Genomic DNA, 72,089 nt, shown 5'->3' on the forward strand with positions numbered 1-72,089 from the left:
TATTTGTTTTACGATTCTACTCTAATTTTGATTTTAAATTCAAACTCATGTTTTGATTATCTTTCGTTGCCTCCGCCTTCTTTTCTTCAAAATGATTCTGGAATATTCCAATTAATCTCAAGGATTCAATTAATACTCTAGCCTTTTAATTAATTAAAAACTATTTAATTAATTACCAAAATAATTTCCAAATAATTTATTATTTCATAAGATATTAACAATTTGTTTTTCTCCATTTCCTTGTTACTAAGGCCAACCCAAAAATACCTTGTTATTATCTTGAAACATTACCAATAATTAACGACATTGGACATTATCTCGAATACTATATTAATTTTAAATTATTTTTGGTGGTTTAACTTTGAGTATGGATAATTGCCACCACCTTTATTCTTGAAGAATCGACCATGAGTATAATAACGACGCAATCCTACCCATGCCTTAGGCCTCGTTTGATAGTTGCTGACTGAGAAAATGCTAACTGAGAAAGGTCTGTCCGAGTAAGAAATTCTGACTGAGTAAGAAATCATGTTGTTTGATTGAAAATCTGACCGAATGTGCTGACTGGTGTAAAATGACCATTTTACCCTGATGCTATACACGTTTCTATGCAATATTACAATAATAATAATAATAATAATAATAATAATAATAATAATAATAATAATAATAATAATAGACATTAATAATAATAGTAATAATAGTAATAATAATAATAATAATTTATACAAAAACCTCCACCATAATAGACATTAAATATATTATTTTAAAGATAAAACACAAAAAACCCTTCAGCTTGCTGGTAAACACCATTGTTTCTACAAGGGAGACCCAAGTTCTATTCTTGTAGCCTTCATTAGCTGTGAATTTTTATCCAAGCCAAGGGTACTATTGGAAAGCCTTGTTTTCTTCCAAGCCAAGGGTACTATTGGAAAGCCTTGTTTTCTTTCTCAGTCAGCCAACTCCCAACTTCTTTCTCGGTCAAACCTTGCTTTCCGAGTCAGACACCAAGATTTTGTCTATCAAACACCTTTTGTCTGACCGAGTCAGCAAAAATGTCTAACTTGACTCAGTCAGATGCCATATCAAATAGAGCCTTATGCTATATGTTGATATGTTACTCATGTTGGAAATGGAGAAAAAGTAATGGACATTTAGAAGATGATATTAGATGTAAAATCATACCTTTACTTTTGCATTGAGATCGATTGTAATATCTTTGCTATGTTTTCAACTAAACATAAGATGACCAAATGTTTATTCGCACATGTTTTACAACATAAACTTTGATTTTGGGATGAAAACTTGATTTTAAACCATTTTAAAATCACCTTATGCAAAGAGATGATTTAACTTAGAAGCATTAAGGACTTAAATTCATGAGTTTGGTCATCAGACCTATCTACTCTGTCTTGTGGAAGATACTTTTGAACCAGACTCAATCGAGTAACCAGTGAGAGACCAAAGTTATTTTGTTATTTATTATTGCAATTCAACTCAAAATCAGGTTGAATTTTATTTTGTCCTTTTCTATGATCTTTAAGATGGAAGAAAAGAAAAAAAAAAATTAAAGTTTTATATTACAAATCTAATTAGTGACTTAATGGACATTTAGGTGATAATTGACCAAAATATTATTAACTATAGGCGACCACTAAATACTCCAATAACCATAGAAATGAAGCGAACTTATTTAACTACTTAAGGTGATTTTATACTCTACTTTAACAATTTTTATTTATTGATTAACTATGTTGAAATTATTGTGTGTAGTATGAATACTATAAGTATTTTGTGAATTTCTTTAAAGTCTTGATCCTAATGATCTTTTGTATTTTTAAAGCCACTTTTGCAGGTTTGATTTTGAGATTAAAGGATTGGAACCCATTATCTCTCTTTAACATTTAATCCCAAGTATATTCACTATCATTTTAAAGCCACCACTTATAATTTGTTATGTATTTATATTACATGAGCTAGATATGGATGTTGGAAGTAGGAAGACTATTTTTGAATATTCTAGCTTGTGATAATGTTTATTTTATTTGAGGAGTTATTTGGATTAATTGTAACATCTAATATATATATATATATATATATATATATATATATATATATATATATATATATATATATATATATATATATATTGTTATCATTAAATTTGGATTTATTATGAAAACTATTTAAAATTGTTGATGGAGCATTTTAGTTAGTAAGTAAAGATACACAAATTCATTGTTTATCTTGTCGGTTGATTTCCCATTTTAACTGAATATCTTCTATATCTATAACATATCTCACATTCAGTTATATCTCCATCCATACAAGCACGTGCTCATAAACAGATCTATAATACGATATATATATATATATATATATATATATATATATATATATATATATATATATATATATATATATATATATAGAGAGAGAGAGAGAGAGAGAGAGAGAGAGAGAGAGAGAAAATCGTGAGATCGAGTAGAAACTAAGCTTACTCGTCCTATCCAAAAATATTAATGGAAGTAGGTATGCAAAGACAAAATTTGAGATCAAATGTATAAAGTGCTATGTATTTTAAGTTTTATCATTATGACAAGATTTTGATGTGTGAAAAATAACTTTGGCTTTTTTTGTTGTCTGGAGATAGTATGAAAATTGTGAATTATTTAAATAGAAATTGGATGTTAGAGTTAGACGGTGTTTTATTATAATATAAAATTATACAATCGCAATTTGAATTTGATATAGGGCATCATCATCGAAACACCAAATTAACATTTGAAGATGTTAGAGAGAAAAAAAGGGGATATATATGTTTTTTTGGTTAATATGTTATCGAACATTACGCCAAAATATATTTGCACAAACCTACAAGCACTAATGCTGAACAATTGTTTGTAACACATAAAGCATCACATGATTTCCCACGAATGATTGGAAATGTTGATTGAACTGTTGGATGTGAGAAAATTATCCAAATGCATAACAGAGACAATTCTGACGAAGTGATCATGGAATCTCAATGCTAATACTAAAAGTAGTGGTCTTGCTAGATCTTTGGTTTTGGTGTACATAATTTGGTTCTGCCTAGGTCACACAATTACATAAACGGTCTTCCTCACTCATGCAATTATCAATGATATTAGGAAACACACACAACTATCCATTTGTAGTGAATGAAAATAAAGACAAACTTATGTATCACCTTGGTTGATATATCTTGGTTAAGGTACATTTCAAAAATTGTATGCGTTGTTCAAACAATTACATAAATGGTCTTACTCAGTTATGTAATAATTAAGGATATTAAGAAAAGCAAATAATTTTCTATTTGTAGTGAATGAAAATCAATACAAACATGTGTATTACCTTGCTCGATATATCTTGTTTAAGCTATATTTCTCAAATTGTATGCACATCCTTTAGATGAAACATGAAATAGAATCGGCAAGGGAGGACATGGAATGGACTTTTGGAGTTTTTAAGAAAAAAATGGCATATAATGAAACAATCAACACGAGTATAGGATCCAAACAAAATAGCAAATGTAATATATGTTTGTATCGTATTACATAATATGGTAATAGAAGAAAATGATCAAACTATTCGTATATATAATCCATATAATGCACTTTATCTGCATTAATAATATACAAAAGGTAGCCACAATACTTTTCGAGAGTTACAGAATATATAAAGAAAAAACACACAACAATCTCTGCCAAAACACCGGTCATTATTCAATTCAAATAATCCACGTTACAAAACCCGAAATTTGATTTTTATCGCATATAACTCCTCATTTATGATAGGCCATATGTACCATATGCAAAATTTGAACTACGACTATAACGATAAAAACGAATAGTAGTTTTTTATGAACATAAAAAAATAACTTCACTAGTACAAACTTCGCGACCATTGTTGACTTTTGGAGACACGAATGTAATTAAGCTGTAAGGATTAGTTATCTTTACTAACATGTTTAATGGTTTATCACTACCATTGTTTACATACACCGACAAATAAAAAATTAGGACGTCACAAAATATGATCCATACTAACATGTTATTTTTATCTTATAATTATTGATAACTTTTTCTGACATGTTTAATATTATATCGTGAATATTAAGTACATTTGCTTAATCATTGGGAAATTAAATGGTGAGAATAATATACTAATAGTGAAATGTTTTTTCCTATAGAGTCATAAATATCCACTTATACTCACCGTTTATAAATATTATCGCGACCAACGTTGACTTTTGGAGAGACGAATGCTATTAAGATGTAAGGATACGTTATCTTTACTAACACATTTAATAATTTATCATTACTATTGTTTACATACACCCACAAATAAAAAATTAGGACGTCACCAAAAACAATCTATACTAACATGTTATTTTTTATTATGAATATTGATAACTTTTGCTGACATGTTTAATATTATATCGTGAATACTATATACATTATTAACTCATTGGCAAATTAAATGGTGACCATAAAATGTTTATAGTGATGTGTGTGTTCCTGTAGAGTCATAAATGTTCGCTTATAGTCACTGTTTATAAATATTATCGTCGTCATTGTTTAATTTTGGAAACACAAATGTAATTAAGTTATCAGCATAAGTTATCGTTACTAACATTTTTAATGGTTTCTCATTATTATTGCTTACATACACCGACAAGTTTAACCGGTCACAAAAAATGATCTATATAGACACTAATACGTTTTTTATTATTTATATTGTAGAATGTTTTTGTTTAATTTAATTACACACTTTATATAAAATATAATGGAATAAGAAACCTAATTTTTAATAATATTAAAATATATAAAGTTATTACATTAAAAAACATACGCATATATAATGATAAAACCAGTTAAACTAAACTCTGTTTTTTTTTTTATTAGGAGTACTGTTGTTTTTAGTTGCTGCACTCCTTTGCCCAGTTGCTGGAAAATAACTTTTGGGCTACTTTTTCTTGGACTTTTGTATTTCGTTATTTGCTTCAACTATATACACATCCGGATCCTGTAGCAACATAAGTTAAAATAGGTGTTAAACATGCATTGAAGCAAACATTCAAAATTAATGTATATATGTAATAAACTAATACAATCTTTTTTAAAAATATATAAGGCTTAATTAATGACTATAAATATTAATTAATATAACTTATGCAACTAAAGTACCGTAGGATCAAGGGCTACAAGATTTTTTTGACAAGCCATAAAATAACCTATTTCATTGAAAAATGTTAACGGGACTTTCTTATCTTTGTTTGGTAGGCGAGCGGATGGATAATTGCTTCATCCACAAAAACTCTATAGTAATGACTTCTCAGTGGTTTTCCAAGTATTTTTTGGTTTTCATCAGTATAATATTGTACATAACGCTTTGCAATGAAGTTGCTACTTTCACACACTAATAGTGGACATTTTATTTTCTACAAACATATAGATACACATATTAATAAATTTATAAGTATAAAATTTAACTGACACATGTATATCTATGTAAACTTGTCAAATATACATATTTTGGTCAATTGTTGTAGTGTCTTAGGTTGAAGTGTAAGATATCCCATTTTCTGTTGAAGATACAACTTGTGGCTCCGCACACATAGATGCACCATGTTTTCGTCACTGTCATGCAAACTTTCCTGAAAATAGTGCACCATGTTTAGTGCATGGAAAACAATTAATTAAAAATATTGGAAAAAAAGTGTAGAAAACATATTATTAAATTAACTTACATGATATTCGACCTGTTTGGGGGGAGGGGGGTATTTGAGATGTTGATGTACCCACATAATTGTTCATTTTTTGGGATGAAAATATGCGACGAAAGCAATAATTAGCAACCAAATATATTAAAAGTATCATAAAAAAATCACTTACTTACTTTTTCTATAGGAACCTTTTTTGGAGATGTAGTAGTAGTTATTAGAGACTCCATGATATTACTATTGGCTTCATTGCCCACAGGAGTATCCAAACTAATTAGACATTCAACTTTTGACCTCATATCCTTATTTATTCTATTTTGTTTCTGTAGGAATTGTTGAAGGAAAGTAATTGTTTATTTTGATTAGAATCTGGCTCGATCCATATCCCAATATATTGTTGGAGTGACTCCCGTGCCAACCCCTCTTACAAATCCACCATGATATTTTCCAAAGACCAGTGTTAGGGCATCTGTGGGTGGTTCAAGAATAGTTTTTCCTCTTCAATTGTAGTTTCAGGACTAATATGGAGAAAATGTATGCCAAATAAATATAGTATTAATTAACTATATTATTTATCAATTAGTATTAACAAATACCAAAACCATATATATAGAAGTTGCTACTTTGATACTACATACCAACTCTTTTGCAACAAGCTTCACTTCTTCTCGATCATATTTTCCCTCTTTATTTTCCCGTCCTTTCCCCCACATTAAAGACCCCTGGGGAACTTCATCCGCACCAATTACTTTATCTTTCACCTATTAAAATAATTGTAAACCAATGAAGCGGAAATCAAAAAAGTTGCAAGTATATACCATATTAACTAAACAGGTAATTAATTAATAAATACATGAATGTTCAAAAATTAAAATATCAATCAATGGACTTACTAATTTTTTTTTAATATAGCATACCTCACTTGGAGCATGTAAATGCTCTACAAATTATGAATGATAAATTAGGTTATTTATTCCCTTTATCGTATTGTTCGGTTTCTCTTTCCTTATATAGAAAGAGAGTTGGTCATGTAAAGTAAAAAAAAAAAGAGTGCATTACAATATAGTTTTCTAGAGAGAGAAAGTGTGGTGGGATCTCTCCCACCAATGGAGAGTTATCTCTCCCAGTCCATGTTCTTCATGTATTATTTTTATCTCTCTTTTCTAGTAAAATCATGGAATTAATCATCTCTTTTATGTTCTTCATATTTTTTCGTTAAATCTCAAGATGTTCTTATTATTCTGCATCAACTGATCGTCAAAATGGGTTCCAACAATTGGTATGAGAGTCGTACCTTGAAGGTTCAAGCGACTAGTTCAAGGGAACGACTCCCGATCGGTGTTTATCTTGAAGATTTGTTCGATCTTTGCACGAATTTTCGGGTTCAAACCGGAAATTTTTATGATGAGTTTTTTTTTCTTTTTTTTTTCGGTTGATTCAAGCTTAGAAGAATAAAAAGTGTTGCTGTCTTGTTCAATTTTCTACTGGAAGATACAGGTTTACAAAGTTTTTTTTATTATGTTGTTGAAGAAGAAGAAGAAGAAGAAAAAGGGAGAAGAAAATTTTTGTGGTCTTAAAAGTTGTTGAAGATTTGTTCTAGAAATTTTTATTCCTGGAAATGAGACACAAATTTTTGGGCTTATTTATTGATGAAGTTGGAGCATTTTTCTTTGAAGATTTTTTTCCTAGCAACTATTGTTTTTTAAAGAGGAATGAAGTTCACTTGTTCTTCAAATTTTTATTGTTGTAGATATCTTTATGATAGAGTATTAGACGTATTAAGTTGTTTGCAAAAGGCTCTTGTACTTGTTACTCTTTTTGGAAAAGAGTACTCCACATTTATTTACCTTCCCAAGCAAAAAACAATGTGACTTGACCAATCCCATCACCTTTTGTCCCTTAATCCCCTGCACACTCCACCTTTTTCATTAAACCCATGCCTTGTCCCCTTAACTTTTTCCCTTCCCAACACCCCTCTTTGACCTAAAATGCTCTAGAAAAGATTCCCCTTCTTAAAATATGAAGAAATGGCCTTTTCGGTATCATTTTTCCATGAAAAATAGCATTCTTCGTCATCATCATTGCCCTCCTCGATTCCTAGAACCATAGACCAAAACTGCCATACCAAAGCCTCCTGAGAAGCCTCTGCGGTACACCTCTCAGTCTTGGTACCAGAGATCTTCTCAGCTACTAGAGCATTCTCAGTTACCGAAGACACTCTCATAAGAAAAAACTGCGGTACCCCTCTATAACAACGTAATTTTTCAACCAAAATTTTCATTTTAAAAATACACAAAATTCATCCATTGTTGCTTTCAACAAAATCATAAGTGTCTCAATGTCAACATAAAATCACAATCATAAGTCAAATCCCAGAATCCTCCATGTCATCACAAACAGATGCGTACAATCACATCGGTGCCTTCCCGCGATCCTCAGAAGTACCTAAAACACATAACACATAACACAGTGTGACATCCCCAAAATCTTGGCCAGAAAAGACCGATTTCATTTATGCTTTTTAAAATAATTTCAGAGTAAATCCTTTTGATTTAAAAGAGTTGCGGAATTTGTTCCCAAAACAAAATATGATAAAATAATATTTATCAAAGCATTTCTTCAAGAGATGCATTTTCATTATATAATCAAAACTCGAGATGTCATGTTCTGATACAGACTATAAAGCATAAACGATAACATTACAAGTCATTCAACAAATATATACATATATAGACTTGTAAACAAAACAACTTGATGATTCATCCATCTTATGCCTTCACGCCACTACCTGTAATACGAATAAACTGAGTGGGTCAGGCTTGGGTGCCTGGTGAGCATATAGGGTTTTCAACCCACAATAAATAATTATATTTAATTTCACCAACCAACAATAGCCCGATTATCCATTCCCGTTATCCTCACTTTATGTCCCTAAAACAACATCTATCTCAAAGGACATAATCTAGGATTTTCATCAGGACGCACATTATTGCTAAGGGGTTTCCTCAACAATAGATATCCTAAAGGCAACCATGAGGGGGATAAAGTACACCGGTGAACACATCGTTCACAACACCTACAGGTTATGACCTGCTAGAGTTCCACAGGACTGTCTAGAAAGAGTCTGTGGTCATTATCCATACTCCGCTGAATAACTAGATCAACAACAACAACATCGAGGCCTCTCATCTGTTTATCGCACATCAACTATCTACCCATGTTCTACCCAACATATTAGTAGATAAAAATATATATTTTTATACATAGTTTAAAACCTGTATAGCATTCTCATTCAATGCATAATCCACATAACAGATGAGGCACACCCACATGACACGTATTTCATAGAGAATAAATCAGATCTACAAAATAGAAGAAAGTGAATATACATTCACACATATAACAACAAGATATACACATAACACGTGTTTTATGTAAAATACTTCATAATTATGCGTTAAAAGAAAATAACTACACACTCACTTGATCAGAAGATGATCGGATAGCACTACGACTGACAAAAGTAGTATTCTTCGGTAGATCTGGAAGATCTTCACAAAAATCGGGCTCCTCGCGGGCAGAGCTTCGGCTCGGGAATCTTACTTCTCGGGATCTTCGGGGCTTCGGGACTTGCTTCAGGGCTCGGGAATAATACCGGGGCTTTGGGGTATAAATGGCATGCAAATCGAGGCAAAAACGAGAGAGAAAGGAAGAATTTGGCAAAAGAATAAGGTTGCCCTCGCATGCCCTTTTATAGGAGGCTGAGGCCTCGCATTACTCTGGGCGTAATGCTCTACGTGGGGCGTAATGCCTCGGTACGCTGGGCGTACTCAACTGCGCTGGGCGTAGTTCGGATCGGATCGATGACCCCCCCTCCTTCAGATAATATCAAGATTTAATAATTAAATTTATATATTAATTATTTAATAAACTTCAAAAAAATAATATCTTCCTCATATGAACTCCGTTTTCGATGTTATTTATATCCACGCGTAGGTGCGACTACGCTCTACAACTTTCATTTAGACTCCGTCGGCTAATTTTGACTTTTATTTTTATCATTTATTTTTAGTAGGCCGGGACAGGAAAACTTCGTTATAAATTCATAACTTCTTTATCCGATGTCCGTTCTCGCCTATCTTTTTATCGCTTCGCTACCACTAACGGGATCTTCGATTCTCATTTAGATTGTTTCGGCTAAAAACCACTCGGTCTCAAATCGAGTATTCGGGCTGCATATTGCTAAGTCGAAATTTCAGAAAATCATAACTTCCTCATACGAAGTCAGATTTGGGCGTTTTCTTTATGCACGCTCTCGGTTTAACGAACTCTACGACATTCGTTTAAATCACTAGGGCTAAATATCGCTCTAACGTAAATTTCACTTTTTACGTCATTCAGTGTTGCCGGTTCTGTCGCGAAACTTTGACAGATCATAACTTCTTCGTTATAACTCGGATTTCGACATTCTTTATATATTCGGAAACCTCGTTCCAACTACTAGACCATTATACATAGATATAAGCTATATCTAACATTTTATTTTGACGCTTATTTTTATTCTCAATTACATTAAGACACACAATTAAGCACAAAACACATAATACTCAAATAATACACTTCTATTATTTCAAAATGGGTTACAAAGGTTAACCTAGACTATTACATCAACATTAGTGACAAGCCCAGAAACACAGGCGTTACAATTCTCTCCACTTTAGAATGATTCCGTCCCCGCAATCACACATCAACAAACAAATGCAGATAGCGACCCATCATGTCACTCTCCGTCTCCCAGGTGACATCCAGCCCATTCGTGTGTTTCCATCGGACAAGCACTAACTCAACCATCTTGCGTCGTAACTTCTTAGTCTTTCGGTCAACGATTGCCTCTGGTTCTTCAATTAACCTTTTGTTCTCATCGATTCTCAACTCCGAAAGTGGAATCATGTCGAGAACTTCTCCCGTGAACTTCCTCAAATAACACACATGAAAAGTGTTATGAATTCCATTCAGTTCTTCTAGTAGTTCGAGCTTGTAGGCTTGGTTCCCAATCCTCTGAAGAACTTTAAATGGTCCAATAAACCTTGGACTTAAATTTCCCCTTTTACCAAATCTTATAAGTCCCTTCCACGGCGAGACTTTAATCAAATCCGAATCTCCAACTTCAAAAGTCATCGGTCTTCGCTTGTTGTCAGCATAGCTCTTTTGACGATCATGTGCTGCTAACATTTTCTCCCTAATTATTTTCAACTTTTCAGCAGTTTGATGGACTATCTCCGGTGCCATAAACTGTTTTTCCCCAGCGTCAAGCCAACAAGACGGCGTACGACACTTCTGTCCATACAAAGCTTGATAAGGTGCCATCTTTATGCTCGAGTGGAAACTATTATTGTAGGAAAATTCTACCAAAGGTAAATGTTCATCCCAATTACCTTGGAATTCTAGGGTACATGCTCTTAGCATATCTTCAAGTGTTTGTATCGTCCGTTCACTCTGACCATCAGTCTGTGGATGGTAAGCTGTACTCAAACACAACTTGGTACCTAATTCCTCTTGTAGACTTTTCCAAAATCGCGAGGTGAAATAGCTGTCACGATCTGACACAATCATTAATGGAACACCGTGAAGCCTCACAATTTCCTTCACGTAAGAATTCACAAGCTTATCCATAGACCATTTATCCTTGGCTGCTATGAAATGCGCACTCTTAGTGAATCGATCAACGACCACCCAAATCATGTCGTGACCACTTTTTGTTCTGGGTAGTTTAGTGACAAAATCCATAGCGATGTCTTCCTATTTACCCATAGGCACAGGTAAAGGTTCTAAACTCCCTTATGGTTTTTGATGTTGTGTCTTGACTCTAGCACAAGTCACACACTCAACCACATACTTTGCAACATCAAGCTTCATCGTCGGCCACCAGTAGTAGGGTTTCATGTCCCTATACATTTTAGTGCTACCGGGATGAATCGAGTACATCGTTTTGTGAGCTTCTTCCATCAAAAGATCTCTGACTCCTCCTGTCTTAGGTATCCAAATCTGATCTTGAAACACCTTCAGTCCATGACTGTTTATACCGAACACTAACGTTTTGCCCAAACGTTCCTCCTTCGTTCATTCTTCTCAGAAGCTTCCTCTTGAGCTTTCTTTATACTTTCCATAATGGTCGAGACAACTTCAATTCTCAACGCTCTTGGCCTCTTCCTTTCAAGATTGACTTTCCGACTGAGAGCATCAGCAACAACATTTGCTTTACCGAGGTGGTAAAGTATCTCACCGTCGTAGTCCTTAAGTAATCTAGCCAGCGTCATTGCCTCATATTCAATTCTTTCTGATTAAAGAGATATTGGAGACTCTTATGATCAGCGAAAAGTTTGCACTTCGTGCAATAGAGGTAATGCCTCCATATCTTCAGAGCGAAAACTACCGTTGCCAACTCCAAATCATGAGTCGGGTAGTTCTTTTCATGCTCTTTCAGTTGTCGAGATGCATATGCGATCACCTTATCTCTTTGGGTCAAAACACAACCCAATCCAACCCCAGACGCATCGCTATAAACAGCGAAGTCTTCAACTCCATCGGGTAGAGAAAGTATCGGTGCCTCGCATAGTCTCTTCATTAGCTTCTCGAATGCTTCTTTATGCTTATCACTCCAAGCATAAGTAGCTCCTTTGTGGGTCAAAGCTGTAAATGGACTAGCAATCAAAGAAAAGCCTTGGATAAATCTTCGGTAATATCCGGCTAATCCCAAACAGCTTCGGATCTCCGTGGTACTTTTCGGTTGATCCCACTTCATTAAAGCTTCAATCTTTGCTGGATCAACCATTATCCCTTCTTGGTTGACCACGTGACCCAAGAATTGGACTTCTCGAATCCAAAAATCACATTTGGAGAACTTAGCATACAATTTCTCCTTCTTCAAGACTTCCAACACTTCTTGCAAGTGTCTGCCATGCTCCTCTTGGCTTTTCGAATAAATCAGAATGTCATCTATGAACACTATCACGGATTTATCTAGGAACGGATTACAAACCCTGTTCATTAAATCCATGAATGCTGCTGGAGCATTGGTTAGTCCAAACGACATAACCAAAAACTCGTAATGCCCATATCGTGTTTTGAATGCAGTCTTCTGTATATCCTGCTCTCTTACTTTCAGCTGATGATATCCTGACCTAAGATCGATCTTCGAGAAATGGCTCGAACCTTGAATTTGATCGAACATGTCATCAATCCTCGACAATGGATATCTATTCTTTATTGTTTCCTTGTTCAGCTCTCTGTAATCGATGTGCATTCTCATACTTCCATCTTTCTTCTTCATGAATAACACCGGAGCTCCCCAGGGTGATGAACGAGGTCTAATGAAACCTTTGTCCAATAACTCCTGAAGTTGCATCATCAACTCCTTCATCTCCGTCGGTGGTAATCGGTAAGGTGCTTTTGCTATTGGCGTCGTCCCTGATAACAAGTCTATTCTAAACTCCACTTGTTTATCAGGCGGTAATCTGGGAAGATCTTCGGGAAATACTTTCGGATAATCACATATGACAGGAATGCTCTGCATCGCCTTTTTCCCTTTCTTAGCATCTATCACAAATGCTAGATACGACGTACATCCTTTAGTCAAACACTTTTTGGCTTTCATCAATGAAATGATTCCAGAATTTACTCTGCGTTTATCTCCATACACCATAAACAACTCTTTCCCAGGCGGGTTTACCTTTACAATATTCTTCTTGCACAATATCTCGGCGTCATTGGCGCTAAGCCAATCCATTCCCAACACGATGTCGAAACCATTAAGTTCTATAGGCAATAATTCCTCATGGAACTTATTCCCATTTAAGTCAATTAAGATGTTTTTCATATGCTGGCTAACAGGTACAAACTTGCCACTAGCAACTTCGACTAATAAAGCATTATCTAGTCTATCGACAGGCAAAGCTAGTTTTCTACCAAATTCATGCAAAAATAAAAGAGTAGTTGGCTCCAGAATCAAATAAAATTTGGGCAGGCAATTTGTTTACGAGAAAGGTACCTGAAGCGACATCAACTTCATCTTTAGCAGCTTCCAGTGTCATCTGGAATGCTCTCACCTTCGGCTTTGGCGGAATGTTAGGTCTTGCTGCCTCCTTCTTTTTCGGGCAGTCCCTCGACATGTGTCCCTCCTCTCCACAACCATAGTAAACTTTCTTAGCGAGGGTGAATTCATTGGCATAGTGCCCTGGCTTTCCACATTTGAAGCATGTGGCCACTACCTCACATTTTCCATGATGCTTCTTCTTACATTTTTCGCACCATTTCGCTTCCCCTCCTCCTCCTCTCGGACTAGACTTCGAGAACTTGTTTTTCTTGTTGGGCCCTGAAGTTCCATCGAACTTCCTCTTTTCACCAACCTCTATCCTCTCCAGACCCTTTTCCTTCTGCTGGGCCTCCACATTCTTAGCTGCTCGAACAGCTGTTTTCAGGGTAGTTGCCATCTTAACTGTCGGGCCAAATTCGGCAGGCAGTCCATTAGTGAACCTCTCAATCTTGGAGAGTTCCGTTGGCACTAAGTACGGAAATAACTTCATTTTCTCAGTGAATGCAGTAGCATAGTCATCTATGCTCATCCTGCCCTGCTTCAAGTTTTGGAACTCATTGTTCAGATCAATCAGATATATCTCTGAACAATATTGCACCCTTAGTTGTTCCAAGAACTCCTCCCATTAAATTTTCAGGGCTTCTCCTCGTGGCATAGTATCTGCCAGCAACTTCCACCAACTCAAGACTCCAGTCTTTAGTTGTCTAACTGCAAAGACAGTCTTATGTTTGTTGCTACAGTCGCAACTTTCAAATACCATCTCCATTTCGGAGATCCAATCCATAATCTCAACAGGCTTCGGGCTTCTAGAAAGACTTGGCGGCTTGGCACCCCAGAAATTCTTGTACATTCGCCCATCCTTATTGTTTCTCCTTCCGGATCATTCCTTCGTCCTCCTTGAGTCCCAACTTGACTCATAATGCGACTATTGTTTCCTTCCTCCGATTGCTCGAGAATCAATTCGGGTTCCTCAATAGGTATGATAGGTTCATCCCTATTATCATGTGACATCTGTTGCATTCCATCCCTTTGTTCGGCTAACATAGCCCGAATCATGGCTTACACCCCAGCCATCGTTATTAGTTCTGGTGCTGCTGCTACAACAGGTGTTTGCTCAATCATTGGTGGTTGATTTCTGTTTTCATCTGCATTTCCAACGCCACTCCTGGTTCTTACCATTTTTGTTCTACACACCGAATAAGGCGAAATTAGATCGTTATCCATGATAGATAATTAAATCATCCTTATCACTCCGAAACGTTTACATGTTAGTTCTAATACCGTAGACGTACGCTTAGAATCCTACACACATAAGGTTTCCAGATCCGGTCGGCAACAGACCATAGATCCGAATAAATAATATCATATATGGCAACATATAACTTTTAGCACATAAAAGCATTTTAGGCAGCTTCCTAAAATATACTAGTGCTCGTGTCTATAATATCTCAGACACACATCTCACAATCTCCGCTTATAATTCTAAGTTTAAGTCTAGAAATCCTACAAATTCTGAGTTCGCCTAAACTAATGCTCTAATACCAACTGTGACATCCCCAAAATCTCGGCCAGAAAAGACCAATTTCACTTATGCCTTTTAAAATAATTTCAGAGTAAATCCTTTTGATTTAAAAGAGATGCGGAATTTGTTCCCAAAACAAAATATGATAAAATAATATTTATCAAAGCATTTCATCAAGAGATGCATTTTCATTATATAATCAAAACTCGGGATGTCATGTTCCGATACAGACCATAAAGCATAAACGATAACATTACAAGTCATTCAAAAAATATATACATATACAGACTTGTAAACAAAACAACTTGATGATTTATCCATCTTATGCCCTCGCGCCACTACCTATAATACGAATAAACTGAGTGGGTAAGGCTTGGGATCCTGGTGAGCATATAGGGTTTTCAACCCACAATAAATAATTATATTTAATTTCACCAACCAACAATAGCCCGATTATCCATTCCCGTTATCCTCACTTTATGTCCCTAAAACAACATCTATCTCAAGGGACCTAATCTAGGAATTTCATCAGGACGGACATTACTGCTAAGGGGTTTCCTCAACAATAGATATCCTAAAGGCAACCATGAGGGGGATAAAGTACACCAGTGAACACATCGTTCACAACACCTATAGGTTATGAACCTGCTAGAGTTCCACATGACTGTCTAGAAAGATTCTGTGGTCGTTATCCATACTCCGCTAAATAACTAGATCAACCACAACAACATCGAGGCCTCTCATCTGTTTATCACACATCAACTATCTACCCATGTTCTACCCGTCATATTAGTAGATAAAAATATATATTTTTATACATAGTTTAAAACCTGTATAGCATTCTCATTCAATGCATAATCCACATAACAGATGAGACACACCCACATAACACGTATTTCATAGAGAATAAATCAGATCTGTAAAATAGAAGAAAGTGAATATACATTCACTCATATAACAACAAGATATACACATAACACGTATTTTATATAAAATACTTCATAATTATGCGTTAGAAGAAAATAACTACACACTCACTTGATCAGAAGATGATCGGATAGCACTACGACTGGAAGAAGTAGTATTCTTTGGTAGATCTGGAATATCTTCACAAAAACCGGGCTCCTCACGGGCAGAGCTTCGGCTCGGGAATCTTACTTCTCGGGATCTTCGGGCCTTTGGGACTTGCTTCGGGGCTCGTGAATAATACCGGGGCTTCGGGGTATAAATGTCATGCAAATCGAGCCAAAAACTAGAGAGAAAGGAAGAATTTGGCAAAAGAATAAGGCTGCCCTTGCATGCCCTTTTATACGAGGTTGAGGCCTCGTATTACGCTGGGCGTAATGCTCTACGCAGGGCGTAATGCCTCGGATCGTCACTGCATGCGTCATCGGAGCACTCGAGTCCAAGGCGGTGCATGCATCGGGGTACGTTGGGCGTACTCAACTACGCTGGGCGTAGTTCGGATTGGATCGATGACTCCCCCCCTCGTTCAGATAATATCAGGATTTAATAATTAAATTTATATATTAATTATTTAATAAACTTCAAATATTCATATCTTCCTCATATGAACTCCGTTTTCGACGTTCTTTATATCCACGCGTAGGTGAGACTATGCTCCACAACTTTCGTTTAGACTCCGTCGACTAATTTTGACTTTTATTTTTAATATTTATTTTTAGTAGGCCGGGACAGGAAAACTTCGTTATAAATTCATACTTCTTTATCTGACGTCTGTTCTCGCCTATCTATTTATCGCTTCGCTACCACTAACGAGATCTTTGATTCTCGTTTAGATTGTTTCGGCTAAAAAACGCTCGGTCTCAAATCAAGTATTCGGGCTGCATATTGCTAAGTCGAAACTTTAGAAAATCATAACTTCCTCATACGAAGTCAGATTTGGGGGTTTTCTTTATGCACGCTCTCGGTTTAACGAAATCTACGACGTTCGTTTAAATCACTAGGGCTAAATATCGCTCTAACGTAAATTTCACTTTTTACATCATTCAGCGTTGCCGCTTCCGTCGCGAAACTTCGACAGATCATAACTTCTTCGTTATAACTCGGATTTCAACATTCTTTATATATTCGGAAATCTCGTTCCAACTACTATAACATTATACATAGATATAAGCTTTATCTAAAATTTTATGTTGACGCTTATTTTTATTTTAAATTACATTAAGACACACAATTAAGCACAAACAGATAATACTCAAATAATACACTTCTATTATTCAAAACGGGCATTACACATAGTTAGCATGAATGCTTAGTCAGTTCCCCAAAATACCACATACAACAATTCGCCACTTGAGGCTATACTTTGTACGACCCTCTGGTCAATGTGTCTCAGCGGGACCCTTCAGTCCCATAGCTTGTTGGACCCTCTGGTCCGGTCTAGCTTGTTGGACCCTCCGGTCCGGTCTGGTTAAGGACCCTTTGGCCTCGTAAATTGTTGGACACTCCGGTCCGGTCAGAATAGTACATAGCATAAATAATCACAAAACACATAATCTCAAGCAAACACGTATGACCTTCCGGTCCACACATAGATACCACCCTAGGTAATGTATAGTGAGAAGACTTACCTCGGGTAACTCGAATGATCTCGAACTCGAAACACTGATCTAGCCTCCGCCTAATCACATACAAAAATATATGTACTTAGTAAAGGCTCTCAAAGGCTAGACTAATCCCTTCCTATTCTCTCTCATAAGGGTAAAAGACCATTCTACCCCTCCAATGGTCCAAAAGTCCATTTGTTGACTAAACCCTAAAAGTCAACAAAGGTCAGCCCTAAGGAGTACGCGACACGTACCAGATCCCTATGTTGGGCGTACTTGTCCGCTACACTGATATCAGGCGGCTTGAACCCTAAGCCCCGTGTACTGGGATTTACACTCAGCGTACATTCTAGTTTCACTATTATCTAACTTATGGTCTTAATCAGTTAAGACCTTGGCTCAAAATACAGCTCTAGACCCCCTATATCCTCCTAATCCATAAATTTGAAGACTTTACGCCTTTGTATGGCTATAAAGGTCATCATCAGCCAAAATAGACCACTTCCTTCACTAAAGAGCTCATATCTCATGCATGGCTCACTCCTAACGTTCAAGATTGGATTTTTATGGATCTATAACACCTTATACACTAAATATGGACAGATCAAGGTCTATGGAGCTCCTTTACTCATAAATTCTCCACCTTTGGGACAAAAACCCTAGAAATGGTCCATAATGCACAAATCAAAAAGATTGAGAAAGCTCCAAGCTTTTTACTTCCAAATGATGCTCCAACCTCAGAAAGTTCAGATCCAAATCTTGTCCTCCAACTCTAGCTCCTTCAATGGCCTCTCATTCTCTTCAAAAGAACATAAGAACACTTTCAAGCTCAACCACACTCACACAAGCCCTAGAACGAGGGTTAGGGCAAACTTAGGGTTTTGCTCTCTGGAAATGGTGGCTAAAAGTAAGGCCATAATGTTCCTTATATAGGGCTCACCCCCATAATTAGGGTTTCAATCTGAACCTGGTACGCCCAGCGTACACTATAGTACGCCCAACGTACTGGGTAATCATCACGTCTAGAATATGTTCAAGAGTACGTGCATCGTACTCTCCTTTACGCCCATCGTACACAAAAGCCCAAACTTTTATTACAAGGACTAATTTTTACAACTAAAGGAAAGAAAAGGATCAACAAGATATACCTGAATTCCGAGCTGTTACAATTCTCCCCCACCTAGATGTCTTCTAATGGCACTACTGTCGTCTCATCAGCCACATACTTCCGTAACTGGGACACGTGGAAGGTGCTATGGATCTGGCTCAGCTCCTCAGGTAGCTCCAACTGATATGCTACCTTGCCTACCCTGGTAACCACCCTGAAAGGTCCAATATATCGAGGCCCCAACTTCCCCCGCTTCCTAAACCAGATTACTCCTTTCCTTGGGAAAACTTTAAGAAGCACAAAATCTCCGACCTAGAACTTAAGCTCAGGTCGCTGCCTGTCTGCGTAACTCTTCTGACGACTCTAAGCCGTTTGTAACCTCTGTCGGACCTGCTGAATCTGCCGTCTTAAACACTATGTCAGTGCCACCCATAATTCTCTGCCCCACCTCTCCCTAGCAGATGGGAGTGCGACACTGATGTGAATCTTTAATGCACTAGTTTTTTTATTTATAAGTCCTAATTTATCGCATCTAAACCACAACTTACAGGCAGTTAACTCGACCGAGTATAGTATAGCATTGATAAGGAAGGGTTTCGAACACAAGGGGAATGGTAGTGAATTAATTTAAAATATTTAATTATAGGTTACAAATCATACAAAGGAATAAAGAAATGTTTATTAAATCTCAAACGAATAACTAATAGCAATTCTCGATAAACTGACAGGAATACAAATTTCTTTAGGTACTTTGATTTAGATAAATTACTTCTTAAATTAATAGCTAACTACTGATACAATGGATAATTATTCATTATTCACCGATTTCTAATATGACTAGTGTCATGGTCATGACTGCTAATCCTTTGATTTCAACACAATTATTAACTCATTGATCAAGTGAACAAACAATCATGCAAATCAGTATTTGGTTCGTATTAAGCAAGATTTGATCTTATTTAACTCTAATAGTCTTAGAAGTTGAATCATGCAGCGAATGGTCATTCTACTCATGCACACACATTAAAGTTCATTACTTTATTTCCTAACCCTAGGTTTTGGTCAAAACTCTAGTCATAATCACCAATGGTCGTTGGACAACTATGATTCAAACTAACATAGCTAGATGGTCATCTAAACTTTATTAATTCAGCAATAGGAAACAAAACAACAATCTTTAACACATATGGATCTTCAATCAAACTTGACAAAATAAATTAAATAAGACTAAATAATGTAAATAGCAATTAAACCTATAATTCGAAGATTCATTCAGTCATAAGCACAAAGTAAAAGGTTTTAACACCTAGATCATAAAGTAAACACATAATGCATCACAATGGAATGCAAACATGGTCATCATAACAAACCACATGATTACCAACATGAATCTGCTCTCCAATCCCTTAGATCTTCGCTCCTGTCAGCTTAACGGCCTTCCAGCCGCCTTCTAGACCCTCAAAACGGCCAAATATATGTTACTTGTCGACTAAGGATTGATGGTAGTCGAAAATTTTCTTCTGGTTGGCCGACATCCTCTATTTATAGCTTTTAGAACCGACCTACGTACGTCGGGCGTAGGTCAAATTACGCAGGGCGTAGCTTGAATCCCATTGCGATTAGAAGTCCGGATATCTGCCCAGTACGCTGGGCATAAGTAAATCTACACTGGGCGTAGTCTTTGTCTCACCAGTACGCTTAGCGTATGTAACATTACGTTGGGCGTAATTGCATCCTTCATCATTTTTCTTTCTTTTTGCTTCTAAGCCCGATTTCCGCTTCAATCTTTTCTTTTCCGCTCTATTGACAACTAATAGCTGTAAATCATAATTCAAAGCATTATAAGTACCTTTAATTAGTTCTAAATAAGAATAATAAAGGCTAAAATACTAAGATATAATGTATAAAAATACACATATCAAAATACCTCACACTTAGCCTTTGCTTGCCCCCAAGCAAACTTACTTTTAATTTACCAATATCGCACAAAACAATCCATTTTAAACTCAGCCATTATGCCAAGACCGCAACGCATGCATTGGTGTCTAAAATTTTTCCTAAGGACCTCCCTTAATTCTAAATACTCACAATCCTCATAAACACTCACTCACTTCTTTTGAACAATGCTCATTTTATGCAACCCTCCGAATCCATCCTCGGAAAACTCTGTAACCTCAAGGTATTTTTGTAAATCTACCCAAGCATACATAAACTAGAGGATTACAACTTTTTAAGATACCAAAATATGGAGCTCTTGAATTCTTCACTTCTTTGATATTTGATCTTCAATTTCTTTCAATTCACCATCTTTGTGTAATTTTTGGTATCTTCAACTTTTGATACTTCAGAATTTTTGATCTTTGATCTTCAAACTTTGATACTTCTATAGCTCCAAAAATTCATCAACTTTTTCACTTTTTGGTAATTTCTCTCTCTTTTTTTTACATGTACTCACTCTTTTTTTTTTCACTCAAAGCCCTACATGCTTAAGCAAGGGCGCTTTACTTCAACCCTTATTGGTTAAGGTATTAGTTTTCCTAGATACATTTCAAGTACAGACAGCTAAACATATTGCATTCCTCAAACTAAGCGAGGTTGTGTTTTTGTCCCATGATTTCACTAGAATAAAGGGCCACAAATTCACCATAACGTATATAGGCTCAACTAAACATTTGAGTTCTCATCGGATCATCCCATACAATATTAGTAAAATTTTAAATTATCACTAGATTTTCCTAAATTAAACTATTTTTCATGTTTATACATTTTAAAAATTTTAAATTTTAAAATTCTTAAATTTTCCCAATCTAGCAATTAAATTACTTTTTCGAACTCCTACCCCACACTTATTTCATACAATGCCCTCATTGTTTGCTAAAACTAATTAAGCAAATAAACACAGTAAAAAGGAGAAAAGGGAACAGACTCCCCTGGGGTAGTTGTGGCGAGATCGAATGGGGCTGCTAAAAGTTGCTCCATAAATTGCTGGAGGACTGGAAACTGGAACTGCTGCTTCTGAATGTGCCGGAAAAATGAAACCAAGAACGCCAACTTCTAAAATTTGGTGCAAAAGATTGCAAATAAATGCAATGTATAGTAACCATGACATGGGAAAGTGTCGACCACATCATGTCGTCGAGTGAGGTGTTGTGGTAATTGGTGGCCACGTCGTGATATCGAGAATGGCAGCCTCCTCTCGCGATGAAAAACTTTCCCACAACATAGGAAAGTGTGAACCATGTCGTGGCAGTCGGGATGATACTTTTACCTCGCGTAAAAATAAAACTCTATGGTGTGGGAACAACTCATCCATACCATTGGAGTCAAAATATGGTAGAAATGCCATTCTTCTAAATAAGATACTCTCACCATATCGACACACACCCCACACTTATGAAAAATTGTGGGTCTTGACTATAAACTTCAAACTCTCAAACGACTTTCTCTCTCGTAATAAAGCAACAGTCAGATCTAGCTGCTGAACTTACTGCCAGCTTTCTAAGGGCCAAAATTCTGCAAAGATTTGAAACAATCAAAGAACATCAACACGGAAAACAATATTAAAAACAAAAATAAAACATCCTAAATTTAATAATTACATACCAAATAAAAATATGAATTCTAAGAAACACAAAAATAAACTAAAAATAACATAAAAATTAAAAATAAAAAATAAAAAAGGATAAACTAAGTCACTTGTCATCCTCGTCATCGCGATGCTATGTCCCTGATGTGCCAACTCCATCCTGTCGTGTCTGGTATGGTGGAGGAAAAGGAACCGAGTACTGAAAACCCTGATGGGCAAAGAATGTGGTCAACGCATCCCCCTACCACTACTGTCGACTCTCTACGTATGCATAACGCTCGTCCAGGATCTGAAATCTCTCGTCAATACTCTATAATCCCTCGTCCACGCGCTAGGCCAGGTAACGTATATCAATATCTGGCTTCGGTCCCTACTATGCTCCTCTAGGAGCACGTCTACGCCTCCCTCGTCTCTCAGGTGCTGGCTCATCTGCCCCCTCCTCGTCGGCCATGTCATCTGGTCATATCCGGATAATACCATGCTCACCTCGCTGAACTACATGCATCGACTCCATCAATTGTAAACTCATCGGCCTCATATCATAAAACACCATTGATCTAGTGATCTCCTTCGTTAACAACTGATATGATCTCCTCATGAAGCCCCCTGGCCCTCCTCCCCATGAAAGTAGCTAAAGCATCCGGGATGTTCAGGTGACTCCCTGGAGTAACAAGACTCCACAGGAAATGCAAATCTGTAGAAGGAACTCTCTCACTATTCTTATGATGCGTGAGAGATATAGAAATCAAACGATGCAGTAATCTGTAAGTGGTAGACCGAATCATCTTCCCTAGAGTAGTAGATGGTATGTAAACTCCCCCAGTAATATCGGTCCAAAAATTATTTTCATTGTTGTAATCCGACCATCCTATAAGACAATCAACAAGGAATGTCAGGAAGTGGACACTCCTCGTCTCTTCTGCAGTATAAATCCTAAATCAAATGGCAAGTTCAATCGTGCTGCACTCCCGACTCACACCACCAAGTCGAAAGGAAATTTTTTTCCTATCATCAGGTGTCTTCCTAGGATCATAGGAAACTGTAGAATAGAACTCTAGCAAAAATTCCCGATAAACAAGCTCCTGAATCCTGAACAATATTTACCAACCTCGGCATACAAACAAAGGCACACCACTCACGTCCAAGTGGGTGTATTGCAAAAAATTCCGGATTAGCTTGTCAAGTCCAATTTGGGACACCAATCCCCAATCGAATGAAGGTGCAATGTCAATCTCCTTAGTAAGCATCTAACTCAAATTCTTCACATATTTGCCCAGAGTTTCATTATTCAAGGTTTGTGGGAATTGCAAAAAAATGGTGATCGGTTACGTCCCCGGGTGGATTCGTCCTTTGAGTTCCACGAGCCATATTCTGCAAAAATAAGAACAAAAGAAAACCAAAAAAAAAAAATACCCACAACATTAAACAGATTTTATATGAAAAATAGTAAGCTGGGTATGAACTTACGCTGGGCGTACATCCAGCGTACGCTGGGCGTACGTCCAGGAACTCATATATGTTCTTTTTTCGGTCATTGTTTAGCCATAATCAATATTCAATACAGATTCACAGTAAAATATGCAGGGCACTGAAAATCGAGGGTTCTACACAAGGCGTACGTCCAGCGAACGCTAGGCGTACGTCCATGAGCTCAAATCGATGGTTATTGCACGGGATTAAGGCCAAATTAAGTCCAAGGGTTTAGTCCAATTGCCGAAATCGGTCTATTAAGACATAAGCTACGCCAAATTAAGTCCAAGGGTGGCATACCGATGCTCAAAGGGAGGCATATCGATGCTCGAGTGACGGCTATTATTATAGGAAAACTCAGCCAAGGGTAGGTACGAGTCCCAACTCCCACCGAAATCCATAACGCATGCTCGGAGCATGTCCTCGAGCGTCTGAATTGTCCACTCACTCTACCCGTCTGTCTGCGGGTGGTAGGCGGTACTAAAATGCAATTTCGTTCCCAACTCCTCATGGAACTTCTTCCAGAATCTAGAAGTAAAACGCACATCCCGATCCAAAACTATGGACGTCGCCACCCCATGCCGAGCTACCACCTCTCACACATAAATCTCTACCAGCCTCTTAGTAGAAGAGCTCTCACTAATAGCAAGGAAGTGAGCACTCTTCATAAACCGATCCACAGTCACCCAGATCGCGTCAACTCCACACATCGTTCTGGGTAATTTGGTGATAAAGTCCATCGTGATCTACTCTCACTTCCACTAGGGAATCTCCAAAGGCTGTAATGGACCATGTAGCTGCTGGTGCTCTTCCTTGACCCGGCGGCAGGTGTAGCACCTCTCTACTACCCATGCTACATCCCCCTTCATACAGGGCCACTAATAGTCTCTTTTCAGATCCAAATACATCTTAGTGGCCCCGGGATGGATCGAAAATCTCAACCTATGTGCCTCCTCCATCAGAGTGCTACGAGCTCTGCCCGTATAAGGCACCCAAATCTGACCTCGAAAGGTCATGAGTCCCCGGCTATCCACCACAAACTCGGGTACCTGGCCAATCACCCGCTCCTTCTTGCGGTTCTCCGGTCTCATGGCCTCAGCCTGGGCCTCTCGAATGGTATCCAGTACCGGAGTCATCACTGTCATCCTCATGCATATATCCCGAGTCGGGGCACTCTCTGCCTTGCGACTTAGGGCATCGGCTACCACGTTAGCCTTGCCCAGGTGATACATAATGTCACAATCGTAATCTTTTACCACGTCCAAGCATCTTCTCTAGCGCATATTCAAGTTAGGCTGATCCATCAGATACATCAAGCTCTTGTGGTCCGTGTAAATGGTACACCGAAGCTTGTACAAGTAGTGGCACTAGATCTTGTCTGGTGAAGAGTCTCAAACGAGGTCTGCTGATTGGGACCCCAAAAAAAAGCAACACCCTTCTGGGTCAACTTGGTGAGAGGAACAACAATCTTGGAGAAATCTCTGATAAACCTCCGGTAGTAGTCGGCCAACCCCAGAAAACTCTAGATCTCGGTGGGGGATCTCGGCACCTCCCAACTCATAACTGCCTCAATCATGGTCGGGTCGACCAAAATCCCATTATGGTTAACAATGTGTCCCAAGAACTGGACCTTTCGTAACCAAAAATCACACTTGGAGAATTTGGCATAAAGCCTCTCTCATCTCAATACTCCGAGAACCTCCCTCAAATGTTCCTCATGCTGCTCTTTAGACCCCAAATACACCAAAATATTATCGATGAACACGATGACTGCACGATCCAACATAGGCCTGCATACCCAGTTCATGAGATCCATGAACGCCGCTGGAGCGTTGGTGAGCCTGAAAGGCATCACCACGAACTCGTAATGCCCATAACGAGTTCTAAATGCTGTCTTCTGAATATCCTTCTCACGAACCCTCATCTGATGATAACCAAACCTCAAATCAATCTTGGAAAACCAAGATGCACCCTGCAACTGATCGAATAGATCGTCGATCCTCAGGAGTGGATAACGGTTCTTGACCGTTAGCTTGTTCAATTCCCGGTAATCAATGCACATCCGGTGTGAACCATCCTTTTTTTTAACAAAGAGGATCGCTGCTCCCCACGGCAAACTGCTCGTCCGGATAAATCCTTTTCCCAACAGCTCCAGAAGGTGCGAGAATAACTCATGTATTTCTGGCGACGCAAGGCGATAGGGTGCCTTTGCGATAGGTGCCTCCCCTGGAAGCAAATCAATGCGAAACTCCACATGCCTCTCGGGAGGCACACCCGGTAACTCTTCGGGGAAAATATTCGGAAACTCGCTAACCAACGGAACCTCAGCGAGAGTACTCGTTCTCTCCGAAACATCCTGCGTATCCGATACATACGCCAGAAAACCCATACAACCCTGGTGCAAGCTCTACCTCGCTTGGGAAGCCGAACAAAATGCTGACCCAGATCGGGTGCCCTCGTCGAATTCAATAAGTACTCCCCCACTAGGATTTCAGATGGCCACCAGCTGTCGCTCACAGTCGATCATGGCTCCGAATCGGCTCAACCAGTCCATGCCCACGATGACACAGACATCCCTATCGCGATAGGTACCAGATCTATTGGAAACTCGACTACAAAAATCCCAAGCACACATCCCCAGATCACATCAGTCGCAAGAACAACATGCTCATCAGCTATGGAGACCCTCAAAGGACAACTCAACACCTCACGTCGGTTACTGATGTGACGACTAAATGCTAGCGATACGAAAAATCGACTCGCACCCGAGTCAAACGTCACCAAAGTAGGTACATAACTCACAAGAAAAGTACCTAAACATACCACAAATAAGCACCATATATAAACAAAAAAAATAAGCAAAAGATCACATAGCGGCCATAACATCGGGCGCTGTGCGGACCTCCTCCACTGTCAACTAGAAGACTCTGCCGTGAGCCTTCGGTGCCTCGGCCTTCATGGGCCGACTCTCTATAGCTCAAGTGGTAGGAGGCGCAGATCCCTATGTCGATCCCTGAAGCAGCTGCGGGCAATCAACCTTCATATGGCCAGTCTGGTTGCAATGGAATCAAACCGAAAATCCCTTGGGATAATACCTCGCGATATGCCCCTCCTTCCCGCACTTGTAACACACACCTGCTCTGCACACCATATCATGGCTCTTGCCGCACTTCCCACAAGTGCGGCCCTTCTGACCTCCCGATCTCGAATCTGCGGGCTATGCCCGCTTGGCCGCCGGCTGAGACTATGTCGACCGCCTATCCCTCCTCTGAGACTCCGCCTCCACCCTGACCTGAATCTCTAGCTCAATCTCCCTCTTCCGAGCATTTGTCTGGAGCTCAAAAAATGTTCGGTATGTAGAGTTCGCCACGAACTCACGAATGTCTCTCCTTAGAATGCTCAAATATCAGCTCATACGTGCTTGCTCGGTAGACACGTGCTCAGGGCAAAACAACACCCTCTCATCAAACATCCGTGTGATCACAGTCACAAAATCAGTCCCCTGCTTGAGGGACAAGAACTCCTAGGCCAACCGTTCCCTCTCTACCGTGGGAACATACTCGTCTCGGAACATAGTGGTGAACCTCTCCCAAGTCACCACGGTAAGCTCTACAGTAGAAAAATCAGCTGTCACAAACTTCCACCAGTCCTTCGCTCCCAAGCGAAGCTAGTTCAGCGTGAACCGTACCCTCAGATGCTCCATACAAGAACATGTGTAGAAGCATCCTTCAATGTCAGAGATCCATCTCATCGCTGCTATCAGATCCTAAATCCCATCAAACTCTGGTGGCTTCGTGTTACTGAACTCCCGATATAACAACGAGTCACCCCCTGCGGCCTAGCAACAGCGACGGCTGCGGTAGCTACAACAATCACAACATCGGTAAGAGCAGCGTTCCGCTCACCAAATGTCTCAATCAACATGGTCTTGATAGACCTAAACATCTCCGGTATCTCAGCACGAATGGTTGTAACCACCTCATCACGAATCATCCTGTGAATCTCATCATCGCTGCTCTCTGGAGTGTGGCGCGTACCCACCATGATGTCTCTGAAACGCAACACAAAAGAAATCAAATACTCGCTCGAGTATTCTTGCACTCCATCACACAACCCTACTTGTTCCTTAGTACCCTAAGGATTCTTATTTGGACTGCTTACTGGTCTGGTGTCTCTAGTAGTACCGGCCCTATACTACCTTTCACATCACATTAGTATTCATCCCAAGTCTCCTCCTAGGATTCTAGATCACAAGTACTCTATATCTCACTGAGAACATGCTACCACCTAGTAGACCTCTCATAAACTCTTCTCTGCTACCTACTCACACTCGAAGTAATTCACAGTAGCAGTAACTCCTAGGCTAAGGCATCATAAATCAGGCCACTCTAGTCCTACATATGAATACCTAGCCTACTCTAGAATGCATAACACATCTCATAATATCTCATAACACATAATGTAAGGCTATTTTGGGAAATCACCGTTAGGGAGCTGGCTGAATGTACACACTGCTCCTTTCCGCTCCATTGGAATTTTTACTCTTTTTAGAAAAATTGTTTCTTTTTGAAAACTTTTCTCAAATCCTCAGTTTGAGTTCAGATATGCCCGAAGGTGTATCCGGATCCCTCAAACCAAGGCTCTGATACCAACTTGTAACAACGTAATTTTTCAACCAAAATTTTCATTTTAAAAATACACAAAATTCATCCATTATTTCTTTCAAGAAAATCATAAGTGTCTCAATGTCAACATAAAATCACAATCATAAGTCAAATCCCAGAATCCTCCATGTCATCACGAACAAATGTGTACAATCATGTCAGTGCCTTCCCGTGATTCTGAAAGTACCTAAAACACATAACACATAACACGGTAAGCACGAATGCTTAGTGAGTCCCCCAAAATACCACATACAACAATTCAACACTCGAGGCTATACTCTATGCAACCATCTGGTCAATGTGTCTCAACGGGACCCTCCAGTCTCGTAGCTCGTTGGACCCTCTGGTCCGGTCTAGCTGGTTGGACCCTCCGGTCCGGTCTGGTTGAGGACCCTCTGGCCTCGTAAATCGTTGGACCCTCCGGTCCGGTCAGAATAGTACATGACATACATAATCACAAAACACATAATCTCGAGAAAACACATATGACCTTCCGGTCCATACATAGATACCACCCTAGGTAATGTATAATGAGAAGACTTACCTCGGGTAACTCGAATGATCTCGAACTCGAAACACTGATCTAGCCTCTGCCTAATCACATACAGAAATATCTCTACTTAGTAAAGGCTCTCAAAGGCTAGACTAATCCCTTCCTATTCTCTCTCAGAAGGGTAAAAGACCACTCTATCCCTCCAATGGTCCAAAAGTCCATTTGTTGACTAAACCCTAAAAGTCAACAAAGGTGAACCCTAAGGAGTACGCAGCACATACCAGATCCCTATGTTGGGCGTACTCGACCGCTACAATGATATCGGGCTGCTTGAACCCTACGCCTCGCGTACTGGGATTTAGGCTTTGCGTACCTCCCAGTTTCACTATTATCTCACTTATGGTCTTAATCAGCTAAGACGTTGGCTCAAAATACAGATCTGGACCCCCTACATCCTCCTAATCCATAAAGATGAAGACTTTACGCCTTTGCATGGCTGTAAAGGTCATCATCATCTAAAATACACCACTTCCTTCACTAAAGAGCTCATATCTCATGCATGGCTCAATTCTAACGTCCAAGATTGGATATTTATGGATCTATAACACCTTATACACCGAATCTGGACATATCAAGGTCTATAGAGCTCCTTTAATCATAAAGTCTCCACCTTTGGGACAAAAACCCTAGAAATGGTCCATAATGGACAAATCAAAAAGATTGAGAAAGCTCCAAGATTTTTACCTCCAAATGATGCTCCAACCTCGATAGTTCAAATCCAAAGCTTGTCCTCCAACTCTAGCTCCTTCAATGGCCTCTCCTTCTCTTCAAAAGCACACAAGAACACTTTCAAGATCAACCACACTCATACAAGCCCTAGAAAGAAGGTTAGAGCACACTTAGGGTTTTGCTCTCAGGAAATGGTGGCTAAAAGTGAGGCCATAATGTTCCTTATATAGGGCTCACCCCTACAATTAGGGTTTCAATCTGAACCTGGTACGCCTAACGTACACTATGGTACACCAGCATACTGGGTAATCACCACGTCTAGAATACGCTCAAGAGTACGCGCAACATACTCTCCTTTAGGCCTAGCGTACTCAAAAGCTCAAACTTTTATTACAAGGACTAATTTTGACAACTTAAGGAATGAAAAGAATCAACGAGATACACCTGAATTTCGGGATGTTATACCCTCTCAGGCCTAGTACCTGAGACCGAAGCCTCTGCAGTCCAAACACCCTCTTACACATACCCTACTGCAGACCGATGCCTTTATCTTTCCTTCAAACCTCGCACCGTAGTCTTCCCCATGACCGCAGCCTTCGCTTTTGCCCTCCTCGCATCGCAGCTTAACTTCTTCTTTCTACTGCAATCAACCCACCCAACGGCAACCTCTTACCCACCATAACCCACACTCCTACAACCGCAGCCAAACCTTTTAACTCCTTTCGCAACTATCCTACCTTCTTATCCTCGGTTGCTCCTCCATACTACTCATCACCTCCTCGGTACCTTCCCTCCTTAACCTCCACTGCAGTCCTCTCAAAACCGCAACCCCTCCCACCTCCGGTACCTCCCACCCTTTAGCCTTTCCTCCTTCCTCTTTAGCCCCCCTCCTCCTTCCTCATCCTCCTTATAGCCCCTCTCATAGCATCCCCCCCCCCCCCACACGTTTTCCTTTATTCTTTTGCCTTATTTTTTTTTAATTAACACCATTTATTTATTTTTTACACCAATTTTTTTTCATCCATTTTTTTTATTTAGCCAATTTTTATTAACTCCCATTTTTTTTATTAAAACCAATTTGCTTTTACTAAAACTATTTTTTTTTTAAAAACCCAATTATTTTTTTAATACCAATTTTTGTCACAACCCATCCTATGATAGTCACATTGGTTTACTTCATGTTGATCATATTAGAAGATTTCTTTTTTCTTTCCATGAGGATTACTCCATACCGCAGTCGGACATCATATTTTTTCTTCGCAAGGATTGTACCGTAGTTGTGTCTGATCAACAAAATTATTTCGCAACCTTCGCTTTACGGGATTTTTATGACTTGTCGCTCTTGATCTTCGGTTGACGAACCATGTATCTTCATCATGTGGACTTTCTTTTTTTGAAGACCACTTCAGCAGTTCCGACATTGCAGTTTGGGTACTTTAGTATTATTCAGCACAACAAAGATCTTTTTCAAATAGAGTTATTATTGTTACTTTGGTATTTGTTCGACCGGTATTCATCGACTGAATCAGCCAGCTACAGATGACCGCAAAGTATTTGTTTTACTCTCATTCTTGTGTATTATCGATACCCTTCATACATCTAGGGAGAGCTTGGATAGCTCTTGGTATCCGAAACTTTCCATCACGATAATTTGCTGATTTTTGATATCTGGTCACTGGTCATCAACAATAGGGAGAGAATGTTATGTTATCATCCAGATATGGTTTTATGATTGTTTGAGCTTGGATTTTTGAAGACTTCTGAAGACGATGATTTATTTAGTGATGCGATGTGGCACTGATTTTTGGTCTTCACGGATCAAAATTTTGGCATTACTAGATGTTTCCCAGTTCCAAATTATTTATTTGGTCTTCTCGAGTTTGGATTTGTGATGCTTTGAAGACGAATACTATTTTGGAAATGTGACGTGACACTTATTTTTGATCTTTCGATCAACTTTTTCATTGCTAGACCACGTCTTTGGACTCGCATTATTTATTATTCGGACTTCACTCTTGGATGCTTCACATTTTTTAGCAGGTTATTCTTTAGAAGAATTTTCGGTGTATTAAGATTTGAGAACTAGAGATGTTTTTTAGACTTTTTGAAGCCGAAGTGTGACTTGATTACGGGACATACAATTCAAAAGTTATTGGTATAATTTTTTGAACTTGATTAGCTTGGTTCACTCATCGCATCTGTGGATTTGAATCTCACTCTTCAACACCGGAGAAGCTTATGCATTAGTACACTTAGGAGAATTTGACGACATAGATTTCATCACCCAGTTTTACACATCACTGACACTTCAGAGTTTGAGAGACATTTCAGCATTTGGTTCTCATTATATTTCATTTTATTACCACACTTTCTAGTTGGTTACTGTGTATTTTAGCCTTTTATCACTTATTTGTATCCCTCATCATTTGCAAGCATTTAGGGAGAGAATGTTGGAGCATGTAAATGCTCTACAAATTATAAGTGATAATTTAGGTTATTTATTCCCTTTATTGTATTGTTTGGTTTCTCTCTCCTTATATATAGAGAGAGTTTGTTATGTAAAGTAAAAAAAGAGAGTGCACTACAATGTAGTTTTCTAGAGAGAGAAAGTGTGGTGGGATCTCTCCCACCAAGGGAGAGTTATCTCTCCCTACCCATGTTCTTCATGTATTATTTTTATCTCTCTTTTATAGTAAAATCATGGAATTACTCATCTCTTTTATGTTCTTCATATTTTATCGTTAAATCTCAAGATGTTCTTATTATTCTGAATCAACTAATTGTCAAAATGGGTTTCAACAACCCCCCCCCCCCCCCCCACTTGCCAATTTATGTGTGAAAGGGACTTTTCTCGAGCGGCTTTTCCATTATCAAACTTGACCTTCAACACAGAGTAAATAAATGGATGGATGTCAACAACTCATTTATAAGTTAATTAGTTACAACCTTAATTTGCACCAATTTTATTATTGTATAACCTTGAATACTTCTTACTGTACATTTTCAACGAATGCATGCCAATCACATTTTTTTATAAACGAACGATATTAAGGTGGTCTATGTCTAAGTATCTTTCGTGTACCCAAGTTGGGCTTTATGAATTGCTTATTAACATGATTTTAGAAAATGTGCTGAAATCTACCAATAAGGGACAAAACTTTATTCCTTGTACGTTCATTTATTTCAAAAAAAAACATTGCATGAATAATTATTTGTATGTTAGTAAATCAAAGAGTGATCGAAATTTGGTTACTTAACTCAGGCATATGGGTATGTGGGATTGCTAATAATTTAACTCAATAAGCATTTTGTTATAGAAGTGCTTATTATTAGCTTACGTGGTCATAAAAAGCTTTTTTCTTATGTTTAATTGGATAAGTATTTTTAGTTTCCTATATGATTAAGCTATAATAAATTGATAATTAAGCCATTCTATTTGTGTTACCTTATTTATATATATATATATATATATATATATATATATATATATATATATATATATATATATATATATATATATATATTTGGCGTGAGGATATTTGGAAATATTCTTTATGTTAAGGGTCCAAAAGCTGCACATAAGTTAGTAATCAAAAATAATTTTATAGAAAAACTTTTTTGTCGAACATGCACAGAGTGGCGCGATGAAACCAAAATGTTCTTTTAAGACCATTGAAGTTTGTCTATGATGTTATCAAATATAAAAATAGTATAATTAATTAAAAAGATATCAGAATTCAAATATATTCCATTCATGCATGCATGTCTACATTTCTTTCTTCCCATAACTTGTCCTTCACTTTAATTGGGACGCGCTTCCACTCTGCGTACTTCTGTCCGACATGTTTTTGAACAAGGTCACACAAAAAACTTGAAAATAGGGTTTTATTTATAGAGTCTATTGGAAAATCAATACCAATTAATGACATGGGGTAGGTGGACAAATTTGGCAACCAACCCCATATTATAAATATTCTCTACAATAGTTTAGTACAAATGCCAAATATTGTCTGTTCTACACTTCCATATATATATATATATATATATATATATATATATATATATATATATATATATATATATATACACACACACACGTACATACTAGGTCGCATGTTGGATCTAGAACTTGGCTTCGTACGCCCCGCGTACTTGCCCATTAAGCACTTTTTCCATTAAGTGCTTAGTACTTGCAACCAAACATCCAAAATTCAAATCTAAGCCTTGTCAAACGTCTTAATCTACAAAGTCATGAACAATGACCCCTTGCATGGCTCAAAGGAACCTAAAACCCAGATTTAGCATTCTACTTTTACCACATGGACCAAAACGCACGCATGGTTGATCCACAACCATCAAGATTCTAACTTTATGGACTAGGGACCTCATAATCATCAAGAGAAGCAACTCCTAACTTCTGGAGTGGAAGAAACCTACTAGATCTCATCATAGGACCAAAAAGGCACCATAACTTCATAAAGACTAGATCTAAGCATACAAGGAGCAAGTTCCTAGCTTTATACCTCAATGAAGCTGGAAATGATGTGTGAAAGCTAGATCTACTAGTTCTCCTTTGATCAAGGCTCCTTCTTCTAAGCTATTCATTCTCAAATCTCATCAACACACACAAGAGGGTCAAATGTCCTCAAAAGGGGCTAAGGTTTCGAAATGGGACTCAAAGGGTAATGGAGGCGTAGAAATGAGAGGATCATGAGTCATAATGTTGTTTAAATAGGGTCAAAACCCTAAAATTTAAGGTTTGTACCATGGGTGCGTACGCCTTGCTTACAAGAATTAGGCCCATCGTACTCCTAAATTTCAAAAAATGGCAAATTTGCCTCCTAGGGACCAAAATTTCAAAATATTTACACACCAAGGGTAAAAAATGAAAAGTATGTTGAACTGGTTGTTACAATTCTCCCCCACTTGAATCAGACTTCTTCCTTGAAGTTCATTGTCGTAGCTAATGTTGGATTAGTGTCGAAGCCCGTAACTATATTTGGTATGTACTTGACCCGGTTGTGCATGGTCCTTTTTGGTTGCCTTTACCAAAGCAACTTGATAGGATGATTTATGGTGAAAGAGAGGTTATTATGGTTTATTAATATAGTATATGAATAATATATTAAAAGAGAAATCATATAGTTTAATTAATATTAGAGAAGAGTTAATTCAGAATTAATTTTGTGGCTAAAAGCCATTAATTAAATAGAGGGGACTAGAACTGTCAATTGTGTGATAGTTGATATTGGGATGAGAATCCATATGGATTAGGGCATGGACGAAATTAAGAAGGAGTCCATCTTAAATTCTTCCAAAGAGGCCTTATTCCAGAAGGTTCTCAAGTTACTTCGAGCTAAGTCATCCAATTAGGGTTTTGACTGAAACCCTAGAAGCTCAAGTATATAAGGACCCCTAGGGCTAGCAAAATCAGACACTTGATCCCTTGGAAGCTAGTATCTGACTTTTTCCTCTCATCCTCTTTCTTATACATCATTCTCTTGCTTGTGGTGTTTGTGAGCCATTAGAAGTGTTACACTTGTGACACTAAGCTTCTTGAATATCAAAGGATTCTTGCAAACATTGAAAGGTATCATCTAAACTAGTTCATTATAGATTTCAATTTCAATGTATGCTAGATTAGGATTTTCAAGTCTTGGATGAATTGCATGTACAATACAAAAGCCTAGATCCAAGTATTAGGGGATTTTGTATGAGCACATAGGATTGTTGTTTTCTATAAAACCCATTAGTGGTATCAGAACCTTGGTTGGATTTTTTTGTATTTGATGCTTTGTGTTTTCATTCATGCTTGAAAATCAATTTTTGGTCCTCTGCCTGACAGACTCGGCGAGTCCCAAAGTGGGCTCGACGAGTAGGATGAACTCAACGAGTCCATAAGGGGACTCTGCGAGTCAGGCTATCAGACAGAGTGATTTTCAGGATTTTATTCCTATTTTGCTGTGGGATAATTATCAAATAGTTTTTAACTGATAAAATATGAATTTTATTAATATTGGGTGGTTATCCTTGTCAAAATAAAAGATAATTTCAAATTAGTTGAATAATCATTTCCTTATATGATCAATGTTAATTATTTGAATTTATTTGATCATTATCTTGCATAAAATTGGATTAGGTCAAAATTAGATAATCACCATAATTAATTGTTTAATTATTTATTTGAATTTTGATCTAGTTAGTTTTGAAATGTTTCAAAATTTGTCCTCAAGTTTTGGAATTTAATTTTTGAGTTAAAAGTTTAATGTTGAAATTATTAAATTCCAAACCCTAGAATTTTACGAGTTTAAAATTCACCCTATGCTATTATAATATTATAAGAATAATTATTATATATATGTATAACTAAATGCTAATCTTAACGTTAGTAGGCCTCATTTACGAAGTCGATCTATAAGGGGGTATAAGGTTATGGCCTATAAAATGGTCGTTTAATGGGTGTCCACTCTCACCCATCGCTTCCTTGGTTAGTGGAGGGTCTTTAGCCGAATGGGTAGGATAGGGAAAACCTTTCCTCATTAAAAGTATAATGAATCTATAAAGTAACTAAATGTTTTTTTTACAAAATTCTCAATCTTATTTACTTTAGGCAAAAGTGAATTTGATGCAATTCCATGAAATTACACTTTGTACCATTGCTAATACGTTAGTAGAGCGTGGTGGTTAACCGTCACACTAATTTTTCTCTAAGCAAAGGTGAGAAAAGGTGACTCAATGTTTGTCATAGATCGATGGAGCGTCTGTGGTTAACCGACACGTCGATTAGGTGATTGTAGCATTGAGGGCACCATATACATTTGCGTGGTTAATCACACCCGGTTTGTGATCCTCGGCATCTCAACTACAAACTTATGGGGCATATCGAGATTTAAACTTGTCATTGAAAAGTTCAATGAATCTCAAAAGATCTAGGAGTTTTCAATACATTTAAAACTTAATTTTAATTTGTTTTTCATGGTGGAAATTAGTGAATCGTCATTCACTTACCTTCAAATTATTTGTTGTTTAGATTATGACATCCCTTTTCTAAATTGCAAATAATGTTGTTGGATCCTAGTGCTAGTTTTTCATTTGGGTGTTTAACTAGGGATTCTTATCTAATCAAACTTTGTCTCTTTTCCTTTTCAGATGTCGAACTTGAACAACAATGCATCCGGCTCATTCTCACTCATGAATTTGTGTGGGAGGGTGATCTTTAATGGAAACAATTTCAATGATTGGATCCGTAACATAAGGATGGTCACCCGCTACGAGGACAAGGAGTATGTCCTCGATATGGAGCTGAAAGAGATAAACATGAACACTGCCACTCACGAGGAGATTGTTGCCTATGAAACCCACGAGTGTGATGCCATGAAAGTCCATTGCATCATGCTCGCCACCATGACTGCAGAAATCCAAAAGTCCTATGAGGACTTCTATCCCTACGAAATGCGTCAGGACTTGGTTGAAAGGTATCACCAAAGTGCAAGGCAGGAGAAGTATGAGATCATCACTTCGAGTATTATGACCAAGATGAGAGACAGAGAGTCTGTCACTTCTCATCTGTAGAAGATGCAAACGTATGTTGACCGCCTACTGAAGTTAAATGTTAACTTCGATGAAGAGTTGGCGATTAACATCATCCTTCATTCACTGCCACCCTGCTTCAATCAGTTTCGCATGACCTACCACATGAACAAAGAGGAGATCACGTTAAGCAAGTTGCAAGGTCTATTGAGGACTGCCAAGAGTAACCTCAAGGACAAGTCCATTGCACAAACTCCTACTCCTATTGTTTCCCCGGTCTTGGCTATTGGGCAAGGAAAGGGTAATAAGAGTAAGGCTCCCTCAAAGAGCCACCACAAGGGAAAGTCCCATGATGGCACCTCTTCTAGTAGAACCAAGTTTGGTTCTGCTAAACCCAACTCCAACCCCAAGGATGCAGAGTGGCATCACTGCCACGAAATAGGGCATTGGAAACGAAGCTGCTCAAAATATATGCAAATCATCAAGGATGGGAAGATCAAGCCGTCCTTCACAGGTATTTACAATATTAAATCTAATGATTCACCACATGCTATTTCGTAGGTACTCGATACAGGATGTGGTTTTCACATTTGTTCTGACTTGTAGGGCCTAAGAAGAAATAGGGATGTGGAGCATGGGAAGATAAACTTAATCATGGGGTACAGAAGATCGTTGCATGTCACCAAGATTGGAGTTTACTCTTTAATGCTTAGTACTGGATTAGGACTAGATTTGAATAATTATTGCTATTCGCTAGAAATGGCAAGAAACATCATTTCTTTTCATGGTTTGTATAGACAAGGATTTAGATATTCATTTGATAATGAAAAGGGTTCTATTAATGCTTATCTTAATGGTGTTTTCTATTTTGAAGCATTGCCTTGTAATGGAATATATGAAACTGTGATGGTTATAAATAATTTAGGAAATTATGTGTTGTGTGTCGATTCTTCCAATAGTTTGGATAGAGCATGCTTGTGGCATTGTCGTCTTGGACATGTCAACAAGAAGCGCATAGCCCAAATCAAAAAGGATGGAGTGTTGGAGTCATTCGAACTTAGGGACGATGACTTGTGCGAGTCTTGTTTACTTGGAAAGATGACCAAGTCATCCTTCACTGGCACTTGTGAGATGGGTGAGGTTTTATTGGATCTCATACACACCGATGTGTGTGGGCCCTTTAGATCCACCACAAGGGATGCGAACCGCTTCTATGTGAATTTCACCGATGATTATAGCAGATATGGGTATATCTACTTAATCAAGCACAAGTCAGAAACCTTTGAAAAGTTCAAAAAGTTTAAACAAGAGGTGGAGAATCAATTGGGTAGGAAAATCAAGATGCTTCGATCCGATCGAGGAAGAGAGTACCTAAGTCTTGAATCCCACGACTACCTCAAGGAATGTGGAATCGTTTCGCAATTACCGCCACCTAGGACACCGTAGTTGAATGGTGTGGCTAAGAGGCGTATTCGAACCTTGCTAGACATGGTTCGTTCCATTATGAGTCGTGGTTCGCTACCTATCTCATTCTGGTGGTATGCCTTAGAGAATGTTGCCCATATCCTTAACTTAGTCCCTACAAAGAAGGTTGCCAAAACACCACAAGAAATGTGGACAGGGAAAGCTCCCTCGTTGGAACATATCAAGGTTTGGGGTTGCGAGGCTCTTATAAGACGAGAGACTCATAACAAGCTCGAACCTCGTATTGAGCGGTGTTTTTGATCGGCTACCCATAGAAGTCCTTTGGATATCTCTTCTATAGACCGAGTGAAAATGTTGTCTTCTTTGCGAGGAGAGGGGTTTTCCGAGAGCAAGAAATCATAAGCCAAGGGGACAGTGGGAGGCAAATTGATCTTGAAGAGCTTCAAGAGTCAAGTAATGATGGAACCTCTAACGCTGGTGCTTAACCCGAGGAGGAGACTCCAGTTGAACCGATTGACGAATCCTTACCTCTTAGACGTTCTAGTAGAGTTAGTGTTCCGCCCGTGTTGTATGTTTTTCATATAACAAGTGAGGTTGACACGTTTATTAGTGATAGTACACTAATAAATTTGGATGAACCTAATAGCTACAAGGAAGACATGGCAAGCCCAGAGTCTGCAAAATGGAAAGTGGCTATGGACAGCGAGATTCAATCCATGTATGACAATCAAGTTTGTAATTTGGTTGACAATGTGTCAGGTCGTAAGACAGTCGGGTGCAAGTGGATCTTCAAGAAGAAGACCGACATGGATGGGAAGGTACACACTTATAAGGCGCGATTGGTTGCGAAGGGATTTACTCAAACTCCTGGAGTTGACTATGATGAGACCTTCTCACCAGTTGCGAAGATAAAGTCTATTAGGGTGATGCAAGCCATTGCTGCATTTCATGACTATAAGATATGACATATGGATGTCAAAACCGCTTTCCTTAACGGAAAGTTGGTTGAGGATGTTTACATGATCCAGCTAGAGGGTTTCATCGATGCAAAGCACCCTAATAGAGTGTGTAAGCTTGAGAAGTCCATTTATGGATGGAAACAAGCATCTCGCCGATGGAATCTTTGTTTCGGTGAGAAAGTCAAAGAGTTTGGTTTTCTGCGAAGCGAGGATGAATCATGTGCATATGTCAAAGCTAGTGGGAGTATAGTAAGCTTCCTCGTATTGTATGTTGATGACATACTAATCATAGGAAAAGCAATCCCGAAGCTGTAGGAAGTCAAGTCCTGGCTTGGGAAGTGTTTCGCTATGAAGGACCTCAGAGAGGTTGCCTATATTCTGGGAATAACGATAGTGAGAAATAGGAGTAAAAGACTAATAGGACTTAGTCAGATTACTTACTTGGACAAGGTACTAAATCATTTTAGTATGAAGAATTCCAAGAAGTGGGAGTTAACGATCCAAAGTAATGCCAAATTGAATAAGACTCAAAGTTTGAGTACCAAAGTCGAGATAGAAGAAATGAGCCGAGTACCATACGCTTCCGTAGTTGGCTCGATTATGTATGATATGACTTGTACTCGCCCTGATGTGGCCTTAGCTTTTAGCATGGTCAGCAGATATCAAGGGAACCCTGGCAAAGCACATTGGACCGCAGTCAAGAATATTCTTAAGTACCTTCGGAGGTCCAAGGAATGGTTTCTAGTCTTCGGTGGGAGTGATGACTTAAGGGTGCAAGGGTATATCGACGCCCGTTTTCAGACCGACCGAGATAACTACCGTTCTCAGTTGGGCTGGGTCTTTACCTTAAATGGAGGAGCGGTGACTTGGAAAAGTTCCAAGTAGGAGACAGTAGCTGATTCAATGTGAGAATCAGAGTACATAGCGACGACCGAAGCGTCAAAGGAGGCAATATGGTTGAAGAACTTCATCAGAGACCTTGGAGTTGTACCAACCATAAAGGAGCCCATGGAAATTTTCCGTGATAATGAAGGAGTGGTTGCCTTGACCAAGGAACCGAGGGATCATGGAAGATCTCAACATATCAACAGAAAATATCATTTTATTCGAAATCGCATGGAAGAGGGACTCCTCGTAGTGAAGAGGGTATTGTCAGAGGATTACCCAGCAGATCCCCTTATGAAGGGACTGAGTAGGGTTAAGCACTTGCAGGACATCAGGAGCATCGGGCTGAAGGACGATATTACTTTGGATTAGATAGCTTCGAAACGTGTAATAGATAAATCTAATTGACATTTGATGATTAAATAAAGGATAATTATTTATAAGTAAAGTTATTGTCTTATGTTGGTTATTTAGCTATTGTTTCACTTTGCATGTTTTGACTTCCTAAATAATAAGATTATTCGAATGTTCCACAATCGCTCATACTTTGGGAGTAGGTATGAAAGAAGATTATCATGAATTGGTTTGTAGATTGTCTAAAGTGTATTAGACATAGCAAAAGTTTGCTGCAACATTCATGAGTGCTTATGAATATGATTTTAGCATTGGATTAAACCCACACTTGTTGGTATCACTTCATGGGATTTATCTCGAGTGATCGTGAGACGATAATATAATATGGTCTTAAAACCAAGATATATGGTTTATTATTTGGAAGTTTGTTGTGCATTGATAATGTGTAAACACATCAGTAACTTGATGTTATAAAACGCATTGTTGTGCATGATTTGATGAGTGAATGGTAAATGCATACAAGTCGAAGTTTATATGTTCCTTTTATCCTAAGAGGGTAAAAGCGATATTTGGGCCCCTCGATGATTTGGTTTGATTTATGTGTCGGGCCCGGTCAGGACTGAATTGATGTGTTCAATTAAGATCTATGTCAGACGAATCAGAGATCGAGAAACAAAATGCTGGACAATAAGTATAACTATGTTCATGTAATTGTCCGCATGATATCTAGAACGAAGGACTATACTATCCCTTATCTAAAGGACAGGTAACTGATAAGATCAAAGTTTGACAGCATCTTTGAGAGATATGATTGCTAATCGGATTGTACTTGCACTATAGTTACTAGATTTATCCAAGTGGGAGACTGTTGGATTAGTGTCTAAGCCTGTAACTATATTTGGTATGTACTTGACCTGGTTGTGCATGGTCCTTTTGGGTTGCCTTCACCAAAGCAACTTGATAGGATGATTTATGGAGAAAGAGAGGTTATTATGGTTTATTAATATATTATATGAATAATATATTAAACGAGAAATCATATAGTTTAATTAATATTAGACAAGAATTAATTAAGAATTAATTTTGTGGCTAAAAGACATTAATTAAATAAAAGGGACTAAAACTATCAATTGTGTGATAGTTGATATTGGGCTGAGAATCCATATGGATTAGGGCATGGACGAAATTAAGGACTCCATCTTAAATTCGTCCAAGGAGGCCTTATTCCAGAAGGTTCTCAAGTTACATAGGGCCTAAGTCATCCAATTAGGGTTTTGATTAAAACCCTAGAAGCTCAAGTATATAAGGGCCCCTAAGGCTAGCAAAATCGGACACTTGATCCCTTGGAAGCTAGGAGCCGACTTTTGCCTCTCATCCTCTCTCCTATACATCATTCTCTTCCTTGTGGTGTTTGTGAGCCATTGGAGGTGTTACACTTATGACACTAAGCTTCTTGAAGATCAAAGGATTCTTGCAACCATTGAAAGGTATCATCTAAACTAGTTCATTACAGATTTCGATTTCAATGTATGCTAGATTAGGGTTTTCAAGTCTTGGAAGAATTGCATGTATAATAAAGAAGCCTAGATCCAAGTATTAGGGTCTTTTGTATGAGCATATAGGATTGTTGTTTTCTATAAAGCCCATCAAATAAATCTAGGTAATTCTCCCTCATCTCGTCCTCAGGCTTCCATGTCCATTTAGATCCCTTTAAGTGCTGCCACTGCACCTAATTCCACAACCTTGTTCCTCGAGGTATTTTTCATCTTGTCAAGGATGGAAATCAATCTCTCAATATAATTTAGGTGATCATCCACCTGAATATCCTCCAATGGAACCACCGTAGAATCATTAACCAAACATTTCTGTAGCTAAGAGACATGAAATGTGCTATGGCTCTGACTAAGCTCCTCGGGTGGATCCTAATGATAAGCAACCTGACCCACCTGGGCCAAAATCCTAAAAGTACCGATATACCTGGGGCCCAACTTGCCGCCCTTCCTGAGTCGGATGACACATTTCCAAGATGACGCCTTCAGGAGTACCATCTCCCTAACCTGAAACTCTAGATCTGATTGGCGCTCGTCAGCGTACCTCTTTTGCCAACTCTGTGCTGTCTGAAGTCTACCTCGAACCTGCTGAATCAACTCAGTAGCCTTGAGTACCACCTCAATACTCCCCTTGACCCGCTGACCGACCTCACCCTATTATATTGGGGTCCTACATTTCCTCTTGTAGAGTATCCCAAAAGGAGGTCGATCAATGTTCGTGTGATAACTTTTGTAATACAAAAGCTCCGCCAAAGGGAGATTCATATCCCATCTCCTACTAAAATCCAATACACATACCCAAAGCTTATCCTCCAACCTTTGAAAAGTCCGTTCACTCGGTTCGTCAGTTTGCAGGTGGAAAGATGTGCCGAAATGCAGACGAGTACCCATCTCCTTGTGAAACCTCTTCCAAAACCTGGAAGTAAACTAGGCATCCCTATCCAAAACCACTGAAACTGGCACCCCTTGTCATTCCACAACCTACCTAATGAAGATGTTGGCCAACTTCTCCGTAGAGATACTCTCCTTAATCGGAATGAAATACGCGCTCTTGGTCAATCGATCCACGATGAGCCGTACTGAATCCACTATGCGCACTGTCCAAGGAAACTTCGTGTTGAAATCCTTAGTAATCTCTTCCTATTTCCAAACAAGATGTCTAACGGCTGCATCTTTCCATGAGGTCTCTTATGCTCGGCCTTGACTTTACTGTAAGTCAAGCACTTCTCCACATACCAGGCCATATCTCGCTTCATATATAGCCACCAATAATCGTGCCAGAGATCTTTATACATCTTTGTTGCTCTAAGATGAATCAAGAACCTCGTCTTATGCGCCTCCTCCATCAAAACCTGGCATGTACCGCCTAAATATGGAACCCACACCCTCCGATGAATAGTCAATAACCCCTGACTATCATAATCCAAGGAAACCACCTGGCTCACTATGCACTCACTCTTCCGGTGCTCTTCCTGCATAGCCTCCACCTGAGCCTCTTGAATCAGCTCCAAGAGCAGAATAATCACTGTCATCCTTAAACACAAAACTCTCACCGGAACCGCGACCACCCTGCGGCTGAGAGCATCGGCACCATATTGGCCTTCCCTGAATGGTAAAGGATCTCACAATCATAATCCTTCACAACATCCAACCACCTACGCTGCCTCATGTTCAGATTCGGCTGATCCATCAGATACCTCAGGCTCTTATGATCTGTGTAGATAGTACTGTTGGATTAATGTCTAAGTCCATAACTATAATTGGTAAGACTTGACCCGACCTGGCATGGTCCATTTGGGTTGCATACCATCATGCACTTGGATAGACTATAATGAGAGAAATAAGACACTTATGGTTATTAATATATTATAAGTTCTAGTATATTAATAATAAGAATAATAAGATTATTTAATTAGTATTGATCAAGAATTAATCTAGGATTAATTAAGTGATCAAAAGAAGACTAATTCAATATATGGGTTGATTGTGTAAATCATCCATACTTATATAGTGGGCTAATGCTCCATAGATAATCAAGTTGGGCTAAAACCCATAGGATGGTCCATGGATGCTCCATGGTGTATTTGTACCCATGGATCATGGAAATGAAAGGCCATGTCAATTAGGGTTTACATGGTGTAACCCTAACTATATAAGCATCTTATTCTTGACCAAAATCGGCCACTAGTGTGTGAAGAAAAAAGGGCTAGCCGATTTCATGAAGTGTAGAATTCTCTCAAGCTATTCCAAGTGTTTTGATGATTGTGATTCCATTTGAGGTGTCACACTTGGGGCACTAGGCACTCAAGCTTCATGAAGACTTTCTACATCAAGAGGTATGTATTCTATCTTGTTACATTCATTGTTTTGTATGTTAGATTAGGATAATACCTTGGAAGTTCTTATTTGCATGTATAATAGAGAAAACATAGATCCAAGGTATTTAGGGTTGCATGTACACTTAGGAGTGTTAGAATGCTCAAAACCCAACAGTGGTATCAGAGCCTAGGCTTGTTTTCTTGTTATACTTGCAAAAGAAGCTGGAAAATCGAGTTTTGATGTTGTCTGCCCAGCAGACTCGCCGAGTCCATGAATGGACTCGCCGAGTCCAAGGCAAAATGCATCCAACTCGCCGAGTTGGTTCGTGCACTCGACGAGTTGGACCCCCAGACAGCATAAACTCGACTGTTTTGGCTAGAAATGGACTAGGAACATTACCCTAAGTTGTTTTTGATCTTATAAACTTGTTTTTGATGTGGTAATGTTCATGCTAATCCATTTTCAAAGATAATTGTCAATAGATTCATGTTTTGTATTAGTTTAAGGTTTAGACTAATTACATGAAAAAGTTTGATTTGAATTATCTTGTTCTTATGAGTTGCTTAGATTAATAGAAATGTTGAGTGAAATAGTTGTTTTCAATCCATTTTAATCTAAGAGTTGAGTATAAAATGTGTTTGTGTAACTTGTCCTCAAGTTACATGAAGAGTCACATTAAAGACTCATAAAACTCATAATAGTTGGCAATGGTTACAAAATGAAGAGTCTTGTGTCATTGAATAACTTTTTATGACTCCATAACTTGTCCTCAAGTTATGGAAGTTCAAGAGTCACTTCATTAAAGAAAAATATGTAACCATAATTAAATCCATAAGTTATAAAATAAAGAAAAAGTTAGTTCTTTTATTAGTTTAAAGTCTTCCATAACTTGTCCTCAAGTTATGGAACTTGAAGAGTTTTTGGATTAAAACTACTTTAAACACATAAGTTATGGAATTAATTAGTTTTGAATAGTTTCAAAACTTGCCCTCAAGTTTTGGAATTTGAAAAGTTTTCAAGTATGAATACTTTAATTCCAAGTTAGCCCTTAGAATTTTAAAAGTTAAAATTCAACCCTTATACTTTATAATATTATAAGTTAATAATATATATATATATATATATATATATATATATATATATATATATATATATATATATATATATGTATAAGAGTAAAGTCAGTCTTACCGCTAGTACGCCTCATTCACGAAGCCGGTCTATAAGGTGGGTATAAGGTTGTTGCCTATAAAATGGCAACTTAATGGGTGTCCACTCTCACCCACCGCTTGCTTGACCGGTGGAGGGTCGTTAGCCGAACGGGTAAGACAAGGACTTATAAATTCTCCCTTCATTAAAAGTATTAATGATAAATACTAAGTAACTAAACTCTTAATAATACCTAATCTTAGTTACTTAGGAAAAATGTGAATAAGGTGCTAATCCATGAAATTACACTTTGCACTTTGTTTAAGTCGGTTAGTGGAGCGTGTGTGGTTAACCGGCACACTAACGCGTATTTAACAAGGTAGGCAAAGGGTAACTTAATGTTTATCATAGTATCGATGGAGCGTGTGTGGTTAACCGGCACATCGATTAAGGGGTAAACACTTAAGGGTACCAAGTAATTTGCATGGTTACTTCACACCTTGTTTTGTGATCCTCGGCATCCCAATCACAAAACCTGAAGGGCACACTCGAGATTGAAACATGCCTTTGAACAGTTCAATGAATCTCAAAGATCTAGGAGTTTCAAAACCAATTAAAACCTAATAATACATTTCGTTTATCTTGGTGGAAATTGGTGAATCGTCATTCACCTACCTTCAAATATTTTATAGCTTGGATTACGGCATACCTCTTCTAAGTTATAAAATAGTTTGTTGGGTCCTAGCCTTAATATTTCATATTGGGTGTCATATTAAGGACTTTAAATCAACTATCTTGAATATCTCCCAAAAGATGTCTGGTTTAGACACCTATGATCTTCCCAAATCTCTTGAAACAAGGTTTCCTAATGAAGATGATGTCCCATGGATATTATACTTCTTTCACCTCCTCCAATTATTCTCCCCAACCCACAAGTTCTTGAAAAGTTTAAGGTCACTCAAGCCCTATTGGCAAGGCAAGGTCTAGGTGTGATCACATCTTGGAGATGTAGTCACATATTGACAAGCCGGGAGAGTTGGGTGTCAAAGTCTTGAGAAAGTTGGTGGTTCAATCACTTTCTAAGTCACATAGTGAGTTCTTTTGGAACACCTATGAAACAGACTATGACAAGACCCTTAATGATCTTATCTATTTGCTAAGATCAACTTCCTAAAACTTTATGGACATTGACAATGATCACATTGGATATCTAGTAAAGCTCTCTCTTCCCAGTGGAAAGGGATCGGCCATAGTCAACTCGGTTGACCAAATGGTAAAGAGAAAAGCTAAGTCTATGATAGTCTCGTGTACCATTATCAAAGGGTCCATATGTTTATATTGCCAAAGGAAGGGGCATTGGTTGCGAAGCTGCCAAATTTACCTAAGGATGTTAAAGTCAATAAGTTTGACTCTACTTCAGGTAAAGTCCACTATCTAACTCTGTTAAGTTTCTACTCTGAGATTATTGATACATGATGTGACTGGGTCACATGGTGATGTTTTAAGAATCAAAGAAAAGTGAAGAAACTTAAAGAAACAATATGCTGAATCTGATCGCGTAGATGGATTTCTATCGCGTAGTTTGAAGATCGGATTCCTGAGCTACTTCTTAGGAGTTATGAGATATTGCTTAGGAATAGATAACAACAAGTTTTCATATGGATTGTAAGGATAAGTTTTTCCGCAAAGTTTGAAAATAAAAGAAAATTTTTATTTTATTTATTTTAAATATCCTTACAATGGCATTTGAGGAAAAATTGTTGCTTATATGATTCCATTAAGAGCAAGAATGGAAATATGAAATTGATTCTTTCATTTGTGGTAATGTCTAGATTTACCAAATAAGGAAAGATTCTCATCACCCAAGTTTCAAGTGGACCGGAACTTGGAATCATGGAAGTTGTATAGCATGATGAATGAGAACTTTCAAGTATTGGAAAATTAAGACTAATTACTCGGTCACATGGATGTGTGAGTCAAGTAATGGACTAAGGGATCGATTACATAGTCTTGTGCACTGGTCAAGTCCACCACAAAAGATTGATAAAACTATTCGTCATAGTTTACTAAAGCTCAGTAAATATGATTATACTTACATGCTTAAGTGTAACTCTGAGACATTGGAAAAAAGGTTCCAATGTAAGGCAGAGCGAATAAGAAGAATCAAATTAGGCAGAAGGATAAAAGTGTCTCAAATCTGAAAAGATGGGAGAGTACTTTAGTATCATTTTTGTGATCATCTTAATGATTAAGAAACCATAGCACAATTAGTTCTCTAAGGAAGTCTTAGTGCATTCCTATGACTAAGAAGAGGAACTTGAATTGTTGAAATGGTTAAATCAAGAAGATGAGTCATACTTCGTTCCAATACAAGTCTTAGAGTCATACTCCAAGATTGTAACTTGAGTGACATGTCTTAAAGAAGGTTTAAAACACTTGTCAAATGTAAGAGTAAAAGTTTTCTACTCTTGTACATTTGAAATTGGTAAGTTGTGATGTTTTGGATAAAACAAAGACCAACTAAGGCCAATTGTGTGAAGTGTTTGTCTTGATTAGAATCCACACTATTTCTTGGATATTTGACAAGGGAGTCTTATAGGTCAAGAGGACAGTGGGAGTCTTAAAAGTCTTGAAAGTATCAAGAACTAATCAAGAATAAAACCTAAAGTTCTTCACTAACACACAACTTGAGGTTTATAACCTATCGTGTTGACATATTCTGTGCCCATTCCAGTTAAAGTTGGTTTTGCATATGAGTTCTTAGAGTTCTCAATTTGTTGCACAACGACTTGGAAGCAATGGCAGGCCCTTGAGCTGCCAGGTAGCAAGAAATTAAGATTGAGTTCAGTCCATATGAGTTTGGATTTGTCATTACCCTTGCCCTGTGACTAAGGTTTTGACAATTCACATGGATAAGAACACATACACCATTAAAAATCTAAGTGTCATAAGGTTTCTCTCCGATTCATGAAAATGATGGTGAGGAAGCACTTTCACTAAGTAGATTTTAGCTAGATAGCAATTGTGATATTTGCATTCTCAAAGTCGTTAGTGGAGCGTGTGTGGTTTACCGGCACACTAACCTGGACTTGTGAGAAGTGGCAAAAAGGTCTAACCATTATGATTACGGCATCCCTCTTCATAATTGTTTAGACACACAAGTGTGCTAACTAAGGGAAGGTGTATGCTTTTGATAAAGTCTTATCAAAACAATCTAGTATCAGAAATCTGAACTTTGGTAAGAAAGTCAATGAAGTATTGATTTCTAGAAGTCCAGCTGATTTCTGGGTACATGTCAAAGCTAGTGGGAGCATAAGTGTTATGCTAATAATCATCATGTTAGTGGGAGCATGATAATTATGATAAGTATTGCAAGTTAGCAATGTTAATTATAGAAAACAAAAGTTTCAATTGGGAAAAAGTTGTTTTGCTATAATTAAGGGAGAGGAAATTATGCTTCATCTCAAATCTATAAGCTTAGATCGTGAGGTTTTAATCATTTAGTCAAGGATATATATGAATTTCATGTTGGAATGGCTCAACATAAGGAAATTCTGTATACAGGTCCATTATTTGCGTTCTAAAATTCGATTATGATTACGGCGTCCCTTTTCATAATCTGAATTATGAGAACTTAGCAAATTGAAATGGACATATTATAGCAAAAGACTGGTTTAGTCTTTATGTGAGACATCATGAATCGTGTCCCATATGCTTCGGATATAGGATCGATTACATGTGCTATAATCATCCGTTCTAAAATTTTCCAAATGCCTGGGGCATTAAGAAAGGAAAAGGTTTAGAACTGGATATGACTGAAAGGATTAAACCATTGTCGGGGACAATCTAAGGTTTACCAAAGATTGGTTGCTCAAGGACAGTTGGAAGTATAGTGATAATTCTGGAAGGACCATATTGACATAATCTGTAAGGAGGCAACTCTTGTTCAGAAGTGATAGTCAAAATGGAATCTGGAAATGTTTCAAAGTTAGAATTTTCAATCTGTGTAAGATTAAGGAAACTTAATGCAAGAAGGATGTTTCCAAGGAGTTGATATCCTTTGTAATACTCTGTAATGATTGTTGCCAAGTCTTTATGACTTTGTGCATAATCATTACAAGAGGATCAATGCATATAAGTTTAGAATCCGACAGATTCCAGTAAATGGCATGAATTTGGAATTCTTGCATTTGCAGTAAGGATTTGGGAGTGTGAAAAAAGAATCATTGAAGTTATGTTCAATTGATCTAGTTCACAAAGTAAAGATCATAGACAAACATAGTATGCATACTTGGTGTATGGCATAACTAGTGTTTGAGAAAAACATAGTGTACATGCTTGGAGCATGGGACAACTATTGTTTTAAATTCAAGATTAAAGTTGATAGCTGAAACAGTATACAATGAATAATGTGTAATCATATGGTGATAAATAAAAGGTGTTTTATTTATATTCATAAGTTCTGAGACCATATTGGATTCAATTATTATTGTGTTTCACTTTGCTTGTTTTGACTTCCCGAATAAACTAGGTTATTCTTCCGGAATGACTAAGTTATTCAAACCATCCACAGTCGGTCATATGTTGGAAGTAGATATGAATTAAGACTGTCATGGGTTGGCTTGTAGAGGTCTAAGTTGTTGGACAAAGGGCTACAACACTCATGAGTGCTCATAAGTTCTGAGTATTGGATTCAACCCGCGCTCATTGGAATCACTTCATGGGTTTTATCACGAGTGATCATGAGACGATAATATCTTATATTCTTCAAACCTAGAGATATGAGTTGTTACTATGAGTTGATAGTACATTGATAGCACGAAAACGCATTTGGTAACTCGGTGCTATAAAACGTGCCTTTGTGTATGATTCAACAAGTAGTAGAACAAGCCATATGAGTCGAAGTTTATCCGTTCCTTTTACCTTCGGGATAAAAGCGATATCTGTGGGCCCCTCGATGATTTGATGATGACAAATGGAAGTGCTCGGCCGGGCCAGGACTGATTTGATTTGTTCAATTAGTCAGTCGTCATAAATCGGAAATCGGGAAACAACAAATGGACAGAGAGAATGATTATAATCCATGTCTCAGTCCATATGATATCTAGAATGGAGGAATATATGATCCCTTATCTAATGGACAAGTCACTGACAAAGGTCAGAGTTCATTTACAAAGTCAGAGTTCGACAGAAGCTTTTGAGAGCTACGATTGCCGGTTGGTGCCTGAAGTCATACGCAATAATAGTTTTAGACTTATCCAAGTGGGAGACTGTTGGATTAATGTCTAAGTCCATAACTATAATTGGTAAGACTTGACCCGACCCGGCATGGTCCATTTGGGTTGCATACCATCATGCACTTGGATAGACTATAATGAGAGAAATAAGACACTTATGGTTATTAATATATTATAAGTTCTAGTATATTAATAATAATAATAATAATAAGATTATTTAATTAGTATTGATCAAGAATTAATCTAGGATTAATTAAGTGATCAAAAGAAGACTAATTAAATATATGGGTTGATTGTGTAAATCATCCATACTTATATAGTGGGCTAATGCTCCATGGATAATCAAGTTGGGCTAAAACCCATAGGATGGTCCATGGATGCTCCATGGTGTATTTGTACCCATGGATCATGGAAATGAAAGGCCATGTCAATTAGGGTTTACATGGTGTAACCCTAACTATATAAGCTTCTTATTCTTGACCAAAATCGGCCACTAGTGTGTGAAGAAAAAAGGGCTAGCCGATTTCATGAAGTGTAGAATTCTCTCAAGCTATTCCAAGTGTTTTGATGATTGTGATTCCATTTGAGGTGTCACACTTGGGGCACTAGGCACTCAAGCTTCATGAAGACTTTCTACATCAAGAGGTATGTATTCTATCTTGTTACATTCATTGTTTTGTATGCTAGATTAGGATAATACCTTGGAAGTTCTTATTTGCATGTATAATAGAGAAAACATAGATCCAAGGTATTTAGGGTTGCATGTACACTTAGGAGTGTTAGAATGCTCAAAACCCAACAAGTACAACAGACCCCATAGAGGTAGTGTCGCGAAATCTTGAGGGCAAACACAACAGCCCCCAACTCCAAATCATGTGTAAGATAATTTGCGTCATGAGGCTTCAACTGCCTTGAAGCGTAAGCAATAATGCGACCCCTCTGCTTCATAACTGCATCTAAACCCGTGTTCGACGCATCACAATAAACCACCAAATCCTCAACACCCTCTGGTAGGGTCAGAATCGCGCGCCTCACACAATTTTGCCTCAATGTCTCAAAATTAGTCTGTTGCTCAGGCCCCCAACAAAATATGACGGTCTTGTTCATCAACTGAGTCAAAGTAACCGCTATCTTGGAGAAATCCTTAATGAATTTTCGATAGTAAACTGTCAAACCAAGGAATCTTCGAATCTCGGATCGAGACTTTGGAAATTCCCATCTCATCACCGCCTCGACCTTGGTCGGATCTACCAGAATACCGTTTTGGTTTACAAGATGCCTAATAAACTTCATCTCATGCAACCAAAACTCACATTTGGAGAACATCGCATACAGTCTCTCCCTCCTCAAGGTCTCCAATACCTCCCTCAGATGCTCCCCATGCAGCTCCTGGGTCTTAGAATACACCAGGATGTCATCGATAAAGACAATCACATAACGATTCAACATGGGTATGTATACGTGGTTCATGAGATCCATGAATGCGGATAGAGCATTGGTGAACTCGAAGGGCATCTCCACAAACTCGTAATGACCATAACGAGTCCAGAAGGTCGTCTTTTGCATATCCTCCTCTCTGAACCTCATCTGATGATAACCTGAATGTAGATCAATCTTGTAAAACCAGGATGCACCCTGAAGTTGATAAAATAAATAGTCAATCATCGGGAGTGGATAACTGTTCTTCACCATTAGCTTATTCAGCTTTTGATACACATCCGATGTGACACATCCTTTTTCTTCACAAAAAAGATCGGTGCTCCCCATGGCGGACTACTCAGACAAATAAATCATTTTTCTAGTAGCTCGTGCAACTACGTAGACAACTTGTGCATCTCTAAGGGAGCTAATTGATAATGTGTTTTGGCTATCGGAGCCGCACAAGAACCAAGTCAATCTGAAACTCCGCATGCCTCTTGGAGGCACTCCAGGAAAGTCATCCAGGAACACATCTTGATACTCATAAACAATCGGAACATCGACCACATTCATCTTACCCTCCTTTTGGGTAACCATAACATAGGCAACAAATCCGTAACAACCATGCTGAAGATATCACCTTGCTCTAGCTGTTAAACATAAAACCGGCCAGTGTTGAACACCCTCTACCTGAATCACCAACTCTCCCCCACTTGGAGCCCGAATATGCACCAACTGTTGCTCGCAATTAATCATTTCCTCATTGGGGCTCTTCCAATCCATCCCCACTATAACCTTGCTCTCACGCAGGGGAATAGGAAGCAAACCGATCGGATACTGTTCGCTGAACAACTCTAGGATACAACCCCGATGAACCCTAGATACTCGTATAGGATGATCGTCGACAATATTAACCTCTTGTGGACAATCCAGCTCCCCTGAAGCATCGGCAAACCTCTTGCTGAGGGCACGAGATACAGACGATCGGGTAGCCTCCAAATCAAAGAATACCAAAGTAGAGATACCATTCACAAGGAATGATTCTAAAACAAAACATATAGATATATACAGAAAATCAATATAAATAAAGGAATAAGGAGAAGATACATACCTGTCACAACATCTGGTGTTGTACGAGCCTCCTCGACTGTCAGTTGGAAAGCCTTGCTCCTCATAACAGGCACCTCCACCATGCCCTGTCGGGCATTTGTAATCCGCAATGTTGCATGAGCGGGTGCTGCAACTGGTCCTGCTGCTGCTAAACTTAGGCAATTGGCCTTCTTATGGTCCCTCTAATTGCAATGAAAGGAAATTAGATCAGATACCTGGTTGGTGGTGGTGGCAATGTACTCCCTACTGAAATGACCAGTCTTGTTGCACTTGAAGTAGCCATAACCACCCACCCTACATGCCTATCATGCATGCTTTCCACACTTACTACAGCAGCCCCAAATCTACTAGCCCCTTGCCATCGAGTCAAACACCTTGGGCCTCTTGCCCGAACCCTATGAACTCTAAACCTGATCCGAATTCCTCTTCCTCTCCATCTCCAAGTCAATATTCCCCTCTTTGGCTTGTACTATCATATCCTCCAGTGTCCTGCCACTGGATCGTCTCACAAACTCACTCCTCAACATCTCGTGGTACCTCGCTTTCTTCATATCCTCATCCACCACATACTGCATAACCAAGAACGCCCTCTCATAGAACATAAGAGTAATCTCCTGTACCATCACATGCCCGAAACTCACAGAAAGTCAAATTGCGAGTTCCCATCATGATCACCATCTCGGAACAAAAAGTGCCATTGCACTCATCCAGAATCTCAATGATACCCTCCTTGGTCGTACCAAAGATCATAGCAGTCTGCTCTAGAATGTTGTGGGTAATCTCTAATGAAATGAACTCCCACATCTTATCATCCAAAAGTCCGGCCCCAGAGCCCGAACTTGAACACTCACCGGCACCAAAACCACTACCAAATCCTCCTTTAGTGACCACCAAACTGAAAATAGACCATTCAAACCATCAGAACACACAATATATATATATATATATATATATATATATATATATATATATATATATATATACACACACACACACATCGAGGTATCCCATACACTACAAGCTTACTGGTATCATCACAACTTTCCTTAATTCAAGTACGGATCCTCTGCTTCCAGTAGTATGGGCCCATACTACCTTCCACATCTATCCGTTCTTTCCCCAAGGATTGCTCCGAGTCATCCATGTTACTTCCTTATAAAACCAACAATTCTCAATATGACAATGCTCTCAACACTGATTCACCTCCTAAGTCATCCTAAGGGAACCACCTCACCACTCAACGACATCAGCTGCATAAAGAACTTTCCCTTAACACCCCATATATAGCTCATGAATACAACTGCATATTACCAACATCAGATCATTCTTCGAATGAAAGGTCTCACACTACAATAGTTGGAATTAGACAAGAGCTACGCAATAGAGTTAAAACCTCACCTTCTAAAATTATATATTCTCAATAATATGTAACCTAGCATATTCTCTCACTAGTTAGTTGATGTCAATGGGAATTCATAAAAGCACAAAGCAAGCAACATTCGAGCATCCAATAATCAGAATAAGCATTACCTAATCAGGCCATCCTATCACTGGCTGATTAGTACTAGCATGCAAGTCTACAAGCTCATATAACAGGCATACAAAGGCATCTCTCCTAGCATTCTATCATGCAATCATGAGCAGTTCCTTAGCCCTAATTTAGCATGCTAATCACAGATCCATAATTCAAAAGATAACATAAACATGTATAGGTATTTTCGGGAAACGTACTTGAGCTCAATCGATTGCATGCACTATGCCCCTTTATTTTATTAGGAAAACTCTTTTTTCGTAAAACATTTCTTTTAAAAAAAATCTACAAAATCCTCAGTTTCAGTTCAGATACACCTGAGACAATGTCTGAATCCCTCAAACCAAGGCTTTGATACCAACATGAAACGTCCCAAATTTTAAGACCAAAAATTTCATTTTAATAATAATAAAACCATCATCCAAAACGTGTTCATAGAACCATAAAAGATAATCATATTATATCAATCATTCTTCTCAATACATTATGGTCAAATAAACAGAGGGCGTAGTGTGTGCAATGTGACCATCCTAAGCTCTTCCCTTTCGATTCGAATGTACCAGTAATATAAGCTGAAAACCATAAGCATGAAGCTGAGTGAGTCCCCCATAATACCCTATACCATACATATCAACATACGATGGGCCATGCCCAACAACCATCTGGCCCCGCCCAGAATTAAGCCCAGCTTGGAACATATCTGTCAGATCATGAGATGGGCCCCGCCCCATCATATTCGTCAGGCCCCTCCTGGAATTAATAAAAACACATAAGCACATGCAAGAATCACTAAGAGAAATAACATACAATACACCCATCAGGCCTCGCCCTGGCATCGGACCCCGCCCGATATACATATCACAAACTACACATTCATAATTCACACAGATAACTAGCATCCTAATCATAATAAATCATGGGTTTGCATGGTTTCCTTCGACTCACCAAGCACAATGAGGAGAATCGCCTTTGTTGTAGAAAAGATCAATTATTTGCTTAATTCTCAAGTAAAGCCACAAGTTTTACAAATAAACGGCTTCAAATGTTATTCCATCAGCAAGCATTATTACATATATTATTTGCATACATATATATATATATATATATATATATATATATATATATATATATATATATATATATACACACACACACATACAGAGATGGCAGTTATAAGAGGTTACAAACTGCCAAACATAACACAAACTAACTATTAACTATTTACATAACGGAACCTAACATTCCATTTAAACATAGTCTAGATTATTGGATTTAACACTCCCCCTTATGCTAGGCTTCACATATTCCAAGTTTTTCTTTTAAACTTTTGAAATCTCATGCATCTAATGCCTTAGTGAAGATATCTGCGACTTAATCCCTTGTACCGCATAAGATAACTTCAAATTCACCCAAAGTAACTAATTCCCTTATGAAATGAAACTTAATCCTTATATGTTTACTTTTCCCACGATATACAGGATTCCTGGTTAAGGCTATTGTAGACTTATTATCACAGTAAATAATTGTTGGACCTTATTAAGGATGCATCAGTTCTTAAAGTATCCATCGCATCCAAATTTCTTGACACCCCACTAAACTGGAGCACATATATTCAGCCTTTGCTGAAGACAAAGCAACCACATACTTTTTTTATTGCCATGAAATGGAACCTGAACCAATGTTGAAAACATACCCTGAAGTACTCCTACTGTCGTGTGCACTCCCTCCCTAATCACTGTCTCCATAAGCAATCACTCTTGATTTATCAACTTTCTTGTGGCAAATTCCATGTCCAGCTATTCCTTTGATGTAACGAAGAATTCTCTTGCAAGCTTCCCAGTGTTCTTGTTTTGGGTGTTCCATAAACCTACTAATTAAACTCACAACATAGGTGATATCTGGTCTAGTAATAGATAGGTACATCATACTACCAACTAGACTCCTAAACAAACTTGAATCAACCTCTTTTCCATTTGTTTCCCATGAGAGCTTTAAGAGTAGTTCCATTTGGGATCGAACATGGAACGACATTCTCCATATGAAATCACTTTAACACATCTTGAGCATACTTCTTTTGCGTAATGGAAATCTTGTTAATGCTTTGTTTTACTTCAATTCCTAGAAAGTAATGTAGAGATCCTAAGTTCGTCATCTCAAATTCACCCTTCATCAAGTTTTTAAACTCTAGTGACACCCTTTTACTATTCCCAGTGAAAATCAGATCATCCACGTATAGGCATACAAATAGGAACTCACAATTTCTTTCTTTGATAAACAATCTGTGTTCATATGGACATTTATTGAAACAATGGTTCATAAAATATCTATCTATGCAACTATACCAAGCATGTGTTGCTTCTTTTAAACCATATAAAGTTTTCTTAAACAACATACCTTATGTTTTTTTTGTTTTGATTGACATAACCAGGTGGTTGATCAATGTACACCTCCTCGAGCAAATCACCATTTAGGAATGTTGATTTTACATCCATCTGGTTTATAATCCCTACATTTTGAGCAGCTAGTGCTATGATTAACTGAATAGTCTCCAAGTGAATAACTGGTGCAAACACTTCGTTATAAACGATCCCAAATTTCTGCTTGTATCCTTACACCATAAGTCTAGTTTTATGCTTCTCGACTTCGCCATTTTCTTTTAGTTTTGTCTTATAAACCCATTTCCACCAATTGGTTTATGTCCTGGTGGAAGTTCTACCAAGTACCAAGTGTGGTTCTTCATAATAGACTCTATCTCCTGGTTCATTTCTTTCATCCATTTGTATTAATTAACTGCTGACTCAAAGTGATTTGGGTCTGCATCAATGAATAAGAAAAAATCAACTATATAATTGATGTTAATTTGTTCTGATCTTGAATAAATGTTATTCATACTTCTATATTTCTTTGGTGTAGAACTAGGAATTTATGTCGATGTAGGTGATGATGGTTCTGATGGTGTAGGACTTGAATTTTTTGAGTGCATATGATCATCATCTCCATTATCACCACCATTTGCATTAATGTTCTTGTTTTCATTTACCACATCTTCTTCTTCAATAATTTTTCTTGATCCTTCATTGGTTTTTGGATGCCAATCCCATCCTTTATCCTCTTCAAATAAAACATCTATGCTGATGATTATCTTACTGGTTGTTGGGTTATAAAGTTTGTAGGCTTTTGAGGTTTCACTATAACCTATGAAGATACATTTTTCTAATTTATCATCCACTTTACCCCTTCTTTCTTTTGGAACATGAGAATAAGCAATGCATCCAAACACTCTTGAATGAGAAACTCTAGGTTTAACCCCTCCCCAAGCTTCTTGGAGTGTTTTCCCCTTAACACTTCTTGTAGCTGCTCGATTTAGCAGATACAATGCGCATGCGACTGCTTTTGACCAAAATATGAGTGGTACCTTCCTTACTTTAAGCATGCTCATTGAAATCACAATAATCGTTCTATTCTTCCTTTCTGAAACACCAATTTGTTGAGGCGTATGTCATGTCATTTTTTGATGTGAAATCCCATCTTCCTTTAAGAAATCTTCAAATTGATGTGAAGTGTATTCTCCCTCGTTATCGGTGCATATGGTCTTGATGTTGTGTTTACTTTGTTTTTCTACTGATGACTTAAAGATCTTGAATTATTCAAATACCTGATATCTCTCCTTGAGGAAGTAAACCCATATTTTTCTACTAAAATCATCAACGAATGTGAGCATGTAGTAACTCCCTCCTATGGACTCCATCTTCATAGCTCCACACACACCTGTGTGAATTAGTTCTAGAAGTTTTGATGCTCTCCATGCTTGGTCTTGAGGAAATGGACTTCTTGCATGGTTACCTAACGCACAACCCTCACATACTTGGCTAACTGTGTTGATTTCTGCCATACCATGTACTAGTTGATGTTTACACATATATGCTAATGAATCAAAACTCAGGTGTCCATATCTTAGATGCCAAAGGTCAGATTTGTCAGAAGTTGACACCTTAAAAGAAGCAAACATATCCTTGTTGAATTTAAGAGGAAACATCTTATTGTTGGTCATATTCACTTTAGCAAGAATGCAACCTTCCTTGTCTTTAATCACACATAGGAACCCTTTAAAGTTATCTTCATAATTATTTAATAAAAGTTGTCCTACGCTAAGAAGGTTGTGTTTTAAATCAGGAATGAAATAAACGTTTGCTATTCTTATAGTTCCTTTATTCGTTTTTACTCGAACAATGTCATTGCCTTGAACCGTGTGCCTTTTTATCCCCTGTTCTAACTTCGCTTTTTACTGTTTCATCAAGTTCCACAAACAAACTCCTATTCCCAGTCATATGATTGCTACATGCAGAATCAATGTACCACACTTCATTAGGTATTATATCTAGTGTTTCCCATGTCATAAACATGTTATCGTATTCTTTATCACCATTTTCATGCATGAATTTCAATTCCTTTCATCCTTCAGCCAATCTTTTTTACATAATCTTATGGTATGACCAAAACCTTTCCAATGATAACATTGAATTTCAAACAAAGGTCTTCCCCTTCCTCTCCCTTTGGAGGTTCCTTCATCTTCGCTTTCTTGTTCCGAGTTTGTAATGGATGATTTTCCACGACCCCATCCTTCCCCCTTTTTATTGGTATCGTCTTTGAATGCAACTTGTGATTGAAAGGCATGTTCGATTGGGTGTGCATCAAATTGTTTTAATCTGAGTTCATAGGATTGTAATGTTCCTAACATGATTTCGGGAGACATTTCAGAAAGATCCTTGGATTCTTCGATTGCCACTACGATGTACTCGAATTTCCTGGTTAAACTCCATAAAACCTTCTCGATAATTCGTTCGTCTTCAACATCCTCTCCGTTAAGCCTCATCTGATTAGTAATTGTAATTATGCGATTGTAGAAATCCTCGATTGATTCTGATTCTTTCATCTTCAGATTATAAAATTCACAGCGTAAGGTTTTTATTCATACAATTTTCACTCTTTCTTCACCACGATAAGTCTTGTGCAGAGCGTCCCATGCTTCCTTCGATGTTTTGGATGTTGAGATTCTCTCAAAAATATTTTCATCAAATGCCTGATATATGAAGAACAAGGCTTTCTTGTCCTTCTTATTTTTCTCTCACAATGCAGCCACTTGTTGGGGTGTTTGTTCAATACCCCTTACAGGTTCACGTAAGCCTTCTTCAACAATACTCCAAAGTTTCTGAGATTCATATAGAACCCTCATTCGGATACTCCAGTAATGGTAATTCTTACCAGTTAATTTTGGTAATTGGGGTTGTATGATGTTGCTATTAAGCGATGCCATAGCATGTGTACCTTCTTGTATAGGATCTTACACAAAATTACTCTGCACTCTAATACCAATTTGTTGTAGCAAAGATCAATTATTTGCTTAATTCTCAAGTAAAGGCACAAGTTTTACAAATAAATGGCTTCAAATGTTATTCCATCAGCAAGCATTGTTAGATAGATTATATGCATAGATATACACATACAGAGATGGAAGTTGTGACAACCCAAAGTTTATTCTGTTATTATGCCCCGTTTCCGTTAATGGAATATTCTATTTTATAAAATTTCCGTTAATTTGGGGTCGACAACTAAATAAATGTTTTATTTATGTATATTTCACGCTATTATCGTCATGATAAAATAAATAAAAACACGTAAAATATCATTTCCACTTAATTGGAAAAAGTTATTTTTATTACGACTATTTAACCGGGTAAAAAGTTTAAACCTCGTTAAACATAAGTATCGGGTAGTCGTATACCGGATACAACACCCAAGCCTTATATAAAGGAGAGTGAACACTCCAAAGAAACCTTTTACCACACTAGACCCACTTTCTCTCTCTCCTCTCTCTCCTCAAGTTCCATTTCGCCTCAAAACCATAAGTTTTCGCCTCCAAAACGTAAGTTCTCTTACCCTAACTTGTTCTAGACATCATTGATTTGTGCTTTAACCCAAAAATCGTTCTTGAAGGCTGAAAAAGAGGAGTTTACGGCCTAAGAACATCCTTAGGCCGTAAACCCCTAAAATGTTGTCAGAAGTGCCAAATTTCTTCCCTTTAAGCTTAGAAACTAGTTTTGGACTAAACCTAGAAGTGTTTGAACCTTGAATCAACAATTTTTAGGGCTTGAAAGAGAGTTTACGGCCCAAGAACATCCTTAGGTCGTAAACTCCATGTCATAGGCCATAAGCCCCTCTAAAGGTTCTAAAATGCCCCTTAAGCACCCCTTAAGCCGTGGAATAAAGTCTAGAACTACCCAACAATGTGTTAAGGACCTTATTCATGCAAGAAATCACCCCCTAAGGAATTCACGGCCGTAAACCCCTCAAGGATTGGTTCTTAGGCCGTAAACTCCCATAAGGAGGCCAATTTGTGCCCTAACACCCTTCCATGACTTGTTCCTTTCACTAAAAACCCTTGAAATTGATCTAGGACCATAAAAACCCATTAAGAATAGGTACATAAGAGTTTACGGTCGTAAACTCTTAGTTTACTGCCGTAAACTCCTTAAATGGTCCTTATGTTGTTCAAACTCCATTCCTATGCTTTAAAACTAGGTCTAACACCACCCCTCAAGAATTTCAAGACCATTAAGCATCCTAGAACACCCCACCACGAGTTTACGCCGTAAACTCATGGGGAGTTGGTCATATGGGCCGAAAACTCCATAAGGAGCTTACTCTTGAAGAGTAAACCCCATATTCGAGTCATACACACCCTTAGATGTTACCCGGGTCACCTCTAGCACTTAACCAAAGCGTTTTCCTTTACATTAGGATGCCTATATGTGTTAAATTAGTGTTTCGACCACTAATTATATGAAAACGTATGTCTTCATATGTCACTAGCTTTATAAAGTGTGTTCAAGTCTTTACTTGACACCAAACGCTCATCCGACACTTCCACCCGATCTACTCATTGCAGGTGAGTTCATACCCCTTAATTAACCTTTTTAAATATTTTCACATGTTTTAGGGGGGGATACAAGTATAACTCTACAAGTTTTATATTATTAAATCGTATGTGATTCACAAATTATCATCTAAAAGGGATTTTTCTACACTTTTAGCTGCTTTCCAATAAAACTGTTTTAGTTGATTATCAAATGCATTTTTAAGATTAAATTATTATTCAACTGCTTTTAAAACTGTGTTTAAATTACTTTTCTTTTTAAAATATATCTACGCTGATATATTTTATATAAGTAAGACTTGAAGGACTTAGGACCGATAGCTCGCCTTATTTCCTGTTCTTGTTTGATGTGGTCCTAAGGTATCTGTTATCCGTCCGACTGTCGTTGATTTCTTAGTTATATATCATATATATTAGTGTTAGGTATGAAAGTCTTCATTCCATACAATACCTTTGTTATTCAAAGTCCGGAAATCATACACTCTAGTTAACTATAATAGGTATAGTTAAGACTACTTCTTGTTACCTCCACTACTACTATACTCACTATAACGGCTATTACTACAAGTTAATACACGTGCAAGAGAACACCCTATGAACTATACAAAAGACTATTATACTATAATACCGAAGAATACACGAATCCAGAGCATAACCCACTATCCCTCTATAAGACACTCTACTGCGCTTACACCATCTGACCAGGGCTTTCCGGATGGAAGGCAACACTACATGTATGGATCTATACGGGGCAGGCACTATTACATCCCGACTACTAGCTACAGTCCGAGCGGACTAGGCCCAGGGGTGGCACTACATCACTACACTACGCATGACCGGGAAGGTCATCGGGTTCTCTATTATCACTTCAGTCTGGTTAAATGAGGGGCTACACCTTCATTCAAACTAGTACACTAAGACTTAAGTCTAAGCTAACATCCCAAAGTAAGTAAATATCTAATACTAATGGAAGTTTGCACCACTACTACTGTCAACAGGCATAACTTTTCTTCATCCAGGTTACTCACATGAGATTTATTACCGTACTTTTACAACTGAAGGTTTTCAATGATAATACTTACACATAACTCAAGGGATTTAACTAACAAAGTACTTTTCTAGAAAATATAGGATTTTCTAGGGATTTCTACTACTTATAAACATAAATTTCAGTTTTTATTCTAGAAGTTTGTAAACACTTTTATACAATAAAGACACTAAATTCTTATGAACTCACCAGCTTTATGCTGATACTCATTTTCAAAATAACTTGTATCCTCAAGTCAAACATAGACAGGTACAGGTGCAGCTTTTGGAGAAGATGGAGCACATACAAGACCCATCTTTTATTTTGTTATACTTTTGGTGTCTATGAAACTTTACAAAACACATTTGTAATTAAATTTACTATATAAATGCAATGGTTGTTGTCGCTTGTTTTTACTATTATACAATTGTTATGATATTGTACATAACGTCCTCCACGCCAGAACGTATTCCGCCATTACCGGTTTTGGGGTGTGATAGATTGGTATCAGAGCATTGTTTATAGTGAATCAAGTATATCAACCTATAAAAAGATATACGAACTATAAACACTTCGGGACTAAAACACTTTGACCAAGAATATATACTTATAAATACTAAAATATTTAATTAAGTGTGTATATATATATATATATATATATATATATATATATATATATATACATTCACCACTACAAAAAGGGTCAGTATCATACTAGAACAGATTGTTGAATAGCACAATTAAGCTTAGAGACATATAGTCACATCTGGGTGGATGTGGCCTGATCAACTACATTTATCCAGGAATGACTAGCATGTGCCTAAGAGTGATTATGGTGTTGCAACAAGTCTAAAAACTTACCAACACTACCACAAGAACGTTAGAACGAGAATACTATAGGAGTATTCTGTATACTACTAACCACGTACGTGATAACTAAAAGGGTCGTTACTGGTAGGACAATAGTTGCTAAGTGGATACACCACGGTTACATGTGACTAGGGCGCTATAGACTCAGAATATGTGGCCTTTGCTTCATTTCCTGTTCTTGTTTGATTGGGGATCTGAAGTTAGGGTTGCTTATTCGAAGGACTATCTTGCTTCGGTTGCATGTAATTGGTATGCACTACGCAAGTATTGGGTCGACCAATAATGATCCATCTCATAGGTATCCTAGATGAGCACGTCTATTAACCTTTCTTTCCCCATTCTCGCATAGATAGCATGGCTGGTTTCCAACATCCCAGCGATCTGTATTATCCAAACCAGGGCAACGAAGGATGGTTCGATGAGGAGTCAGACGATGATCACCCGATCCCTTTGGATGGTCATCATGATGAAGGCTTCTCGGACAGCTCCAGCTCCGAGACAGAAGTTAACAACCTACCCCCTGAAGCCCCAAACCCCAACCCCCGTCTGACATTTCAAGGTCCCACTCCCATGTGGGCAATAACCTTGAACCGATGGAGCGAGGAGCAGGGTCAGCCGTTACCTTACAATGGAGACCGAAGCTTCTACAACATAAGCGAGGGAGGATCAGCGGACCAAGTTCTACCCCTCATGATCCGAAGGATTGCCAGGAACGTCGAGCAAGGTCAAGCAGCCATTGGCCGAATTGTAGAGGTGGACGCCAATTCAAATCTCAACACTGTTTACGTCCACCAACTTGAGGAAGCTATGGATAGGACAAGGAGGACCAACGAGGCTCTGCAGCAACAGCTAGCTGCATCCCAATACGAAGTTAGGGAACATCGAGCATGTCAGAGGGCTCATGAACGACATATTCAGGAAGTGATGCGCCAGTTAGTTTATCTTAGGGTTTGCCAAATGGGTACCCGTCGTCAGTAGAAGATGTCGAGACAACTCACTCTTTTGTTTAAGGACTAGCCTTTTCCTTTCTATGCTCAGTAGAGCACTTGTTTGTAAGCATTCCTAACTTTGAAAGTACTCTAATTAGGCCTCTAGACTGCCCACATTTTCCTTATGGTTTGATGTAAGACCTACTATTAGGTCACTATTGCTATGACTCTCTCTCTGATTTTCGGACTATGTTGATTTAGTCCATGAAACACTCTTATCATATTTGCAATAGACTCTTACTATTGTCATCATCCCTATTAACTTTCAGTAAAAGATGCCTCCTCGCAAGCGCCCAAACAGAGGCAGACCAGTGACTCAAACTCCACCTCTTCCTCCTCCGCAGTTCGATCCAATGCTGTTTCAAATAGCTGTGACCGCAGCTGTGACGGCAGCCATGGCCCAAATGAATTACGGCGATGCTAGTGGAGCCAGAATGGGCACCAACTCCAGACATGGTGAAATCCCCTCTCGTACACAGGGGTGTACTTATAAGGATTTCATGAACTGTAAACCCACATTCTTTAATGGGATCGGAGGAATCCTTGCTCTGTCCCAATGGATCGAAAGAGCCGAAGCTGTTTTCGAAATGTGCTCATGCCCCGCAGAAAGCAAAATCAAGTTCGTTGCTGCCACTTTCACTGTAAGGGCCCTAACATGGTGGAATGGCCACGTCAGTTCACTCTATCTAGTAACAGCCAATGCCATGGGTTGGGACACACTGAAGGACCTGCTGAGAAAGGAGTACTGCCCTAGAGGGGAGGTTCAGAAGCTTGAAGAGGAACTTTGGAACCTCAAGATGAAGGGAACATACATAGTGGGTTATACGGCCAGGTTCTGCGACCTAGTAGCTATGTGCCCCAACATGATTCCTTCTTAAAGCAAGAAAATCGAATGACACATCTGGGGTTTAGTGCCCCCGTATCAAGGAAATGTACTATCTTCCCGTCCTGCAACCTTTGATAGCGCCAAGGAGTTGGATCACACGTTGATCGATCATGAAACTACTTCCACCCCCGCTACAGCAACCACAACTGCCACTGCACGGCCCAAGTCAACCGACAAAAAGAGGAAGCGTTGGGATCGGAAGAAGGGCAAGAAAACTCAACTCTCCTCCAAAGATCAACAAATTGCGGTTGTCCATACTGCCACCACTCCTGCTACCCCTGCACCGACAAAAGCTTATGTTAGGAACCTGCCCAAGTGTCCCAAGTGCCGCTTCCATCACAACGGCCCTTGCCGTGAATTGCAATGCACCAACTGCGGCCGGAAGGGCCATACTGTCCGGTTTTGTAGAGCCCCACCCAAACCTATCTCGCAAGTTCCCAGTTCGGGAGTGACTCAGACCTGTTATGGCTGCGGTGAAGCTGTCCATTTAAAGAAAAACTATCCAAAGGCTAGGAATACGGGAGGAACAGGAAGACTACTCGCTCTTGGCCACAATAAAGCAGTAGCGGATCCCGCAGTAGTCACGGGTACGTTCCTTCTCAACAGCTCTTATGCCTGTGTCTTATTCGATAGTGGTGCAGAAAGAAGCTTCATAAACCAAAACTTTAAACACTTACTTAAACAATCCCCACAACCGCTAAAAGAAACATTCGTCGTAGAAATGGCTAACGGAAAGACCGAAAGCTCTAACAAAATTTACAAAGGATGTACCCTCACGTTAGACGACCATTCGTTCCCTATCGACCTCATACTAGTCTCGATCAAGAGTTTCGATGTCATAGTCGGCATGGACTGGTTGAGCCTTCATTGCGCGGATATTCTATGCTTCGACAAATCCATTCGCCTAAACCCACCGAATAACGAGACTCTGTTGATCTACGGAGACAAACCCGGTATGAGCCTTCGTATCACCTCAAGTATTCAATCCTAGAAATACTTGCGTAAGGAATATCGCGCCTTCCTTGCACACGTCGTTGAAATAAACCAGAAAACGATAGATCCAAAAGACATCCCTGTTGTATGCGATTTACCTGACATCTTTCCAGAGGACCTTCCAGGTTTACCTCCCAAACATCAGGTTGAGTTCAGAATTGACCTAGTTCCAGGAGCTACCCCCGTAGCTTAGTCGCCCAATCGTTTAGCGCCTGCCGAGATGCAATAACTATCCAGTCAACTTAACGAGCTGCTCAGCAAGGGCTTTATAAGACCGAGCTTCTCACCCTGGGGAGCTCCAGTCTTTTTTGTAAAGAAGAAGGACGGATCATTCCGTATGTGCATTGATTATAGGGAACGCAACAAACTCACGGTCAAAAATCGCTACTCTCTTCCCCGTATCGACGACCTATTCGACCAACTACAAGGGGCGAGTTACTTCTCCGAGATTGATCTTAGGTCCGGGTATCACCAGTTACAAGTGCTTGAGGAGGAAGTTCCGAAGACAGCCTTCCGAACTCATTACGGGCACTACGAGTTGGTAGTGATGCCCTTTAGACCGACAAACGCACCCGTAGTGTTCATGGACTTGATGAATAGGGTGTGTCGTCCATACTTAGATCAGTTCATCATCGTCTTTATTGATGATATACTCATCTACTCTTGGAGCGAGGAAGAACACAGGAATCATCTACAACGAGTCCTAGAAACCCTGCGATCGGAGAAGTTATATGTGAAGTTCTCTAAGTGCGAATTTTTGATCCGAAGAGTTGAATTCCTAGGACACGTGGTTAGTGAGGAAGGAATCCACGTGGACCCATCCAAGATTAAAGCTATCGAGAACTGGTCAGCACCGAAGACACCTACAGAAATTCGTCAATTTCTAGGCCATGCTGGCTACTACCGCAGATTCATTCAGAACTTCTCTCGGATTACGAAACCTCTTACCAAATTGACACAGAAAGGCGTAACTTTCGAATGGGAAGAGAAACAGGAGAAGGCATTCCAGACCCTAAAGCGAGCTCTATGCACCGCACCGGTATTATCCCTTCCCGAAGGGACAGAAGATTTCGTGGTATACTGTGATGCATCGAACCAAAGGCTCGGTTGTGTCTTGATGCAACGAGGTACGGTCATTGCCTATGCCTCAAGCCAGCTGAAGACACATGAGGTTAACTACACCACTCATGACCTCGAGTTAGGGGCGGTTGTATTCGCTCTAAAGATCTGTAGAAATTACTTGTATGGAACGAAGAGCATAATATACACTGATCATAAAATCCTCCAACACATACAGAACCAGAAGGAGCTCAAAATGAGACAACGACGGTGGGTCGAACTACTCAACGATTACGACTGTGAAATTCGTTATCACCCGGGGAAAGCCAATGTAGTAGTAGACGCCCTAAGTAGAAAAGAGTATTCCGGTAGAAGAGTCAAGTCATTAACAATGACTATCCATTCGCACCTATCCGCATAGATTAAGGAGGCTCAGCTCGAAGCCTTAAAGCCTGAGAATGTGGCGGGAGAATCCCTGCGTGAAATGGATAAGAACTTGGAGGTCAAGGGTGACAGAGCCTATTATCTTATGGACTAAATCTGGACTCCGCGCCACGGAGGTTTCAGAGACTTGGTCATGAAGGAAGCACACAACACTTGATACTCCGTTCACCCAGGTTCAGATAAGATGTATCTAGATCTCAGAAAGCTATACTGGTGGCCTAACATGAAGCAGAGATTGTTACCTTCGTGAGTAAGTGTCTTACTTGTGCAAAGGTCAAGGTTGAATACCAGAAGCCATCAGGTCTTCTCCAACAACCGGAGATACTGGAATGGAAGTGGGAGCGGATCACTATGGATTTCATAACTAAGCTACCCAAGACAACGGGTGGGCTGGATACCATATAGGTCATCGTCGACAGACTGACCAAATCCGCACACTTCCTGCCTATCAAAGAAACAGATAAGATGGAGAAACTCACCAGAACATACATTAAGGAGATAATACGACTGCATGGTGTCCCTATATCTATTATCTCTGATAGAGATAGTAGGTTTACTTCAAGATTTTGGCAATCACTACAAAAGGCATTAGGGACGAGGCTGGACATGAGTACAGCCTACCATCCGCAGACTGACGGACAAAGTGAGAGGACGATCTAAACCTTAGAGGATATGCTGCGAGCCTGTGTGATTGACTTTGGTAAGGCATGGGATACACACTTACCCCTTGCGGATTTTTCCTACAACAATAGTTATCATACGAGCATCAAGGCAGCTCCATTTGAAGCCCTCTACGGCCGGAAGTGCAGATCCCCTCTGTGTTGGGCTGAGGTGGGTGACACTCAGTTAGCTAAAGGACGAGTTCCTGACAGCGCTCTCACAGGTCCGGAGATCATCAGAGAAACGACCGAAAAGATTGTACGGATTCACGAACGATTAAAAGCCGCTAGGGATCTACAGAAAAGCTACGCAGATAAACGAAGAAAACCTTTGAAATTCTAGGTGGGCGACCGTGTCCTTTTGAAAGTCTCACCCTGGAAGGGGACGATACACTTTGGAAAGCGTGGAAAGCTGAATCCAAGGTACATAGGGCCTTTCGAGATTCTCGCTAGAATCGGCCCCGTAGCCTACAAACTCAACCTACCCCACGAGCTAAGTAACATACATCCTACCTTCCGTGTCTCAAACTTGCACTACAAGAAAAAGACCCTTTTACGACGCGCAAAACATGACGCTCTTTGATTTATGTTACGCAAACGAGAGTAACATTAAAAACGTGTCATCTCTTCAAAAATTTTAAGGATTTAGGTCGCGCATTATTGAGCGCCCTTAAATTAGTGCCATAAGAAAAAAAAAATTAAAAACACGGAGGGAGCTGTATCTTAACTGCGCGTCCTCTGTAGGTGTCGCTTTATAATTTTTATGAACGCATGTTCCTTAGTTACAAGAGGGAAAAGAAAAGCCAAAAAATTAGAAAAGCCTGCCACCCTCTTTGACCTGAGCGTTTTGATGCATCTTTCATTCTCCTCTCACTGTTGTGCAACTTCTCAATCACAAATCCAAGGTTACTATTTCATCTCCATCTCTCGACTTCATCATATCAATCAAGAAAAAATGCTTCTGATTTCAATTCACCTGCTTCATCTCTGCTGTGATTTGACCTGCTTCATCTCTGTTGTTCTTGAGAATACTCGCCAACAGTGTTCTTGCATTATTCCTTGACCTGCTTCTTTAGGTATTCTTTTCTCCATAATATCTTCAAAGACATTCTCACAGGCTTTCTCCAAAAATCAATTGTTCTCTATCAAGAACCCTAGCCATCACTCACACCACCATATTTGTAGTGTGTTCTGTTCAGATGTATAGGCATCGATGAAACAAGGAATTGTGATATGGAAGGCCACCCAAGTATTAACTCTTCAAGATTCAGACTGCCAACACCACCACAAAGACATTCTCACACGCTTTCTCAAAAAATCCAATCCTTGCAGCCCCCAACACCCTATCTACATCGGACCACCAACACCACCACAAACAAAGGTTCGAATTCCCCTTTCTCACAAGATGGAAGATCAAAAGAAGTTTTATGGTTAATTTTGTAAACTAAGGTTTTATTTTCATTCCAATTTCCGTTGAACAAGTCGGTAGTTTTCCATTTATCTCTTCTATTTCAGTTTTTCTCAAATTAGGGCTTGCTATTACCGGTCGTCATCTTCCTGATCATCTTCAACTTCTTGTTTAACAGTCGTCATCAAATTAGGGCTTGCTACCCGACCCATTTTTGGAGTTTTTTGAATGGCTACACAATGTATTGGAGTCGCAACTTGAAGCACCATTAGGAACCACCATTGATTCAGAATAATACTCGCTCATGGTTCGACAGTTTGGCAGATTGAGACGAGCACAAGGACCATACATGACTCGGACAGCTTCATCATAAGCTAGGGCAGCTTCAACTGCTGACCCGAAAGTTCCAAGCCATAATCGACTACATCTATTGGTTTCTCGAATCTCAACTACCCAATTACCCCATGTTCGTCTGAAATTACACCTCGAGTTCTCAAGTCCTCCTTTACATTTCATGCAAAATTCAATTTTATCTACTGGGTTTATTTTCATTAAACTAAATAAAAAAAGCAAAATTCAATTTTATCTACTAGGTTTATTTTCATTCCAATTTCCATTGAATAGGTCGGTAGTTTCTCCATTTATCTCTTCTATTTCAGTTATTCTCAAATTAGGGCTTACCAACTGTATGATGAAATGCCTAAGAGAAAAATTCCAACCAAAAGTGCATTTTGATGCCCTTTCAAACACTTCAACTAACTGACCATATTACCCTTGTGGTAGTTACCTTTTGTATCATTAGTGAACTGAACTTGGTTCTCTGTAATGTGCAAACAAGGCAAAATGCTCTCTTTTCTGTACTAAGTAAGATGTTCACCATGAAGAGGAGATCTATACCAAGGTTAACAAACTCAAATTCACTCATAATTTTTTTTCTTATATTTTTACGTGAGCCATTGATTCCTTTCATTTTCTTCATTTCATTCCTTATCCATGTTGTTTATTTGAATGGATAACAGAGTAATGGTGAACTTAGGATGATGGCTTTTGCACAAGAAGAGTTATGGGAAAATGCTAGTGAGCGTATTACTTGGCATGAAAACATGGAGGGTGAACAAGCTATTCAAAACCAAGTCCATGAGTCAGTTTTCATCTCTTTCTCTGCTTCCTACTTTCACCATATACTTACTTAGTTTATCCAATTTGGAAAGGGATAAATCATAAATGTTAATTTTTTATTAAGGCGTTGTGGTGTGGATGAATGATTTATTATTTCTAATAAATAGGCTAGTAACAGTTGGTAACTTGGATGCTGCTGTGAATTTATTGCTTTCAACTCCTCCAGAGAGCTTCTTCTTCTACCCAAATGCTT

The sequence above is a fragment of the Lactuca sativa genome, chromosome 5, assembly GCF_002870075.4.
Source record: "Lactuca sativa cultivar Salinas chromosome 5, Lsat_Salinas_v11, whole genome shotgun sequence".
Taxonomy (NCBI): Eukaryota; Viridiplantae; Streptophyta; class Magnoliopsida; order Asterales; family Asteraceae; genus Lactuca; species Lactuca sativa.